General features: G+C 39.6%; 1 protein-coding gene across 2 annotated transcripts; it reads left to right on the top strand.

The window, feature by feature from the left end:
- The first annotated feature begins 8,433 nt into the window (after positions 1 to 8,433).
- LOC100021407 (lipase member K) lies at positions 8,434 to 46,374 on the top strand. Of its 2 annotated transcripts, none has more exons than XM_007478342.3 (11): positions 8,434 to 8,656; positions 8,758 to 8,851; positions 15,213 to 15,328; positions 18,796 to 18,913; positions 19,846 to 20,044; positions 26,559 to 26,668; positions 29,069 to 29,205; positions 39,123 to 39,269; positions 42,535 to 42,606; positions 43,138 to 43,209; positions 46,072 to 46,374. In XM_007478342.3, the coding sequence occupies exons 2-11, from the start codon at positions 8,833 to 8,835 to the stop codon at positions 46,357 to 46,359; spliced, it is 1,278 nt and encodes a 425-aa protein (XP_007478404.1). In that variant the 5' UTR covers positions 8,434 to 8,656; positions 8,758 to 8,832; the 3' UTR covers positions 46,360 to 46,374. The 2 variants fall into 2 exon arrangements, with proteins under 2 accessions (XP_007478404.1, XP_056651505.1); XM_056795527.1 differs by having other exon boundaries at positions 8,732 to 8,851.
- The last annotated feature ends 10,690 nt before the right edge of the window (positions 46,375 to 57,064 follow it).

The raw sequence follows: 57,064 nt of genomic DNA, 5'->3' as shown, positions 1-57,064 counted from the left end.
AGACAGGGTGAGGCAGAGAACTCCTCCACACACATCTGCATTTCTCCAAGGCAGCCCCAGTTCAGTGAGATATTTCTTGACCTCCAGGACCAGGGTTAATCTCACACCAAAAAACATTATTCCACTCTTCATATAATAGCAACCACACTGGAGAGACAAAGCGCTTGGAAAGCTGTGCAAACCATGAACGATTCAGTTAGCCCAGATTTCAGAAAGCTTGTGATGAAACCTGCCCTCCATCCTCTGCCAGGGGTGATGGATTCGGCTGCTGAATGAAACATCAATACCTTTGTGTATAGCCAAGGAAGCCATTTGGGGGCCTGATTAGGCATATTTGACATAAAGAATTTGCTTGTCTTTTCTCTCCTTTTCCATGGAGTGCAATGGGGGAAGGAGAGAAAAATAGATTTCTAATATTCAAAAAAATCTTTTAAAATACTGAGCTGGGGCAGAAGCCCAGCACTACAGGTAGGGAATGCCGCACATATTTTCAGGTGAGGTTACTTGACTTTTTTGTTGTGGTTGTTACAAGAAAGCCCTCATGGAATGGGGCAATCTGGAAATATGTGTCAAGTAAAAACTGTAAAAATAAATTTAATGACAAGCTACATAAAATAAAATGTTTAAATGGAAAAACTGTTCCAATAGAGGTTCAAAACTTTAAAAACTGTTTAACTCACCAATCCAGTTCAAACTGTTCAAATACTTTTGATAGACGTAATCAAAAGTATCCTCAGTGATGAAGTGAAGCTTAAATGTGAACTCCCCTTCAGGGTCAGATGCAAGGACACAAAAGAGACTCTTATTATAAGCATAAAATGCTTATTGAAATATATAAGGATAAATAAAGGATTTCTAATTCTAAGGGATTCTAAATCCACCCAAATAAACTCCCAGGTTCTGCAAGGAACTGCTTCTCCTGTGTTTCACAGGCTATGCTAATCCTCCCTGATCTGACTAACCCAAATTTTTACTATCCAAATAAAAACTACCACTATTATCCGTATGCTTCTTAACTTCACTTTCAAATTATAAAATAGCAAAGGCTAGCTGGTGGAGTCTCAACAAGAATCACGTTAGACTCAGAGTCCAAACCAAAGACTGGGTTTTTCTTTGGTCTTCTCAGAGTTAAACAATCTATAAAAACCATAATAGATAGTCAATAGTGTTTCCCAAGTTGAGGAAAGAAAACCCTGAGCTCCTTTGGGTCTTTCCCTCAGACCAAGAAAAGCAATGATGTTACCCCCTCCAGCCCTGAGAGAGTCTCTGAGTGTGTCTCTGCAAACTGTCAGAGAGAGTAATTGACACAGAAAAAATGGTTATAACTGTCAGCATTTGAAATCAACATGCTCCCTCAGCTCTGCTTCAAACTCCAATTCTTGTCTCAAGCAGCCACTTTACTTATCTCTAAACTAATAAAACAATACTTATTTTCTAATATCATCTTTACAAAACCAAATGACAATTAAACTTGCCCCCAAAAGTCATCCCCAGGGTTGCCTATCTGATAGCTCGCATTACTCTTGCTCGAGTTGCTATTTTATATTGGAATTAAAATGATTCCCTAAACTGACAGAGCAGGAGCCCACAGTCAGTGTTAAGGCTTTATAGAATATGGCTCAGGGGCCAGCTGTTCCCTTGTAACAGACCCCAATTTATTTCAGACAAAGCAGATCCAAAGAAGGCAGGCTATCAGACAGCTCTGGGTGGGAGGGATTGATTACACCAGCTCTTTACAATTTCCCCAAGCCAAAGTCACCTGACGAAGTTGCTCTTCAAACTCTTGGCAAGTTAACCTTAGCCAGAAATTCATAGAGCCTTGAAGTAAAGGTTGCAGAAGTAAAGACTGAGGGGAAAATAGTTGGTTTTTTTACTCTCAATAAGTTAATAGGGATAAGATTGTCAATTTAGTATAGCTGATAACGTGATGAGAACAAAAACTCTTCTCTTAATCAAATGATTTATCAAGTTAACATGATAAATTCTATTTCCTTTAAAGACTCCATTTGGTGATCGAGTTATTTTGAGGAAGTCCTCGGGGTGGAGTTTATCATTTTTTTCTCACTATTAAAATCAGCCCATGAGTGCTACAGCACATTAACCACCACTTTGGGTTTTCAAAGAGCTGATGGGCACACGTAGACCCTCCTATGAGACAAATCACTGATGAAAACTGCTAGTTTAAAAATATCAGTAATTCTGAAGTAAATTACAAATCAAAATATAGGGTAACAATTTTAGTTAAATGTACAAAAACTCACCTCAGATCTCAGCCCACTCCTACTTCCTGAGCAGAGCTGGTGCCTACCTTCCCTACATTTTAGAAACCCTTAACTTCCCTCTTAGAATCCATACTGTGTATGGGTTCCAAGGAAGAAGAGTGGCAAGGACTAGGCAATGAGGATAAGTGACTTGCCCAGGGTCACACAGCTAGGAAGTATCTGAGGCCAGATTTGAACCCAGGACCTCCTGCCTCTAGGTCTGGCTCTCATTCCACTGAGACAATCAGCTGCTCCCCATTTCCTACACTTCAGATTTGAGAAGTAAGTTCATGTTGATTAGAAGGCAGCATCAATTGGTTGGTGGAGATTTTGAAGCAGTGCCAAGCACTCTGGCTGGAAATGTACAGACCCTGCTGGGAGGAGAGGGGACTAGTTAGAAAGAAGCTTGCTGGTAAATCTAAAACTGCTTTGTGTTTGGAGGATGTGGTTTGCACTTTGATTCAGAAGGTTTGATTGTGCGCACTGAGAAGTATATATCCAAGTCGTGTTGCTATGATACTAACTAGTTAGCCTACATAATAGGAAATCAGCTTTACACGCACCCTGCATTGCTGGGATGGGAAGAAGCAGCAGCTAAAATGCAGCCATCAAACCCCTCTAGCAAAAAAGGCTTATTTAGCCCTTACTGTGCCAGGCACTGGGCTGGGCACGTAGGATGCAAAGACAAGAAGGTGCTTCTATTCTATTAGGGTGGACGTATTTGCAGAAAATTGTCAGGCCCCGGGGACAGAGGTACAAGACATCAAAGGTCACTTAGTAGAACCCCTTCGTTGTACAAATGAGAACAATGAGGCGCAGAGAGGTGAGATGGTGTCTTCAAGATAGCAAAATGTAGAGGCAAGATTTGAACCCATTTGTCCCCTGACTTCAGATCTAGTATTGCTGCTGACTCAGTCTACATATCTGTACAGTGATCTTAGAGCTGTGTTTGCAAAGAAAGTAGATATTTGAAGTGGCAGAAGCGAGGAGGGAGTGCACTCCAGGGGTGAGGAGGGAGGATCAATTGAAAAGCACAAAGGTGTCCCACCGCTTCCACCTTCTTGCACTCCCTGAGACCTGGCTCCTTCCTGATGACAGCTCCTACCTGACAACTCTTTCCAGCACTGGCTGCCCCATCATTTGGTCCCCACAAATTCCAGGTCATGGCTGGGGAGTTGGAGTACTCCTTGATCTCCATTGGCACTTTCTGGCCCTTCCTTTCCCACCACCACTCAATGACTTCTCTTCCTTGGAGGTTTGTACAATTCATATCTATTAACCAAGCAAGATTCTCAAATCTGTTGTCTATAGGGGTCCAAGACATTTTTTCAGTACCTCGGTTTACTCATTTCTCATGGCCTATTTCTGCCCCCCACCCTACCTTAGCTCTACAGAGACATGATTATGACCTTGATCTCACCATCACCCAGATCCAGGTACTTCTAGAGATGAGACCATCCAAGTGGGGTACGGTGAACTGAATGCCTAAGTATATAATCCAAGCTTGACTGCTATGTGAATTGGATTGAAGTGAGGCAGAATTACATAAAATCTTGAGCCTCAAAGGAATGATGAACTGGAGGGATTCCATGTGAACTGGAAGGACCTCCAGGGATTAATGCAGAGTGAGAGGAGCAGAACCAGGAGAACATTGTATGCAGAGACTGATACACTGTGGGACAATCAAATGTGATGGACTTCTCCATTAGTGGCAAGGCAATGACCCAGGACAATTCTGAAGGACTTATGAGAAAGAACACTATCCACATCCAAAGGAAGAACTGTGGGAGTAGAAACACAGAAAAAAAAACAAACATGTTTGATCACATAGTTTGATGGGGATATGATTGGGGATGTGGATTCTAAACAATCACCTGAGTGCAAATATCAATAATATGGAAATAGGTCTTGATCAATGACACATGAAAAACCCAGTGGAATTGTGCATTGGCTATGGGAGGGAGTTGGGGGAGGGGAGGGAAAGAACATAAATCATGTAACCATGGAAAATATTCTAAAATAACTAATTAAATGAGATTTTTCAATTAAAAATAAAATAAAACAAAATCTTGAGCCTTGGTGTCACTTCTAGAATTGTCAAAGACCAACACAAAATAAAGATTTGGAGGGATGGTCTGGGATACCATAGATGACATTATCTGATTTCTAAGCAAGCTCTAAGTGTCCATTGCACCTGCTTCTACTGCCTTGAGGAACTCCAGATATAACGGGGGAGACAACATGCAAACAACTTAATTCAAAAAAGCTCTATACAGAATGATTTGGCCATGCTTGATAGAATAGACCCTAGATAAGCTCTTTAACCCTATTTGCCTCAGTTCCTCCTCTGTAAGGAAAAGGAAATGGCAAACCACTTTAATGTCTTTGCAAAGAAAACCTCAGATGGGGTCACAAAGAATCAGATAAGACTGAACAACAGCAACAAAAGCAACAACAAACTCAAGAGAATGAAGGCACTAGAATTAAGAGGGATTGGGAATAGTTGCCTATAGAAGGTAGAATTTTAGTTTGAACTGGAAGTTATCAAAGAAGCCAGTGGGTGAATTTGAGGAGGAAAGAGCATTCCAGGCAGGAGGTAGAACCAGTATAAATGATCAAAGTTGGGAGATTATCCAGCTCAGGAAACTTGACCACTTAAACATTAGGGCTCTATATTAATACTTTTCCCCACATGCCAAAAACAAGTGGATTAAGGTTAGCCCAACTAGATCTCTTCTCCCAAGAGGAAAAGGAGGAATAAGAACCTAGGGTGATAATTACTGAATGTATGAGTGACATCTAGTGACTCCACAGGAATTCTATCAACCCTGAAGTCTCCCCTTTTCTGTCCTACTAGTGATTGTGTGGATTCAGGATGCCTGGTGTCTGCTCATCCAAGTTTGGTACATTTATTCAAGGTTCCAGTTTTCACTTTTCTACCCCCATAAACCATCATATTCTTTAGCCATTTGTTTATCAGAAGGAACATGTCACAGGAAGTCTGTCCCTACTAACAGATTGAGAGTTCATTTCAAGGTGCACATGGCCATGCTGCTGTTCTTTGAAACCCTCTTTGAAACTTGACTGGCAGAAGGTAATACAGGACCAGAGTCCTGCCGTCATAGCTGGCCTGGATGAGCTCGGACTATGTACTTAGGCATTCAGTTCACTGTGCCCCACTTGGATGGTGCCATCCCTACAAGGACCTGGAGATGCTGTCTCACGTGGCTCAGCCCAAAGTAGACTGCTCACCGTGGCCCTGCATCCAAAGGGCAGCTCAGATGGATGACACAGATTGAAAGAAAGAGAAATTCAATTTCATTTTTGACAGAGAAGAGAGTGGCATGCCAGGAACCAACCACGTGGCATGATTGAGAGCTTGGATCCTATTGGATTTAGGAAAGCCATTAATCATAAGATCCAGCAGAGTAAAGAAACGGACTGCTTCTCTTGGCCCAAAAAAACAAAACCAACAAAACCAACAAAGAGGTTCTTTGTTCTTTTACCCACATAGATAGAGCTGCCTCTCCACGCCCCTCTGGACTATCCTCCCAGTATCTGTAGAGCCACAATTTGGTCAGGATCTCTACACTGGAATCACTTCCTATCAAATGCTGGCACCAGAGCAGTGGGACAGATGTGTTTGACTCCATGTCATGGGATGCCTCCATTAAAGATCTCCTCAGATATCTTAGGGCATTTCTCCACTCTGCTAGGGAAACACATGATCTGACAAGCTTTAGTAAGCTAGGAAGGCTTTGAGAACAGGTTGAGTGACTGTAGGCCAAGGAAAAGACTAGAGGATGGACAGATTCCTGATCAAGTGTGCTGAAAGACTTCAGCAGGAAATCATGAAGACCATTTACTGAAGAAGGCACAGAGATATGCATCAATAGAGAGAACGCTCTTGAAATGATGGTAAAACTATTGAATGAATAAGTTGAAATGAACTTCAACTTCTAGACATGGTCTCTAACGCACATATTCTTGACATAGAGTCTGTGAACATGTGACTTCTTGTTTAATTTTGATGACTGAATTTCCTTTGCCATTCTAGAATTTGATTTTATATATGAATGATTATGGAACTTTAAAAGAAATTTGAGTTTCTATCTCAGAGACTAGAAAAGATGGTGGCAAGAGAAAACAATGATAAGTGTTGGAGGAGGTGTGGAAAAACTGACACTGATACATAGTTGATGGAACATTCAGTTGGTCCAGTCATTCTGGAAAGGACTGGGAACTGCTTTCCTGAAATTATAAAATGTGCATACGTTGTGGTCTAGCTGTACCCCTAGTGGCCTATAACCCCAAAGAGTTAAAATAAGAAGAGAAGGACATATATGGCAAATATTCATAAGAACTCATTTTGTAGCAGTCAAAAATGGGAACTAACGGGTTCTCTTCCAAATGGCACAGAAATATGATGAAACATTATCGTGCCATAGGAATTGATGAAACAGATATGTAGGGAAAAAACTGAGAAGGCCTCTTTGATCTGAAATAGAGAGAAGTGAGCAGAAACAGGAGATTGATTTATACAGCAAGAGGGGTAGAACAAATGTTGAAAGTTTTGAGAAATCTAGTCAATCCAACAGCAAGTTATGAGTCCAGGACACTAAAGATGACACACGCGCACTCATTTTTTGCTAGAGAAGTGATAAACTTGAAATGCAAAGAAAGGCGTCCATTTTTAGTCACAGCCAATGTAAGAATTGGTTTGCTGGACTATGTGTATTTGGGATCAGGATTTCAAAGGAATCAGAAGAAACAATAGGAGTGATAGAGCACAAATTCAAGTAAAAATCAGTGTTTATTTTTTTACAAGCAAAAAAAGTGACACGTGCTAGATGTTGATGGCTTAGATGGCTTGGAACATAGGCAATACCTAATAAATATTTGAAGAAGTGATTTAAGATTAAAGATTTAAGATTTAATCACTCGTTCACATTTCTTTCCCTGTGCTGAAATTCCCACCTCACGTCCTTCTTTGGCTTAAACCAAGAGAATGGGACACAGAGTGGGACACTTTTGATGGAAAGGAAAGGAAAAAATGGAAGAGTGGGAAGGTCTTAACTGGTGACCATACCAGAAAAGTTACATGATGAAAAACGTTTTGAGCAGCTAGGAGCCAACATGTGAGGGTTGGGTGTACTGGGGGTAGAAATAAAAGGTGATGTCCGAAAGGGGAATCAAGAAGAGAACATATAGCCTTAGAAAACAATATGAGAGAGGCCAGCTAGGTTCAGTGGACAGAGAGCCAGGTCTAGAGACAGAAGGACCTGGGTTCGAATATGGCCTCAGACACTTCCTAGCTGTATGACCTTGGACAAGTCACTTAATCCCCTTTGCCTTTCCCTTCCTAGTCTTCTGCCTTGGAACTGATTTATTGATTCTAAAACAGAAAGTAAAGGTTTAAAGATAAAAGCAACCTGACCTACTGCCCACTACTGCCTAAATGCCATGAACTTTACCTGGTGACTGATCCTCTCTGAGCTTCAGGGTTATTATCTATGATCAAACAATCATCAGGCACTTGTTAGGCACCCACTAACGCAGCCATGGGATAGACAAAGAAAGAAGAGAATTACTCTGACATTCCAAAGAAAGTCGTGATAGCCACGCACACATTCTCGTGCCCACATCCCAGCTCATTTCCCAGTGGAGGCCAGAAGGTACTCGTAGTCAGGGGCTGGGAGGGAGCAGGACGTGATAGCCCTTGAGCTGAGTCTTAATGGAAACCAGGGATTCTATGAAGTGTAGATGAGGAGGGAAGACCTCCAAAGGATGGAGAACAGCCAGTTTAAAGACACGAGATGAGAGATGGAGAGTCATGGGGATGCTTGAGCTTCTAAGGCCTCCCTTTGGAGGAACGTCAACATGGCTGGACAATAGTGTGTTGAGGAGAGTAAGGGGGAGTGTGGAAGCACAACAGCAGATCTCAAATTTTTATATAATTAAAGTTAAGCAGCGCTCTGGACCTAGCGAAAGTGTGCTGAGCTCAATATTGACAAGCTGCCAGTTGATAATGAAAACAAAATGGCCTACGTGCCAACTTGAGCGCACGCTCTGAGATATTAACGTTCTCTTCCTGTGATAAGATAGAGGTTAGCTCATTGTTTCTCATAAAACTACTTTCGTTTGAATCCTATGATTTACAATGTTATTTTTCATTCTGGACACTGTAGGATCCAGACTGTTCTGATCACACATCCCCCGTTGTCCCTTTGACTCGTTTTCCCTTCCCAGGGATAAGTCCCATGTTCCCAAGTTGTAACTTAACATGGAGCCTGAGAGTGAGGTCATTTCTGTGAGAGTTTGAGACCCCGACGTCTTGGTCCAGGGGCTGGTTGGCGGAGAAGGATCTCTGCTCGACGACGGTCCTCCTAATAGAGGTTTGAATTTTTAAAATTGGCCTTTTAATAAAATGTTGTTGCCAATAGATCAGATCACTAAAGACAATGCTGAAGGATGCTTTACGTATTTGCTTTGACAGTGTGGTGCCTCGGACTGCCATCAGTTTCCAGTAAAGGTTGGCATTGACACGAGAGCCTTTTCTCCACTGAGCATCATGGACCCAGTTATCAAAGGTAAGAGAATGTCATCTAAAAGGCCAGCAAGAAATTATCTGCAGCTGTCAGACTGTGCCTTCCAGACCATGTTGTATCTATACTTCATCTCCTAGGTATAATGCTTTAAAAAGGGAGGAGGAGTATTTTAATTTTATTTACCTTTTATTTTACTTTGTTGTATTTAATAGGATATCTGGTTACCACCTGTAGTTCAAAAGGAAGTTTTAATAATAGTACGGTTTTATTGATGGAGGGGGCAGCTAGATGACTCAATAGAGTGAAAGCAAGGCTAGAGAACCAAGAGGTGCTGGGTTCAACTCTTGCCTCAGACATTTCCTAGCTGTGTGATCCTGGGCAAGTCACTTAACTTTCATTGCCTAGCCCTTATTGCTTATTTTCATTGGAACCAATACATACTATTGATTATAAGAGAGATTATAAGAGTTTTAAAAATTGGGAAAAGGAGGCAGCTAAGTGGCTGACTGTATTGAGAGCCAGGCATAGAGACAGGAAGCCCTGCATATAAATTTGCCTTAGATACTTCCTATGTGCGTGGCCTAGGCAAGTCACTTAACCTTCATTGCCTAGTCCTTTCCACTCTTCTGCCTTGGAACCAAAGCACAGTATTAATTCTAAGATGGAAAATAAGAGTTTTAAAGATACACAGACAGACAGACAGACAGACAGACAGACAGACAGATGGAGATGTAGAGATGGAAAGATAGATAGATAGATAGATAGATATATAGATAGATAGATAGATAGATAGATAGATAGATAGATAGATAGATAGATAGATAGATAGAGATAGGTAGAGAGAGAGAGAGAGATAGATAGATAGATAGATAGATAGATAGATAGATAGATAGATAGATGAATGGAGAGATAGAGAGAGAGAGATTGATAGAGAGAGAGAAAGTAGATAGATAGATAGAGAGAGAGATTGATTGATAGAGAGAGAAAAAGTAGATAGATAGATAGATAGATAGATAGATAGATAGAGATAGATAGATAGATAGATAGATAGATAGATAGATAGATAGATAGATAGAGTCAGCAAAACTTCTCCCTAGTGATTTGAGTTTTCTTTAAGTGGTAGGAATGGAATTGAATAAGCATTTCATTTTCAAATGCCGGGCATTGTGCTAAATGCTAGAAAAATGATTTCTTTTGATCCTCATAACAATCCTGTGAGGTAGGTTCTATAGTTATCCCCTTTTAGGGATTAGAAAGTAGTAGACAGAGGCTAAATGATTTACTCAGAGTCACACCAGTAGGAGTGTCTAAGGATGAATTTGAACTCAGATCTTATTGACTCAAAGTCCAGAACTCTATCATTGCATCACCTATCTTGGTGTCTCAGTTTCAAGGTGAAAGGTATTTTTCCATGCTAGTTTCCTTACTTAAGCAATTCTGAATGACCTGAATGTAGAAATACGAGTTTCTGGGTATTAGATACCACTAATGGGATTCACATTTCTCTGCATCAGTTGAGATTATGTATTTCCACAATTGCAAATGACTCACTCCTGCCAGTATGAGAATGAATCCCTAAAAGCAGTGATTGTCATAGACTTTCCATTAGTAATATAATCCATCTGTCAACCAGATAGAAGACATCTACTAGTGCTAGCTGCACCTTGCACCTCACATCTGTTATCAGAACGCTAGAAAGGAAAGGAGATCTGTGGAACTATTATCAGCAAAGTGATTTCCCGAGACAACCACAAGAGATCCATGATGAAAATGCTATCCATAGCCAAAGAAGGACGTTTTGGAATCTGAATAAAGATCAAAGCATGCCATCTTCCACTTCATTTCCTTCATGAGATCTTTATTGCATGTGTAATATGTGACTTCTGTCATAGAATGAGCAGGATGGAAATATGTATTCCAAAAAGGCACTGATATATGTCAGACTGCTTATGCCTCAGGGAGGTAGGAGGAAAGAGGGAGAAAATCTGAATCCTAAAATGTCAGAAAAAAATTGTCGTGGACAGCTAAGTGGCTCAGTGAATTGATAGCCAAGCCTAGAGACAGGAGATACTGGGTTCAAAACTAGACTCAGACACTTCATAGCTGTGTGATCCTGGACAAGTCACTTAACCCCCATTGCCTGGCCCTTCCCACTCTTCTTCCTTGGAATCAGTACACAGTATTGATCCTAAGACGGAAGGTACAGGTTTAAAATAAGCAAACATTTGTAAAAATTATTTCTACATGTAACTGAAACAAATATTTTTTAAATCAACTAGAGTCCTAAAACCAGAACCCTGACATGTAATCTTGGTTATTAATCATAACTCCATTGTATCCATAGTTATCACCAACTTGAAATACCTTTTGTTTTCAGAATAACCAGCCTGGAAAAGGACAATGAGTTCAATTGTGAAGAACTTTAAGTACAAAACAGGAAGATTCACGTTTGATCCTAGAGGAAATATGGAGTTTGTTGGGTAGGGGAGAGGTTTGACATGGTCAGCCCTGAACTTTAAGAGAATCACCTGGGCATCTCTGTAGAAAATAGGTTTAGAGAAGGAAGAGACTTGAAGAAGGTAAACCAGTTAAGTCTATTGCAGAAGAGCTGGATGTGAGTAGAGAGGAGATATATTAGAAAGGTGCCATGGAGATAGAAATGGCAAAGTCTGTCAAGTGAATAGATCTGGAGGGTGAGGGGGAATGAAGAGCTGAGGATGACCTTGAGATTACAACGCTGGGAGATGAGAAGTACGGTGATGCCTTAAACCACAATGTGGATGTTTAGAAGAAAAAGGGGGTTTAGAGGAAAGGCAATGAATTTCTTCATGAAATTATCATCATGTAGCCCTCAGTTTGTTTTCCTAAGCTCCAGTGGCCCTGGATAGAAAGCTAATGTTGCCTGTTCCTATATATCAGACAAAGTCCCGACTCAAGAAAGGTACTGGTCACTGGTAATTTCATAATTGTAGGCTCATCTGATGCTTTCAGGAGACATGTCCTATCTCCCCTCTGAGCCTACCTTCAATCCACTTTACATAATCTCTCTTTTTTTTTAATAGTATTACTTCTTTTTAACAATCATTTACTTTAAAATGTGTAGAGTTCTGAATTTTTTTTCCACCCTCCAATATTGCAACCATTGAGAAGTTAAGAAAAGTGATATCGTGACCCTGGGCAAGTCACTTGACCCCCATCGCCTAGCCCTTACCACTCTTCTGCCTTGGAGCCAATACAGTATTGACTCCAAGACGGAAGGTAAGGGTTAAAAAAAAAGTGATATCAATTATACATGTAAAACCATTCAAAATAGAATTCCATTAACCACAGTAACAAAAAAAAATTTTTTTAAGTTTTAAAATTATGCTTGATTTTGCTTTTAGACTCCATCAGATCTTCTGGAAGAGGATAAATAAGAATGTCATATTATTTTTTAAAAATGGTTTCATTCTGAATTCTAATTCCTTCAATTTCTTTTTATGTTATTGACATAGCTAATATTTCTAGTATAATATTAAATAATAATGGTGATAATGGGCATCCTTGCCTCACTTTTGATCTTATTGGCTAGGCTTCCAACCTATCTCCATTACAAATAAAGTTTAGTATGGTTTTAGTTAGACACCACTTATCAGGTTAAGTAAAACTCCATTCATGTCCGTGTTTTCTAGTATTTTTAATAGGAATGAGTTGCATTTTGTCGAAAGCTTTTTCTGCAACTATTTGGGTAATCAAATGATTTTTGTTAGTTTATTTTTGATATGCTCAGCTATGATGGCAATTATCTTAATGTTAAACCCAACTCTACTTTCCTGGTATAAATCTCATTTGGTCATAATTTTTGACTTTGTGAAGTATTGCTAGAGTCTCCTTGCTAGTAGTAATTTTAAAATTTTACCTCATTATCTACTAGGAAAATTGGTCTATAATTTTTTTTTACTGTTTTTGTTCTCCTAGTTTATATATACCAAAATATTTATATCATAAAAGGAATTTGGTGGGATCCCATCTTTGCCTATTTTTCCAAATTGTTTATAGAGTATTAAATTAATTGTTCTTTAAATGTTTGATAGAATTCACTTGTGAATCCATCTAGTCTTAGGGATTTTTGACTAGGGAGCTCATCGATGGTTTGTTCAATTTCGCCTTCTAAGGCCATTTAAGTTTTCTATTTCCTCTTTTGTAAGTTTGGACAATTTGTATTTTTGCAAATATTCATATATTCCATTTTGTACATCAGATTTATTGACATGTAATGAGGAAAAAATCGTTCTTAATAACTTTTCATTTCATTTTTGTTGATTGTACATTCACTTTTTTATTTGTATACTGGTAATTTGGTTTTCTTTGGTTTTTAATCAAATTAATCAATGGATTTATCTATTTTATACTTTTCCCCCCATGAAACAAACTCTTGGTTTCATTTATTTGTTCAATTTTTTTTTTTAATTGTCAGCCTTACTAATGTCTCCATTGATTTTCAGGATTTCCAATTTGGTGTTTAATTGGGAATTTTTTATTTTTTATTTTTCTAGTTTTTTTTTAATTGAATATTCAATCAATTCATTGATCTGCTCTTTCTCTATGTTATTGATGTAAACATTTAGGGATATACATTTTCCCTTAAATATTGCTTTGACTGTATCCCACAAATTTTAATATGCTGTATTGTTGTTATCATTCCCTTTAATGTTATTATTTATTGTTTCTATGATTTGTTCTTTGACCTATTTATTCTTTATAATAAGATTATATAATTTTCAATTAATTTTAATCTGCCCTTCAAAGGGTAATTTTATTGATTGTAATTTTTATTGCATTGTGGTCTGAAAAGGAGGCTTTTCATTTCTGTTTTTCTGCATTTGTTTATGATGTTTTTAAGCCCCATTATGTGGTTAATTTTGGTGAAGGTGCCATGAATTGCTGAGGAAAATGGTATATTCCTTTCTATTTCCATTCATTTTTTTCTAGATTTCTCTCCTAACATTTCCAAAATTCTATTCCTCTCCTTAACTTCTTTCTTATTTATTTTATGGTTTGATTAATCTAGTTCTGAGAGGAGAGATTTGAGATCCTCTACTAGTAGAGTTTTACTGTCTATGTCCTTCTGGAACTCATTCAACTTTTCCTTTAGGAATGTGAATGCTATGACATTTAGTGTATATGTTTAGAATTGCTATTACTTCATTGTCTATGGTACCTTTGAGCAAAATGTTATTTCCCTGCTGGCCTTTTTTTTTCGTTAATTAACTATAATAAGGGATCCTGTTCCCCTGTGACCACAAGACTTAGTCCTCTTTTCTCCCTTGGAACTGAAACCAGAGCCCCTACTCCCTTGTGATAGATCATAAGCACTCTTCTCTACTCTGGAACTGCAAGCCTGAATTGTGTGAACTTTTTCTGACCAGTTATCCAACCTCCTTACTCTCTCTGGTCTGTGAACTCCCAAAGGTGTTGCTGCCAAAGATGCCCCCTTCAAGACCTGCTGCTGATTTTACCACCACATACACAACACTCTGGACCATGCCAGCCTCCTAATTTATCTTGGGCAGGAAAATGTCTCACCTTGCATTGTTGCTCCATGGAGCCTTGTACTGAGTGGAATCATAATTCTAATTCTCTTTTTTTGCTGTTCTTGTTCTTTTAGAGTGAGATTTTATGTCAAAGAACTAGATGTGACACTGCTTTCCTGAAGGACTATGAGAAATGGTCCTTCCCCAGCAAACTTTTCTTTCTCTCTAATTTTCTGGACCTGTATCCTATTAGAGTGTTATTTGTTCCCAAATATGTTCCAACCATGTCTTAGTCACTCTTCCTGCTTAATCAACTATGGATTACCCTCATGTTTCTGACTGACTTCTCAAGTGAATGTGAAAAGTTATTAAAAGTCACCAGGGAAGAATAGGTCTATCTCATCCTTTGGATTCTCTGCGATCTGGTTCTTTCCCTGCAGCTGCAGGAATAAGTATACAAGAAGTGCCAAGCTCCTAGTTCATCCTTGACCATTTGGGAGAGTTTTTCATCAAGCATTTCCTTCAGATATTTCAGGATTAAAACTCAGAAGCTGAAGTACTTTGTAAATATTAGTTGTTATTTCTGTTAGGGATTTAATTCAACTAGATGGTGCCGTGAATAGAACGTTAGGCCTATTCAGTTCAAATTTAGCCACAAGCACTGATTAACTGTGTGTCTCTGGGAAAGACACTTAACCTCTGTTGTCCTCAGTCCTCAACTGCAAAATGGGGATAATAGCAGCCCCTGCCTCAAAGGGTTGTTGTAAGTATCAAAAGCTCTTAGCAGAGTTCCTGGAACATAATAGACTTATAATATAAATGCTTATTCTCTTCTGTCCCCTTCCCCACTAGTACTATTAATCACTAATCAACTTTTACTTCTCTTACAGGTAGATGTGCAGTTTGGTGGCTTTTAGCAGCTGTCTGTTGGATACTTCTTTTGGGAACTGCTAATGGTGGCATTAATATTACACATGTGCAAAATCCAGAGGCTAACATGAACATTGTGAGTCATTTTCATGAAGATGGGAAGGGAAATACTGGCTGGCTTGATTTTCTTTACAATATTGTTGTTATTGTATAAATTGTTCTCCTGGTTCTGCTTACTTCACTTTGCATCTCTCTCACTAATATTCAGTTGTGTTACATTTAAAATAGTGGGAGTCATAAACTGTAATAATTAAAATAGTTGATGCTATAAACTGTACTGAGTTAAAATAGTGGAAGATATAAATTATAGTAGATATAAGAGTGGGTGAGTAAATTTGACCACAGAAAATATGTTTCACTACAGTGTCTTGGGTTTAAATCAAATATAAGGTGGTTGCCAGGGAAATATTCCCAATTATGAATATACCCAAGTCAACTGGGTTTTATAGAGAATTTAATTAATAATACAATGAGGAATTAAAGAAAAAGAGAGAAAGAGAGAAAAAGGAAATAAGTATGAAGGGCCTTAAGCCAACATGGTCTAGACCTGAGTCTTAAGAGAAAGAGATCAGTCAGTCAGTCTTTTATCACTCACCTCAAGGTCTGTCTAAGCAAGGATTCTAGTGGCAGAGTCTCCTCAGAGAGAGTTCCAGTTGGAGTCAGCCTCCATTGAAAGACTTCCTTAGAGATTGTCTCTCAAGATATTCTTTCTCAAGAGACCCTCCTTCCAGCCTGTCTCTCCAGAGCCTCTTCTTATATAGGGGTTTTTTTCCTATGTCACCTCCCGTAAGTTCTTCCATCTACCAATCACAGTAGACGTTTTCCAAAGGACAGCCCATTCTGAATTCACTGCTGGGTCGACTAATCCCTTTAGTAAGTTTGAATCAGAAAAAACACTGCTGGGTCGACTAATCCCTTTAGTAAGTTTAAACCAGAAAAACTTCTGAATAAGTTTTCACCTCTTTCCTCCTGGCAAGTTTACAAGTTGCCTGACCTTTCATAGGTACTTAGCACCCCATTGTATTAATTCTAAAAATAGGCATGGCTTAAAGAACTTTTTGCCTCATTATAAGTATGAGTTAAAGTACTTTCATTGTTTAGCAAGGAGTTCTCTCCCCCAAAGCAGTCCCAAGTATGGGTGGAGCAAAGGTCCTCCCATTTCTGATCCAAGTAGAGTTCTCACTGTCAAAATGGGGAATGTTCCTAGTAGGGAATTGTTCCAATGGAGAATTCCCCAATGTGGAAATTTTAACATTCACAAGTCTGAGAAATTTCAAGATTCACAGTTGCTCCCTGTTTACTGATTGCTACCTTGCTAACTGCAACACATCCAGGTTTCCCCAAACTCAAAAATCTCTCATTTGATTCCCTCCTTTCCTGCATGCTATCTCTCTCCCCCTGTCCATCTCTGATTGCCTTGAGAATGCCATCAAAAGCTAGTGACTCCATTTCCACTCCTATCACTCTGGTATTGACCTTCTGTAGTCTGGCTTTTAATTTCAACATCTAATTCATATTTCTCTCTCCAAGGGTCCTATATCTTGGCTCTCTTTTGTGACTAAACTCTTTGAAAAGACCTTCTACAATGATTATTGCCACTCCTTTTCTTCTCACCCTCTTCTTTGTTTTCTGCACTCCGCTTTCTAACCTCAACATTCCACTGAAACTGTTCTCTCCAAAGTTACCAATGATTTATTTGTCAAATCTAAATTGCCTCAAAACCCATTCATCTTGATCTCTCAGCTTCCTATGACACTGTTGATCACCCTCTTTTAAAAAAAATGCTTACTTTGTGTCTTAGAAGAATATCCATTCCAAGGCAGATGAGTGGTAGGGGCTAGGCCTGTGATAGCAAACCTATGGCATACATGCCAAAAAGGGCACACAGAGCCCTTTCTGTGGGCATGCCTGCAGTCATCACCAGAGTTTATTACCAGAAAACCAGAGGACCTCAAAGTGAAACTGTTCCCCTCCCTCTTTCTAGGCACCTGAAAACATTCCTCATTCATCCACCACTCTGTCCAGCAGCCCAATGGGAGTGCTTCCTCATTCCCCTGTCTGGGGTAAGGTGCTGGGGATAGGAGGGCTGACATGCTGCATGAGGGTATAGTGTAGATGGCAGTCTGTTGAGTCTGTGGCAAAGGTAATTCCCATAGTGGGGTTGGAGAGGAGCTAGGTTTGAGGGGAGCATAGCTCACAACATGGCACATAGCTCAAGGGTAGCAGAGCTGGTAGGGAGAAGAGCAGGTCACTCTCCTCCTCCTCTCCACATGCACCTCTTAGCACTTAACCCTCTGCCCAGAAGCCCAATGGAAGTGTTTCCTCCCTCCCCTGTCTAGGGTAAAGGGGAGGTGGAAGGGGGACATGGCACTTGGTCTAGGGGCAGAGGTGGGAGCAGGCCCATCACTCCATCTCTAAAAGCTCATCACTGAACTAAGCAATTGGGGTTAAGTAACTTGTCCATGGCCACATAGCTAGAAAGCATCTGAGGCTAGATTTGAACCCAGGACCTCTTGTTTCTAAGCCTACCTCTTTATACACTGAGCCATGTGTAATTTCCTCTGGTTATACTTTTCTCAATACTCTTTTGCCTCTAGGTTTTCATGTCTGCTCTTCTCAAATTATCCGCCTATTTATCTGACCATTCAAATGGCTCTTTGTTGGATTTTCACTGACTTTGAGTGTTCCTTAAGGCTGTTCTGAACCCTTTCCCTCTTCATCCTCTATATTATTTTACATTATCATCACTATGCAGCTGATTCTGAGACACCCAGTTCTATCCTCTCTCTTGCCCTCCATTCTCACATCTTCAATTGCTTAATAGCCATCTCAGACTGGATGTCCTATAGATACCCTAACCTCAATATGCACAAACTGAACTCATTATCCTTCTCCCAAACCCTTCCATTTTCAGAATTTCTGTTACTACTATTGAGAATACCAAATCCAATAATCCCCTACTTCAATAAACTCCAGTGGCTTCCTGTCACCTTCAAGATTAATATAAAATCCTCTATTTAGCTTTTTAAAACCCTTCTAACCTGGCCCCTTCCTCCCTGTCCAGTCTTATTACCTTTCAGGCCCTCCTCCTGGCCCTAGTGCTCTTTGACCTGATGTCACTGGCTTTTGGCTTTCCTCACACAAAAAACTCCATCTCCGGTCTCTGAGTATTTTCATTGACTGACCCTATTGTCTGTAATGGTCTTCTTCCTTGTCTCTGGCTCCTGGCTCCTTGAGTTTCCTTCTGCTATGGGCTTTCCTCTGTGCTTACTTCCTATTTAAATACTTTGGATGCCATAAATAATCCTCTAGAATGTCATCCTTAATATTATCTTCTGTTGTTCCTCCCTCAACCCTTACATGACTCTGTCTTTATGGACCTCACTCAGTAATGATTTTTTCCTCTTCCAATAAGAGACTGGCCCAAGGTCTTCCCCTCTTGCTCCTGCTCCTTTCTCCATATGTCCTAGAAACAGTTGGAGCTTCTACTTTTAAGTGTACAGGTCAATGGCACCAACATGAAGACTTCTTCTTTCCATACAGAGCCAGATTATTTCCTACTGGGGCTACCCCGGTGAAGAATATGATGTTGTAACAGAAGATGGCTTCATTCTTGGGGTTTACAGGATCCCTCATGGGAAAGGAAACTCCAATAGAAAAGGTAGGGGGCACCATGTTCTGAAAAGATCAACACAATGAGATCTAAAGCTCAGGTGAATGAATGCCTATAATTCATCTGGGAAAGAGGTAGTTGAGGTATGATCCATAGGAAGAGCTCTGAGTTTGGAGACAGGAACAGGTTGTTCAAATCATGGCTCAGATGTTTACTAGCTGTCAAGCTTAATGTAGGTCTGGGTCGGGCAGGGGAGGGTCGGACTATAATTCAGGGCAAGGAAACATTGAGCATACAGGAGAGTAGAACAGGTCAGCTTTATTTAGGAGACATTTTTATAACATGAAAGGGCAATCAAGGAGAATGGTAGCAATAGGGTAGGTTCACTCAACCCTGTCTGAGACTAGGCACACAAACACAGCTAAATCGAATGGGATCTTATAGGGTTCTTATCTGGGTTAAGAAGGACCAGGTGCTAGGGAAAAAGAGTGAGGAATCTGGACCTGGGGACTGATGCAAATTCATGATCATTGGAGTTAAAATTGTGTAGACAGAGAAGACTCCTGGAGAACTGGTGGCTCTTTGGTATGATGCAAGCTACCCAGAGTTAGGAAAGAGGCTGCTGGCCCTTACTGCTGCCCTGACCTGAAAGGGGAACTCAAGATGGTATTTCTTTAGTGGCTGGAGTGGGGATGTCTAATGGGGTGATTCTAGTGACGTGGGTCATTACTAGATTTAGAGACAGCAAGGTACAGCAGATAAGGTACAGGATTGGAAGCTATAAAGACTCTGGGACTTAGTTTCCTCATCTAGTTGATGTGGGATGGGACCATATGGCCACCAGAGTCTCTTCCAGTACTTAATCTGTGAATCAAGGGAAGGAGTATTTAGGCATTTGGACTTGCTTAGGAAGCAGATTCAGGGGGAAATACTTTTGAACTTGGTTATAAGATCTCTCTCTCTCCTCCTACATTCTGCAGCTCAGCGGCCCGTTGTCTATTTGCAGCATGGTATGTTTATGTCTGCTAGTATCTGGATCGCAAATCCTCCCGAGAGCAGCCTGGCCTTCGCTTTGGCAGATGCAGGTTGTGACGTGTGGATGGGCAACAGCCGAGGAACTGTCTGGTCCCGGAAACATACGCACTACTCCCCAGAGTCACCCGAATTCTGGGCTTTCAGGTAGAAAAGTGATGATGTGTGAGAATGATATTCCATTGGGTTGCCTTGATATATGGAAAACCACTATTTTGTTTTTCCCTAAGATAGAAAATTGTTATAGCAAATGGGTGGCTCTCATCAGAGAAACTTTCTGGAGGAGGGTTTGAGAAATGGATAGGAATTCGATAGGAGCAAAGGAAAGGACAGTGATGGCAGAAACTTAGAATCAGCAATAATCCCAGGCATCTTTGACTTGGGGTCCTGGTCGATTTTACCACATGGGCAAACCATATATGTGATAGAGACATGAAGAGAGAGAGGTTTTGCGGGACTTGTGGACCAAGACGCAAGAACCAGGGTTCCAACTCAATGTTCCCAGTTGTTGGCAGTTTGAGCTGACAGGGGAGGGGACTTTGTCTCTGACTGGAAGTCACTCTCTCTCCTGGGAGGTTTGAAGCTGGCTGAAAGACCTTTGTGAGGCTGACTTGGTTTGGGGGGTTTCTCTGGCTCTGAGCAGTTGAAGTTGACACTGAGAAGAGAAACTTGGTTTTTGGACTTTGGTCTCTGGCTCTCTGACTCTGAGTAGTTGAAGCTGATAGGAAAAAGAAACTTGGCTTTTGAGTTGGTGGTCTATATGAGAGTTGAGCTGGCCAAGAGAAAAGGAGATTTTGAACTTTGTTTCTTTCTGGGGTTAAGCTGAGAGACCTGGCTGATTTGTGAAGAAGAAGATTTTGATAGGACTGTTGTCTTCCATCTCCCTAACCGTCTCAGAGTCACAGTTTGTGACTGGAATACTTCCTCAAACCCCCCTAATATTATCCTCATAGTTTAGGGAAATCCTCATCCCTCTTACATCAGTTTCCCATCCTGTTATCCCAATAAACCCCTTGACTGAGAAAGCAACTAGAGTATCTTTATAGTTTTCTCAAGTGGGAAGGAAGGAGCTAGAGGCTTCAAGAAGAACTGGGTGGAGAGGGTTGGAAAAGGGAGGGAGTAAAGGGGGGAGGAGATTAGAAAGATATATTGATCTATCAGCCATCAGTAGGGATCAATAGGCAAAACCCCAGAGCAGACCTCAGAGTATTCTCCAGAGCAGTTCCCCTGTGAACCAGCAGTCCCTTGTGTACCAGTATCCTTGTGTGGCATCCCTCAGCATTTCTCATTCCTACCTCCATTACCAATAAGCAGGTTTAGATTCCTCTCTCTAATCAAAAGCCAGAGAACAGCAGTCATTGCAAGGAGTAACAGTTTTCCTCAGTTTACTTTTTCTATTTCAAGAAGTAATAGTTTTCCTTCAGTTTACTTTATTTTATATCAAGTGGTACCCTTAGTCTGACTGTACCCAACAATCCCACAGGCAGGAAAGATAGTAAATATGTTCAAACAAGTAGTTTTTGGTGTGGTGGTTTTGGCAGCCATTGCTTGCTTTTGGGTTTACCATATTCTATATAGCAAACTGACTCAAATGGTAGTGGAAAGTGTGGATTATATAGGAAACTTGACAATGACTGTGTTACAATTGCCTTTCAAAAATGAATTAGTTCTCTGGCAAGTCCTGGAACAAGTATATGTACTCTTCATGGCTGTGTTGCAGACTCTATCCCAAGTGAAGAAAGTTTTCAGATTCATGGTTCCCCTTAAGGCAGAGAAGGTTATGGCCATTGACAACAACTTAGACAAGATGATTAAGGCAGTGTTTGAACAACTCATTAAAGAAAAAGGTCTAGATCTAGTTATGGGCAAGGACAATGGGCAATCAGAGAATACACCTCAGGAAACTGAAGGTGGCAGTGAAAATGAGAACCAGGATGCTAGTGCCCCTGAGAAAATATGTCCATTGAATGAAGTCACCAAGCTAACAACTAATGCTGGTGTTATTCACTCAAAAGCTCATAGACAATTCACTCCTCAGGAACTTGAGTCTGTTAAACATCGTTTTTCCAAAATTTGTGGACAATTCTTTTTAAAGCTCACAAGGAGCTGAAGAGAGCATTTCAGATCTTTGAACCAGACTTCGAAGATATTGAATTTCTTTTATCAGAACTTTTCAGCTCCCATGAAAAAAAGGAAATTTGTGGAGACAACTAGATCTGAAGGCAATTTGACCAGCTGGCCCACTCCAGATCAAAGAATGGATTTTGATTTCACCAATCTGACCTGCACGTCATACCTTAAACGGTGCAGGGAAGATTTGCTTCAAGCCATTAAGCAATGCTGTTCCAAACCTAGTGCATGGTACAAATTTGAAAAGATCAGGCAGGAAAAAGGGGAACATCCTGCCACATACATAGACTGTCTGTCAGAAATGGCAGAGGCAATCAGGTTTAGAAGCAGATAATGAAGAGACAGCTGGCCATGTATGTAGACAATTTCTGAGGGGCTGCACACCCAATTTGAGGACATTTTTAAAGAACTATTTCCTGAAATATGACTGGGTTTCCCTAATTGAATTAAGAGAGGCTGCAGGGTACCTATTTGAAAATAGTTCAGATAAGAGCAAGGAAGTTAAAGATCTTAAGGAAAAGTTAGAGAGGACTGAAAAGGATTTGAAGCAGAAGGAAATTGAGGAAATCAAAAATTTGAACATGGTCAGAACATACACAAAACTTGTTTCCCAGAAACCTAGTTACCAGAGAAAATCAGTGCAAAAAGAAACTAGAGTGTTTCTTTTGTCACTGGAAAGGGCACTTGATTAGAGACTGTTTCTTGAAGAAGAAACAAAAGAATAATAACAGAGACAAACATAAGGCAGCAATTAGGTACAAGAAGTCAACTTGCTGTTCACACTACAAGTTGAAGTACTCACAACAAGCTCCTGATTTAAGGGAAATGCAAAAGGCAATAGAAAATGGAGCTAAGCCAAAGTATTCATATATGGTTAGAAAGGAATTATGAAGCCAGGCACTTGGAGGTAGAAGAAATTGTGAGCAAGAGGCTGCAGTTAAAAATAATAGTAAAGAGTTGGGAAATAGTGTAAAATTGATGCAAGAAAGTGAGTCTGTGAATGATAGCCATTGCAATAAAGCAAGAGAAAGGCAGAGCCAAATTAAAGAAAATGAGGCAGAAATTAAAGAATAGCATCTCAAATTGCAAATGAGATGAGAGACTTTGATAAGTCCTATATAGTAACCACACAGGAAAAAGTCTATAAAGGAAATCAAATCATTCCTAGAGCACTTTTTCCAGTGTACAGTGGATAATGGGATTGAATTATGCAATAGAAAAAGAAAGGATAAGTCACAAGAACTCAAGAAAATGTTAGTGACTAATTCAGAGTCACATAATTTCAATTCCCTAAAGGTTACTGTTGATAAAGATGACAAGGCTCTAGAAACATTCACAGAAGTCCCACCTAATGCAGTTAATTCTGTCAAGAGCTTTATGACAGAAGTACCCTTTGTAAATACATCTAGTTTGAATCCAGAAGCTAGTACCTTCCACCCAGCAGTGAGAGTTATAGATAAGAAAAAACTAACTGATAATGAAGCTGACATTGCTTTTGGACACAAAGATTATCATATTCAAAGTAGCGGAGGTGACATTTCAGTTAAATTTGAATCTGGGGACGGAATGGCAGGCTTAGTAACAACCAAGGATTCAGTTAGTGCCAACGTTCTATGGGGCACAGGGATATCTATTCAGAGCAGCTGCCATAGTTTAGTTTCATGTTCCATTGAAGACTTCATTGGGAATGAATTAAATCAAGAAGAATTAACTGGGTTGCATAAGCACCTGGAAGAGGGTAGCAAGGGTATAGACAATGGGTCATTCGTTATGAACACTTTGGCTACTAAACCAGAAACAGATACATGTTGTGGGGGGCAACATGAAGACACACATCCTATTACTGATGGTGCAGGGGGAAATGCAGAAGTACAAACCTTGTTCCCAGAAGAAAATAATAACTTAGAGGGAAAGATTCCTATCTCTATGCTGTCAAGTGAAAATGAAGTTAAACATAAACCTCAGACTAGTGTCAGAGTAGGATCTAGGATTATTAACAGCGTACAAGATCTAGAAGAAAAAGCTAACCCCATACCATCACGTTTACCAATTCAAAATGACATTCAAAAGCTTAATAGTGAGGAACATAAAGAAACTGATTTGGGTAACACAGAAGCTGGTGACAAAGGCTTAGCTCATACTACAAAGCCAGAGTTGCCAACATCTGACAAAAGTTTACAAGGCACTGAGCAAAATCCTAAAAGCAGAGTGACTGCATTTAGTGACTCAGATTCAGACACAGAATCTGAAGGGATACCAGAAGGTGTGATTATAATGAATGAAGATGATGGAGAACAAATGCCTTATCAGTTTTATAAACTTTATGAAGAGGTAGATGAAGAAGGGGATGTGTGGGATGCAAGTGAGAAGATTGAGAACCTGGAACCGGTGCCACCAAACTCATACCAATACAATGATGAGGAATTATTCTTTGGGCACAGAACAAGTTGTATATCATTGGAGGAAATGTATGCAAGTTTAGGGGTTGATAATGAAGAATACTTTATAGAGAAGCTTTTGCTGATACAGACTCTGAATGGGAAGGTGAATATTAGGAAACAGTTTGTGAACTGGAGAAGGAGATATAGATACAAAATTTCATTTCTAGTCTCTGACTTCAAACATAGGACCAGTACCATTCAAGCTGTAACAGTGAAACCAAGATTAGTTGGAGTTCCATAGGGTAACAATCTACACTAAACCTTATGTGAATGAAGACTGGTCTTGGGGTAGCATAAAGAATTAGTTATACAGCTAAAGAAGAACAAGCAATTCAACAGGAACACTCCTAAACTTGTAGCAATATTCCAACTTCATAACTAGGACAGACACAAACATCTAGAATGCTGGAGAAGCATGGATTCACATTGGTTGAATCTGTTGTAACATGACTTTAATGGCAAGATATAGTTGAGAAATGAAAAAAAAAAGGGGGTTATCTATATCTCTCAACCTTCATCCTGAAACAGTCTATACCAGGGGAAGGAAGGGAGAGAGGGTATGCCATGAAGATATTATCTCATAGTTTCAGATATTTCACCAGACATAATAAGTGAGCATGTCATCAGTGATGATACATATACCATATTCAGGGAAATTGACACATGTGGTCAGGAGATGAGCAAAAGGGTAGACACGTCCCAGAGACTCCTCGCCTTCCATTCCTCCATTACTAAGAGGCCCCATCCAGTCTAGGGCTCCCCTCACCAGATGACAGAACCATTATTATGGGTCTAGGACCTGAATTCCAAGAGCAAAGACTCCATTGTTGAGAATCTCTGGTGAAGGAATGCCCCAAATAGGGCCATCATTTCTCAAGATATGTCAATGATGAATGGGAAAATCCTTCCTCTGAATGTTCCGTGACTTAGGCAGAATTATGTCCTGCATTCCTGCCCCTCAGAAGCACGAGCTCTAATTTGCTTCCATTAATCTTACCCACCTTTCATTAAGATCCATTTGGGCAGGCCTATGCTAGGCACTACAGTGAACTAGACAGATAACCAAGATAAGTAAGGAGACCCTGCCCTCATGGAGTTTGCAGGCTAATAGGGCTTCAGGTAGACTTCCTAGTATGCTTGAGATCTGTGAAGGAGTCTACATATATGGAAATTTAGAAAATTAAAGTGAGGCTTCTTCACTGTTTTCTATCTTTATCATCTCATCATGGTGTAGTGGCCACCTTGGGTCCTTAGAGGTTCTGGAAGAATATTCTCAAAGCTCTGATGGGTCCTACCAACCACAAAAGGACTTAAACACGGATCTATTTTGTCCAAAGATCAGCACAAGTAAGCTCAACAAGTTTCATCCTAAGAAAGTGGCCACAAAACAATGATTTCTTTTTAAGACTTGAAAATCATTCAGTAAGATATAGAGTGAAGTGTGTGGAGAACCAGGATCCGCCTCAGTTCACTGAGGATCCATCCTGCTGGAATCATGGACCTTTAAGACAATGAAGAGAAGTATATTCATGAATAAATGCCCATTTCCTTAAAAACAAAGGCTACATGGGGGCAGCTGGGTGGCTCAATGGATTGAGAACCAGACCTAGAGATGGGAGGTGCTAGGTTCAAATCTGGCCTCAGACACTTCCTAGATCTGTGACTCTAGGCAAGACCCACATTGCTTAGCCGTTACCACTCTTCTGCCTTGGAATCAATACACAATTCTGATTGCAGGGCAGAAGTTAAGAAGTTAAGAAGAAGTTAAGTAAATAACAGTTAAGTTTAAAAAACTTATTTTTATTTAAAAAAATAAAATAAAATAAAGACTACATGAGAGATAGGTAGGTGGCTCTGTAAAGGAAGCCAAGCCTAGAAACAGGCAGTCCTGGATTCCAATATGGCCTCAGACACATCCTAGCTATTTGACCTTGGGCAAGTCACTTAAACACAATTGCCTAGATTACCAGTCTTCTGCCTTGGAATCAATATTTTGTATTGATTCTAAGATGGAAGATAAAGATTTTTTTTAAACAGAGGCTATATTTATTGTATGATTTATTCTCTCTCTTGCTCTCTCTCTCTCTCAGTTTTGATGAAATGGCCAAATATGACCTCCCCGCCATTTTGAACTTCATTATGAAAAAAACAAGACGAGAGCAACTGTATTATGTGGGTCACTCCCAAGGCACCACCATTGGTATGTGGAGATCACTGGGCGTTCATCAATTCAACAAGTATGAATGAAACACTGACTTTATAGCAAATACTGTGCTAAATGTGAAGGGAGTAAACACGAAAGCTGGAAGACATGAGTGAAAGAGAGTGAAGAGTCCCTAGTGCCAAGATTGTAAACCTAGGGGGCTGATTGGGCAGATGGTCATAGTCGTGCCTCATGGAAACTTGAAAGTTTAGGAAGTATTTGGGTGGGAAGTTTGACATATATCTTGTACATATTAAGTTGTTGATTCCACAGGAAAGCCAATAAAAATATAAATGAAAATACTAGCAGCTGTAGATGGGAGACTGAAGTTCGGGAGAGAGTCTTGGGGGCACCCCATATTCTGGGATAAGATAGGGATAAATATACTTCTCTTCATTGTCATAAAGGTCCACGATTCCCAAGAGAAACATGGAGATAGAGCAGAAGGATGGATAAAAGAAGAACTACAAGACAGCATCCAGGAACACAGCGTAGTCAACAGCGTGACGTGTAGCAGGGGTCAAGAAGGATAAGGCTACAGAAAGGGCTCAGACTTATCAAATAGGAGTCATTAGCAACTTTGGTGAGAGGAGTTTCAATTGATTTGTAAGGGGGGAAAGTTAGACAGCACACGGTAAAGGAACCAATGGGGAGAGAGAAAATGGAGGTCGTGAGGTCAGCCCACTTTTGTCCGGGTGTTTGCCCAATAAGAGAAGGAGACATATTAAGGTGGCTTTAGGGATGGGAAGGTCTACTGTAGGTGGTCTTTTAAGGCTCAGGGAGCCCTCAGCGTGGTTCTTGGCTTACTTTAAAAAAGTAAATGTGAGAATTCCTAGCTAAACAGTGACTTGGAATTTCATGGATCAAAATAAAGGAGACAAGTATAGAGTTCAAGTCTGGGAACAAGACAAGATTAGACTTTTTCTGTTTGGTTCATATGCAGCTAAGTGACAGAGTGGATATAGTACTAGAGCTGGAGTCAAAAAGTCATCCTCCTGAGTTCAAATCTGGCTTCAGACACTTACTAGCTACATGACCCTGGGAAAGCTATTTAGCCCTGTTTGCCTCAGTTTCCCCATCTATAAAAAAACTTGGAGAAGAAATGTCAAGCTCCTCCAGTGCCTCTGCCATAAAAACCTCACATAGATCACAAAGCATAGGACAAGTCTAAGATGACTTAACAACAATGATTAGGCTCCGTGATACAGAAATAGAAACAACACTGGGAAGTTCCAAGGAGACAGTTTAGTTTGCTATAATTATAAACTTCTAAACAATAAAAGTTATGCCAGATGGGATGTAGTACATGGACCATTTGGTAGCAGGGTGGTGCAATGTACAAAATGCAGGCCTGGAGTCAGGAAGGACTGAATTGGAATACTGCCACAAACACTTACTAGCTGTGTGACCCTGGACAAGTCATTTTATCTCTATTTGCCTCCATTTCATCATCTGCAAAAGGGGGACATGCCATTTAACATATACAACAAAGAGTTGATGCAGGATCAAAGGAAAGGGCTTTACAAGACATAAAGTGCTTTTACTCACCAAACATGCTATAGATGGGATTCTTATTCAAACATGGGTCAGGTGAGGGGGCTCTGAGGCCCATTCCAGTCCTAAGGGTCTGTGATTCTCTGAGCTGCCCATGGTGCCATGTTGGAACAACCATTCCTTACCACGAGGACTCTCGAATCATTTTGCCCAGTAATAGGACCTTTAAGAATGCTTCCTTATAATTCATGGCATTATAGGCAGTCACCTTATCTAGAAATAGCTTTGACTCATTTTCTCAATAAAATTAGGCGTTGATTCTAACAGATATGGCCAATTAAAGACTGAGACTGTTACCCTATGCCAGGAAGAAGAGATTCCAATCTCTTAGAGCCACATTTTGCCTTCATATCCACTAGCAGGAGGAAGCCTGTACCCTGAGAGCCAAGTCCAATTTACCAGGGTCCAATTGCTGCCCCAAATCAGGATAAGCAAAGGGCCACCATTTCAGGTGCCTCAGCAGTCAACAGAAGCTCAGACCACAACTCATTAATCTTCATCACTCCCTTGGCATGGTACCACATGACATACATTTCTTCCATCTTTCTTCTCTCCATGGAGATCACCTAAGAGTAAAATGGCGGATCCTAGTATTCCTTTCTGCTCACTCACATCAAGCTTTATAGCTCTATCATTTGATAGCTGTGACCCTGTATTAGTCATTTCCCCTTCTGGGAAATCAGTTTCCCTATATGAACTGCAAGGTCACTTCCAGCTCCAAATCTTGTTGTCCTATCCTTACTCAGTGATTCTCATCCGTACTACATTTAGTTTTGTCCTCTGTGGTGCAAGATGTTTGTGGAAAAAAAAATGACCATTACTGAATCACTTTCTCTCATTCAGCTTTTGCAGCGTTCTCCACAAACCCAAGACTAGCTCGAAGAATCAACACGTTTTTTGCCTTGGCTCCAGTGGTTTCAGTGCAATACAGTAAGGGGCCCCTGAAGACCCTGATATCCATCCCTACACCCATATTAAAGGTAGGCGATTCCTGGAGATTGCCAACAATAAACCACATGACAATAACCTTCATTGACATCATGATGTTTGGTACAGAGAAAGGGTCTCAGGAAGGTCTCATACATTCATCAATGGCAGAATTCATATTCCACAGCACTAGCAGTTGTTTTTAAAGAACCTTTAGCCCAAATTTTCCTACCAGAATCACAGGCACATCCATTTGAAACTGGATTTATTTTTAGCTTTTGAATAATATTTTATTTTCCTCTCAATTACATGAAAAAACAATTTTTAAAAATTCATTTTAAAATTTTAAAAATTTTGAGGCAAACTCTCCCCCTCTGTTCCTTTTCTTCCCCAAGTCAGCAAACAATCTCCTTTCAATTTTACACATGCAGTACCAAGAAACATTTTTCCATATCAGTCATTATGTGGAAGAGAACTAAACAAAAAAAAATGAAGAAAGAACATGAAATATAATATGTTTTGGAATGCATTCAGACTCCATCAGTTCTTTCTCTGGAGGCAGCTGGCATTTTTCATGATAAGTCCTTGGCAATAATATGGGATCAATGAATTGCCAAGAATAGTTGTCATTCACAATTGTTCATCATATAATATTGAGGTTACTGTGTATAATGTTCTTCCGTTTCTGCTCACTTCACTCTGCATCAGTTTATGTAAGTCATTTCAGGTTTTTCTGAAATCATCCACATCACTTCTTAGAGCAAAATTCCATTCCATTATAATCATATATCACAACTTATTCAGCCATTGCCCAATTAATGAACATCCCCTCCATTTTCACTTTTTTTGCCTCCGCAAAAAAGATCTACTATAAATATTCTCATACAAATACATCATTTCTCTTTTTCCTTGCTGTATCAAAGTATGTGCCATTTTAAAGTCCTTTGTGTATAATTTCAAATTGTTCTCCAGAATGCTTGTATGAGTTCAAAACTCTACCTACACTGCATTAATGTCCTAATTTTCTCACACCCAACATTTATCATTTTCTTTTTTTTTGTCATTTTAACCAATCTGATAGGCATAAGATGGAACCTCTGAGTTGTCTTAATTTGCATTTCTCTAATCAAAAATGATTTAGGTTTTCATGTAACTATGGATAGCCTTGATTTCTTCATCTAAAAACTGCATGTTCATATATTTTGACCATTTATCAGTTGCGTAATAGTTTGCATTTTTACAAATTTGACTCAATATTCTATATATTTGATAGCATAAATTGGATATATTTGCTATCAAAAAATTTTCCCAGATTTTTGCTTTTCTTCTTAATCTTGTTTGCACTGGTTTTGTTTGTACAAAAAACTTTTTAATTTAATATAATTTTAATTATTCGTTTAATATTTCTTAAACATAAATTCTTCTCTTATCCAGAGATTTGACAGATAAACTATTCTATGTTCCCCTAATTTGCTTAAGGCATCACCCTTTTTGTCTAAATCATATATCCATTTTTGAGCTTTTGTTGTTATATGATATAAGATATTGGCCTCTATCCAATCCCTACCATATCTTTTTTCCAGTTTTCCCAGCAGTTTTTGTCAAATAGGGATTTCTTGTTCTAAAAGTTTGGATCTTTGGATTTCTCAAACACTAAATAACTATTTTCATTTGCTATTATGTATTGTGTAACTAATCTATTCCACTGATCCACCATTCTACTTCTCAGACAATGCCAGATTCTTTTGATGATTACACCTTTGTAATACAGCTTAGGATCTTCTACTCCTAAGCTACATTCTTTCACATTTTTTCATTGATTCTTTTGATATTCTTGATCTTATATTCTTCAAGATGAGTTTTATTATTTTAGAAGCAATTCAATTGTTATAGCTCTGAATAAGTAGATGAATTTAGATAATTATTATTTTTATTTTATTGGTTCAGTCAACTCATGAGCAATGAATATTTTTCCAGTTGTTTTGATCTAACTTTATGTGAAAAGTGTTTTGTAATTGTGTTCATATAATTCCCGGTTTTTCTTGGCAGGTAGATGCCCAAGAATTTTGTGTTATACATTTGACTTCAATGGAATTTCTTCTATCTCTTGTTGCTGGGTTTTATTAGTTATATAAAGAAATACTAATGATTTATATGGGTTTATTTAATATCCTGCAACTCTGATAAAATTATAAATTATTTCAACTATGATTCTCTAAGTATAAAGAGTGCAATCTGAAGATAGTAATAGTTTTTTTCTTCATTGCCCATTCTAATTTTTTAATTTCCTTTTTCTTCTAGCTAGCATGTCTATTAATATATTAAATAACGATGTTTATAATAGACATCCTTGCTTCACCCATTATCTTACTACAAAGACATCTAGTTTATCTCCATTACAGATAATAATCATTGATCATTTTAGACAGATACTCTATCATTTAATGAAATTTCCATTAATTACTATGCTTTCTACTATTTTTAATAGAAATGGAATTTTTATGTCCAAGATTTTTTCTGCCTCTGTTGAGATAATTATATGATTTCTGTTGGTTTTGTTATTTATGTATTCAATTATACTAATGATTTTCCTAATATTAACTAACCTTATATTCCTGGTATAAATTCCACTTGCTTATAATGTATGATGCTCATGATATATTATAATCTCCTTTCTAGTATTTTATTGAAATTGTTGCTTCAATATTCATTAGAGAACTTTAGTCTATAATTTCTTTTTTACTGTTTTTGCTCTTCCTGGTTTAGATATCAGTACCATATTTGTGTGGTAGAAAGAGTCTAGTAGAACTCTTTCTTCAGCTATTTTTCCAAATAGTTTTTATAATATTAGAATGAATTGTCCTTAAATTTTTAGTAGAATTAATTTGTGAATCCACCTGGCCCTGAGGCCAAATTATTTAGAAAGTTCGTTGATAGTTTGTTCAGTTTCTTTTTCTGAGACTGTGTTCTGTAAGTATTCTGTAAGTATTCTATTTGCTCTTCTGTTAATTTGGGCAATTTATATTTTGTAAATATTCATACATTTCACATAGATTGTCAGATTTATTGGCCTATAATTGTGCAAAACAGCTTCTAATAACTGCTTTAATTACTCTTCTTTAGTGATGCATTCATTCTTTTTTATTTTTGACATTGGTAATTTGATTTTCTTCTTTCCTTTTTAAAAAAAAATAAGATTAGCCAGTGGTTCACTTATTTTATTGTGGGATTTTTTTTTTGCATAAAACCAGCTTCTAGTTTTATTTATTCATTCAATTGTTTTATTATCTTCAATTATGTCAATCTCAGGTTAGATTTTTCAGGATTCCTAATTTGGTGTTTAATTGAGGATTTTTAATTTGTTCTTTTTCTAGTTTTTTAATTGCATGTACAATTCATTCATCTGTTTTTTTATTGTATTGATGTAAGTGATTACAGATATAAATTTCCCCCTTATCATTCCTTTAGCTTTATCACATAAAGCTTAGTATGTTGTCTCATTGCTGTTGATGGTTTCTATGATTTGTTCTTTCACCCACTAATTCTTTAAAATAATTTACTGTTTTCAAATAAATTTAATTCATTTTTCCATAGCACTTTAATGAAACCAAATTTTATTGCATTATGATCAGAAAAGGATGCCTTTAATATTTCTGCTTTTCTGCATTTGTTTGTGAGGTTTATATGGCCTAATACATATTTGTGTAGATGCCATGAACTCCTGAGAAAATATGCAATCTTTTCTATTTTCATTTAACTTTCCCCAGAAATCTTTCATATCTAACTTTTCTTAAATTCTATTCATGTCCTTAACTTCTTACTTGTTTATGTTTGGTTAGGTTTGTCTAGTTCTGAGAGAGAAAAATTGAGGTTTCCCTACTAGTATAATTTTACTGCCTATTTCCTCCTGTGACATTTAAATTCTCCCTTAAAATTTTGGATGCTACATACAGTTGGTGCATATGTTTTGTATTGATATTACTTCATTATCTATGGTACCTTTTAGCAAGATAAAATGTCCTTCCTTATCTCCTTTGTTTATTTTTATTTTAGCTTTGTCTGAGTTCACAAGCTACCCTTGTTTGTTTGTTTTTTGCTTCAGCTGAAACATAATAGATTCAGCCCTTTACCTTTACTCTACATGTGTTTCTGTGATTCAAATGTCTTTCTTCTGAATAGCATATTGTAGGAATCTGTTTTTTAATCTGTTCTGCTATCTGTTTCTGTTTTATGAATAAGTTCATCCTGTTAACATTTGCTGTATTTAACTGTATATTTAACTGTAGATTTCCTTCCATCCTACTTTCCCCATTTATTCTTCTCTCTCTCTCTCTCTCTCTCTCTCTCTCTCTCTCTCTCTCTCTCTCTCTCTCATCTATCTATCTCTCTCTCTCTCTCTTTCTCTATCTCTCTCTCTCTATCTCTCTCTCTCTCTCTTTCCCTCTCTCTCTCTCTCTTTCCCTCTCTCTCTCTCTCTCTCTCTCTCTCTCTCTCTCTCTCTCTCTCTCTCTCGCTCCCCCCCTCTCTTCCCCCTCCCTTTCTCTCTCTCTCTCCCCCCTCTTTCACCATGTTCCTCCTCATAATCATTTTCCTTTGGAACAGTCTCCTTTGGTCTTCCTTTCTATAAGCACTCCCACCCATTCCCTTATCCCTGTCCTTTTTGCTTCCCTTTAGTGTGTTATCGATTTCTATATCTAATTGAGCATATATGTTATTCCCTCTTTGAGGCAAATCCCATGAGAGTAGGTTTAAGAGTTTCCCACACTCTTCAGCTTCCCCCTCTATTGCAATTGCTCTTTGATGCCTCATTTATGTGAGATAATTCACCCCATTCTATCTCCCCCTTTCTTCTTCTCCCAATGTAGTCCTCTTTATCATCACTTAATTTTAGGGGATTTTTAAAATATCATACATTATAAATAATTCACACCCACACTCTATGTGTAATACTTTTAATTGCCCTTATTTTGATAAAGTTCATATGAGTTTTATGTATTATTTTCTGCTGTAAGAATATACAATTTTAACAGTTTAGATTTATTGAATCCTTTGTTTTCTCTGGCTTATTTGCCTTTTAATGCTTCTCTGGAATCTTCTGTTTGAACATCAAATTTTCTGTGCAGCTCTTGCCTTTTCATAAAGAATGCTTGAAAGTTCTCAATTTCAATAAATTAATTCATCAAAATAAATAGGATCATATTGAGTTTTGAAGGGCTTGGAATCTGAAGCTGAATTTTAAATCTTAGAATCCAATTAGTCCAACCAAACCTCCCCTCTGTATCTCTCTCTCTCTGTCTGTCTTTGACATTTTCTGTCTCTGTCTCTGTCTCTGTCTCTGTCTCTGTCTCTCTCTCTCTCTCTCTCTCTCTCTCTCTCTCTGTCTTTCTGTGTCTGTCTCAGGATCTCCCCCTCCTAATCCTCCTCCTCCTCCTACTTCTCCTTCTTCTTCATTCTGTCTCCATCTTTCTGGTTTCCTCTCTGTCTCTGTCATGAATATATATGTGTGTATATATGTATATCTACATACATACAAACATACATGCAAATGTATGTTTTATATCAGCTTTATTTCTGAACCTATCTATTCCCTGACCAACCTCCCTCATACTGGCCTTTACCTCCACCAAGAAGGTAAAGAGGTATATTTTCTGATTTCTTCCCTTGGTACAACTTTGATTATTATAACGACACAATATTAAGTTTTCTGGCATTTCTTCCATGTATACTATGGCCTTGTCCTCATCCTGCTTATTCTGTATCAGTTCATATTGATCTTCCCATGCTTCTCTGAATTCTCCACATTCATCATTTCTTATGATCTAGACATATTCGATTGTATTAATTAATTAAACATTTTGGTATAACCTCATTTTCCAAATGATGAAACTGGGGACTAAAGAGATTAGGACCATATAGTTGATATATACCCCTGAGGATCATGTAGTTAGGGAGGGACACTGCTAGGATAGGAGCTCAGACCCTCCAGGTTCATTCCAGGTCTTTCCAGGGCACTAAGATTGCCTCTTATGAGCAAAGTCATAACTCTTCTCATTTTAACAAATAATGAATGTACTAAGATATAATTTATCCAGTGTTAGAATCTTAGAAATACTTTCATTTCATTTTAAAACTTGAAGGCTAGGTTAGATGGCAGAGTAGAGAATGAAGCTTCTTCACCCTCCTAATAACTCCTACAACAATCAAAAATAACTTCCAAGGATCAATGCCTAAAAATGTCCAAAACAGGAGTTGAAAGTGAAGCTAAGCAGCCAGGGACAACTAGGAAGGAAGGTCTCTGACCTCCTTGGGCCTCATATTTATCTGTTTTATTTCTAATTAAATTTTTTTCATTAAATATTTGTTGTCTTAACCTCCCATTCACCTCCCCCAATGGAGTAAAAAAAAAAAAGAAGAAAAAAAGAAAACCATTCCTATCTAATATGGATTTACAGCTTTTGGTCCCAAAAGTTTCTGATCAGAAATGGACTTACCAAGACAGTTAAAGACATATTAGTAAGACCTTCACCTCTTCCTTCATTCTCCATCCAACCTAGACACTCTTTACATGGAACCTCATTCCTTCCCCAGGCACAGGGAACTTTGAAGCCAAATGGCTGAAGAATCAACCAGCTCATCTTGATTCAGTTCCCCAGTCCCAGCTTCCATATTCATCATATCCTTATGGTGTGTAAGGCACTTTTCACACTACAGCCACCACCCTATAAGGTAGCTTGTAGAAATGTATTTATTCCCCTCTTTGAAATGGAAGCATGGAGGTTGAGACAGGCAAAGTCACTTGACTAAGGTGATTCAGCTGATAAGAGGGTCACTGGTCTGTTTCCAACCCAGGTTCTCCTCTGATGGCAAAGCTAATCATCTTTCCATCATATCCCTAGACCTCAGAAATGTGATATAGGTCGAGGCTAGTCTCCAGCTTTCTATGGGTCTCACTGTCTTATTGTAGTAATAAAGGGACATTTGGTGAATTGGTGACCCAGCAGCCCTGGGGGCAGCTAGATGGCTTAGGGGATGGGGCACTAAGTCTGGGGTTAGGAAGACCTATGTTCAAACTCAGAATCAGACACTTCTTAGCTATGGAAACTCGAGCAAGAAATTTAACCCTGTTTTTCTCAATCTCCTCCATGAAATGAGACGGAGAAGGAAATGACCAATCACTGCAGTACCTTTGCCAAGAAAACCTGAAATGGGATCACAAAGAGTTGGACAGGATTGAACAATAATGACTCAGCACTCCAAACTCCAGGCCTACACAAACATAGGACAGTTGTAGGGTGACCTCTATGAATCATTTCCCCTTGACGTACTTCACCCCTACTCAGTTTTCTCTGTGAACTTCAAAATATAGATTCTATCTTGTCTCTCACTGATATGAGTAAACAGTATCCCAGTTCCAATGCAAATGCACAAAGTTATTAAGTACAGAATTACCTTTATTTCTCCTTCTCCCCACCTTGAAATAAAATGAAAAAAAAATACCATAAAGATTGACAATAGGCAGTACAAAATCAATATGTAGTTACCTTCTTCTTGGGTGAAGATCATCTTTTCCCAGGAAACAATGCAGTCAATTAGACCCTTTCTACCTTGTGCTTTTGTAGTACCCTTGCAAGGAAAATCGACATGGTAATGCTAGAGAGATAACTGAGATAGTATAGAGCAGTGATGGTGAACCTTTTAGAGACTGTGTGCCATGCCCCCACCCTTCCCAGAGACTCAGTGCCACCCGTTACATCACCAACTGCCTTACCCCAGATGGGGGCAGGAGAGAGGGAGGGCAGTGACCCAAGCACTCCACTCAGGGGAGGGAGTAAGCACTTCCATTGGGCTCCTGAGCAAAGGGGCAGGGAGGTGTGGTGGAGGGGGGGAAGGGATCAGTTCTGCTGGAGTCCTTCTGACTTTCTAGTAACTAACTCTGGTGGGCAACAGCATACATGTCCACAGAGAGGTCCCTGTGTGCCATCTTTGGCATATGCACCACAGGCTTGCTGGCACAGGTCTAAAGAGAAGCATATTTATTCCCCCACAGTCATATGATAAGTCTCTAGCCTCATGGCTCTTTCCTAAGGGTGTGGAGTCTCTCCCAAAAAGATAGAAATTTGTAGTTTCTAGTGAGGCAATACCCTAACATTCCAGTAAGTTCTTTCTTCCTCCCAGTAATTGCTAAAGACCTCCAATCTTTATATTTGGGCTACCGCCATGAAGGGAAAAATATCTAGGATGGCTAGAAAGACAGACTCCCTCTGGAAATCTGATAATCATAATAATTTTTAATATTTAGTTTTCTTATATTAAAACTAAAATTTCACCTTTGTTACTTCTATATCTTTCTCCTAATTTTTCCTCTGCTGCCAAGCAGAACAAGTACAATTATTCCTCCAAATATTAGGAGACATCTATCATGTTCTATTCAGGACTTCTTTTCTACCAGATTTATGTATAGACTGATTTTGATATCCTTCCATCTAACTACCAACTCTCTGGAAATTCCAGCAGAGTGATTTCCTCTGTAAAGGTGGAACACCAAATTGAATATAATGTTCTAGATGTTTCATTACTAGACCAAAAGTTGAGCTGTACGAAAGATAAAGGGGATGGGTCTGAGAAGTCCTAGGTTCCCCTATCCTGGATCTCAGATACAAGGGTGGATGGATGCTTATTAGTGATGATTCTCGCTCAGATACATATTGAACTGTGAGAGCCCTTCAGATTCCTTCCAACTCCAAGATCCTGGGGTATTTTGTCCTTGGCTTTTATCCCTTTCTTTTGGCTTCTCATTTGCTTACCCTAGGTCGTGGTATATCACATGGCTTTAGCTTGCTTAATTCAAACTGACCTGTTTACTGCTTCAATAACTAATATTTATTTAGTATTCAGGAATAATCCTGGGAAGTCAACATAGTCCTGATGTCTCACCTGGAAGAATTGAGTTTTGTGATAATTCCTCCTCCCCTGACCCACTTTCAAAAGTCCATGGCTGCCATATGCATGAATGCTAGCTAATTAGACAGCATTCCTTTCAAGGTGAGACCCCTGGGTCAAAGCATAGAGCTAGTCCTGGGCACCTCTGCTATGGGAATGGAGTGGAGAGGGGAAGGTGGGAATGAGATGTTTTTCTCATTCACTCCTTTTGGGGATGGTAGGCTATCAGAAGGACCCCAGTCCAATTCTTCTCCCCTTAACCTAGTGCATTTGTGGTCCACGGTCATCAAGCATTGATAAGCATCAGATGTTACTAGCACAAAAATATGGACAGCCTTAGTTTCCAAGTATATAAAATAAGAGGGTTGGCTTGGCTGCCCATTTCAGGAAAGGCATTTTACTTTTGGGGGAGTCAATTTCTTGGTCCTCATGTTGCCTCCTTTTTAGCCTAGCCTGATTATGGACTGTGATGTCCATCCTTGAGGTATCACCTTCAAGGTCATCTGCAGTTCAGTTCTCTAGGTACTAGTGGTCCTGGGATTAATATGTATCTCATGGCACACAGCCCTAGATGGCATTGCTATGCATGATGTGTAACCAGGACAAAGCATACTTATTCTTTCGGGGCATCAATTTTCTCCTCAGTCAAATGAAGAGATTGGACTAAATGATATTTAAGGCCCCTGCTAGCTTTAGAACTGTGATCCCATGATTCTGGAAGATCCTCCCCCTTCTATGACTTACTGCCTCTGTGATGGTGGACAAGCTCCTTATCTAGTCTTCAAGATGGTCTCAAGTATTCTTCCTGCTCAACATCTATCATCCCATGTTGCTCTAATTACTTTCCAAAGTCAGTCACCAAAGAGGATCCTGGGAGATAGATGCCAAGATGAAAGAGACTGTGAATGGAAGAGTGAGGGGAGAGGTGGCCTAACCATTTCCTACTTAACACTTTGCATCCTTCCCATGTCCAACAGAGATCACGTTGTTAATGTGTGTAGTTTTGTTGTGTTTAATCTCACTATCCCAGGTGATCTTCGGTAGAAAGGAGATGTTCCCCAAATCCTTCTGGAATCATTTCTTTGTCAGCCAAGTATGCAATCAGAAAGGGTTTGATCATCTCTGTGCAGACTTCCTCTTTCGTGTATCTGGATATGATCGGGAAAACCTGAACATGGTAGGCATCCACAATACACCCTAAAACTAGAGAGGAGCTCCCCTGCTTTCCTGCCAACCTTCCTTAATATAGTTGTCATCATTGTTTTATTTTATTTGTTTAACCTTAGCAAGATGCAGTGTGGTATGATGGACAGAATACTAGGCAAGAGATCCTGAGTTCAAATTTCACCCCTGACATTTGATAGCTGTGACCTGAGAAAATGATTTAACTATTTATGTGCTTCTAGAAACCATTTAGGAGTTGCAAGTTCATATCTGCATTGGTGGAATGAGTTCCCAAACTGGCAGTATTCTGCACTGACAAAGTAAGAGATTTTTCCCAGAATTGCTTTTGAGTTAGTGGGAAATATATGCAAGGGGTTAAAATAACACAGAGAAAGGAAATTTTATAAGATTAAAATTATGATCAGTGAAACATTGTCATAGGATTTTATAGTTAGCAGGGACTTTGAAGATCAGCTAATCTGATTTGTTTCTTCTACAAAGAAACTGAAGCACAAAGAGTGTCAGAGGTAGCTAGAGTACCATGAAAAGAGTAATAGATTAAGAGACTGAAAAGTGGGATTCAAATCCAAGCTGTGTAAACTTGAACAAGCCAAGTGAATAAGCATTTTGAAGCACTGATCATGTTTGTACACAGTGTATATGTTGTCTCTCCTATTAGACTGTGAACTCCTTGAGATCAGGGATGGGTTTTTTCCCCTTTCATTGTAACACCAGGACTTAGCAGAGTGACTGACATAGTAGTAGGTGGAGTCAATTTCCAACATGAAGAGTTTCTGGGGAATCTAACAGAAAATCAGGAGAGTCAGGAGTATAGCTAGAGAGGAACAGACACTACACCCTCTAGACCTCAGCAACTTCATCCATGAAGGGGTCATAATAATAGTCACACTAGCTCCTTCACAAGGGTTTTCTAAGGCTTCTGAGATTTGATTGATAAAGCACTAAGAAAGGGCATATAAAGGACATGTATGATATAAAACATTTTAAAAGTCTGAGATACCTGCGACTTCCCAGTGGGTGATGTCCAACTAGTTCTCAGTGCAAGAATGACAATCAGTAAAGAGATGAGTGAATTGTAAAACATGTGTGTGAAAGTTATCTGAACTCTAGGAATTTGAACCAGAAAGAGGATTGAGGAAGAGACCCAAGGCAGAGTCCGGGGGTGACACCCTTGCCTATCACACAAAACATAGACGAAACTCTAAATATGACTGAGAACCAGAACAAACTGTGACAGACTGAAGAGTCTCTAGGATAGGGTAGTTCCCAGAGTCAAGCACTGGGAAAAGACTGAAGAGGATGAGGACCATGAAACAATCATTAGATTTAGCATTAAGAGATCCTCAATAAACTTGGAGAGAACAGTTTCAGTTGTTGAGTGCAGGAGTCAGAAGTCAGTTCACAAGGGGTTAAAGCGAGATGAAGAGAAGCAATTAGATTCAATGAAAGTAGATTGCTTTTTCTGTAGCTGTGGAAACTGAGACAGATGAGACAGCTTGTGGGGCTCTGTCTAAGTTAGTGGGGGGGTTTTAATAATAGGGGAGACTTGGGTATGATTTTAAGCAGCAGAGAAGCCAGAGGATAAGAAGAGATTAAAGATTGCTAAAAAATAACCAGGGTTGAGGGGGCAGCTGGGTAGCTCAGTGGATTGAGAGCCAGGTCTAGAGATGGAAGGTCCTAGGTTCAAATCTGGACTCAGATACTTCCCAGCTGTGTGACCCTGGGCAAGTCACTTAACCTTCATTGCCTAGCCTTTACCACTCTTCTGCCTTGGAACCAATACACAGTATTGATTCCAAGACGGAAGGTAAGGGTTTAAAAAAAATAACCAGGGTTGGACTAAGTCCCTTCCAACTCTCAAATTCTATGATTTAGTAAAGGAAGCAAGCTCCCTGAGAAAATTAGAGGGATGGCACCAAGATTCTAAGCAGATGAGGTCTCTTTTACAAAAGTGGAGGGAGGGAGAAGAGAGTGGAAGGGTGATGTGGAGGAGGTCTGAAGTACAGTATTATGGAGAACAGACAGCAAATAGACTGATTAACTTCTTCTGGGGGGAGGGGGAGAAGGGAGAGATTAAGGATGAAGCATAAGCTTCTTCCAAAAGAGAAGGGAGGGGTGAAAGAGGTGATGAGAGGAGGAAGAGAGAGTTTGGTCCCAATTCTGTGGACAGTACAAAGTTATTCTGGAAAAACAAAAATGACTGGTGTGAATCAGAAAGTCCCATCGAAATTTGCCAACATAAGAGGGTAGAGGACCTTGCCCGCATCCTCCTGGCAGATTTTTGCTAGATCCTTTCCATCTCTCAGGTTGGACTCTTTACATTCTGTGTACTCCATTTCCCCTCCTATAAAGCTATACTTGGCATCCTGACATGGGTGGATTTGGGGTTGGACGGTCCAGGTTGAATCCCAGATATGCCATTTAATACTGCAGCATATTGAGCAAGTTACTCTTCCTGTTGTGTCATTTTCTTCATGCCTAAAAGGAAGGGGTTGGACTTGTTCTAAGGACCCTTCCAGCTCTACAACAAGCTGTCGTTGTACAGTCATTGTTTCCCTTTGTGAAAGGAATGGCCTCTAAACTCCCTCCGTGCTTCCTCTGGGTACAAAGATCATCCTGGAATCGAGATGTACCAATAGACATCTAGTGAACTGCTCCACACCTGGCAAGGCCCAGTCATTCCTATATGAAGTAAAGGTGAAGAAGGAGGTACATTCCAGGACTTGAGGGACAGCCTGTGCCAAAGCAAGGAAATAAGAGATGCCAACATCGTGTGTGGATTACAGAACAGTGATCAATATCTCAGAGGGCCTGGCCAATGCTCAGATTACTGACTGAGCCTACTGGAAGCCATGTCATATGTGAATGGGTTTTCATATCATTTCCCCACAATGGTTTGGCATGATTGGTACCTTTAGTCCTACTTTTCTGTTCTGCCCATACGCTATTCCTGACTCAGTGCAGCCTCAGAGAAAGAGAGGTGAATATGTATAAACTTCAGGGCTTTGGGCATCAGCATCCATCTGTGCCTCAGTGTCTATTGCATCAAATGAGGGGATAGTTTAGGTGAGGTCCTGAAAGTTTCCCTGAGCGCCAAGTCCTAGGCCTGGAGCTAAGAGCAAACAGAAGCATGAAAATCCTTTCTGTCCTGATGGCAATGTTTCCCCCAAAGTTGTTGCCATGCCTCAACATTCACTCTTTCCCAAATCTCCCCTCTTTGTAATTACAAGGTTGACGCCACTTTCTTTCTTTCTCAGAGCCGCCTAGATGTTTATCTGTCCCAGAACCCAGCTGGAACCTCTGTCCAGAACGTAGTCCACTGGAGACAGGTACAAATCCAAAACTCCTGCCTAACCCCACAGTCAGTTATTCGGTCCTTAAGGACCTTTGGCGGAAAAGAGGGGCACCATTACTGGGAGGAAAATTCATTCCCGGCAGGTTTGGCACTATGTTCAATCAAAACCGTGTCATGGGCTGCCTTCGGGCTCAGCAGCCTGGACGAGCTGGCACCCACTTTCTAGACACACACTAGGTTCATGTCTCACTTTGGTACCTTTTTTTCCTTATTGAATTCTCTAGGCTGCAGAGATAGAGTAGAAAGAGCATTGACTTTAAACCAGAGGACCTGGGTTCTGATTTCACCTGGTGCTAGTTACTACTGGGGTAACTGGCAATGCATCACTCAACCTCCCCTACTCCTCAGTTTCCTCATGTATGAAATGATGAGGTCGGACTACGTTGCCTCTGAGGATGCTTCCAACTCCAGCTTTATGAACCTATAGTGTGTGTATTTTTAATGATGATGGCAAAAAGAATGTCTGCACCTATGAATAAATGGAATCCATTTCTTTTCATTCCAGATTCTGTATTCTGCAAAGTTCCAAGCTTACGACTGGGGGAATCCTGATGAAAATATGGAGCATTATAACCAGGTACATTCATTGAAACGTGGTTCAGTTTGTGAACGAGCCAATTCCTGGGAAGATCACTGATGACCAAATGGCATGCTCTGCTGGCAGCTGATTCCTTCCTGAGATCCATTTCAAACAAATCTCAATGCCGGGAAGTGCAGTTAAGCTCTCTCCAGTATTCTTTGCTGTTTCTCATATCATGACAGTTAAAGTTGAAAGGAATCTTTGAGGTCCACTAATCCCAAACTCTCACTTTTACATATAAGGCAACTGAGATCCAGAGAGGAAAATGAGTTACCCAAGGTCACCCAGGCAATGAATTTGATCACAGAATAGTTGATTTAGATCTGGAAGGGGCCTGGAAGTTCAGCAAATAGATCTTATTTGTTTGATGGAGAAGGAAGCTGAAGTTTAGAGAGAGAAAGTGACTTATCTACAGTCACTTGGGTAGTAAGTAAAGAGACAATACTGAAATCTACCTTTTAGACTCCAAATGTTTTCCTTTTGGCACAGCTCCTTCTGCTAATAATGGCAATTCTAGCCTACATTTATAAAGTACTTTAGGGTTTGCCAAATGCTTTCCATTTCATTTGCTGCTTACAGTTCTCTTTCCAGGTAGGTGCTCTGATCACCCCCATTTACCGAGGGGGAGACTGAAGTGGGTTAAGTGTCTGACACAGGATTTGTCCTCCTGCTTCTTAATCTAGAGCTCTAGCCACTGAGCCACCTAGTGGACCAAGTCAGCCATATCACTTGGGTCAAGTTTTACCAACGCTATCAGACTTCCATAGTCTTCTGGTTAACTTCAACAGCCAATCTAGAGACAAATTACAGGAATAGGAAGGACCCTCAGAGAATAGAAAGAGAACTCGATGTCAAGTTCCTGCTCTCATTCCCATAATTCATTCATTCACTAATCCACCTACCTAGTCATTCCTTATTTAATGTAACTGAAGAACTCTCATGTGAAAGAGGGAATGGATGCAGGAGTCACTTTCTTCAGTCTTTGGGCTTCAAGTAGGAGGAAGGGAACAAACATTAAGCACTTACTATGTGCCAGGCTCCGTGCTCAGTATTCGACAAATATGATCTCATTTGATACTCACAAAGCCCCTGTCAGGAAGATGCTATTATTTTCCTCATTTTACAGTTGAGAAAACTAAAGCAGAGAGAGGTTAAATGACTTGGCCTGGGTCACAAAGCTAGTAACTATCTGAAGGCAGATTTGAACTCAAGTCTTTCTGACTCCAAGGTGAAAGCTCTATACCCAGTGTCACCCAACTGTCTCTAGCATCGCATTCATAAATACGGAGACAACAGTATCTTCCTTATTTACCTTTCAGGGTTGTTTTCAAGAAAGTCTTTTGTATAGCTTAAAGTGCCATGTGAGTGTCGATTATTATTATTGATTATTAAACAGAGGAAGGCTGTCCCACAGGGAAGGTTTCATACTTAGATGCCACATTTTAGGATGCATGTTGACAACCTAGCGCTTCCTAGAAGAGGATGATGAAGATGGTAATGGGCCGTGACTCCATGTCATGTTGTACTTCATTAAAGGAAATCAATTACTCGATTAACAGGTATTTATTAAGCACCTACTAAGGGACACTATGCTACATGCAGGGAATACAAATATAAAGAATGAAACCATCCCTATTCTCCAGGAGCTTACATAGGGAATGAAAATAGACTTGTTCAGCCTGCAGAGACACAGCCTGGGATTGGGCTCAGAAATGATCCACCCAAACCCAGGGGGAATTGATTGACATAATATTGAAAATTCTGCCCTGAGGTCAAAGTGCAAACATGCCTCGCTGAATAGATATAGCTGGCCCTGGAGAGACCAAATCCAGTATCCCATCTGGATGGCCAAATAGTCCATCTGGCTGGCTGCTGTGTTTCCTGGACCCCCACTATTTTCCATTTCTGTGCCATGGCTTCTGGAAAATTCATGTCAATGGCCAACCTTGACCTTCCCAGAGTCTAGCCTGATGCCTGTCACCTAGTAAACATTTAATAAATGCTTTCATTCACTAATTTATCCACCTACCCATTCATCCCTTCTTTCATGCAACTGTAGAGCCCTCACATAGAAGATCCCAAAGGCAAAAACTATGGTGACAAAGATTTCAGCTCATTATCAGGAAAAACTTCCAAATAATGAAAACTGTGCTGAGATAGATTAGGATAGGAGTAGGTTCCCCTTCTTTGAATGTATCTGGGCAGACCCTGGATGAGGATGTTCTTTAGCTGGATTAAGCCTGTGTGTAAATAGGGATTAATGCAGTGCTTTGCACATAGTAGGTCCTTAATAGATGTTTGTTGATTTGGACTAGATGGCATTTGGAGTCCTGTCCCCCTCTCTGACACTGATTCTTAACTTATGCTAAGAACTAGGGAACAAAATTGATCCATGAAAGGGAAATACTATTCTTGACCAAATCAGGATATTGGCAAGAAGCCCTCAAAGTTGAGAATACCTGGAAACCCTTCGTCTCTCAGGGAACACATCATGAATATTCCACTCTAGCACATTTCACATAGTTGGAAGCAAGAAAGGGTGCAGTAACATCTCAGCATCCTGTCATGAGACTCACCTGGCCATCGGAAAGGTGTCATTTTAAACTCCAGGATTTTAAATAGAGACCTAAGAGCAATTTTCTGGTATGACTAAAAGGACAATGATGACACAAAGGCTCCTCATTCAATCCATTTTTGTTCAGTCATTTCTCAGAATTGTAATCTCTGCTGCAGAAATTACAGAGAATGCTACCTTGCATCTGGCAAGCCTCTCTCCTGCCCTTAGTCCTTCCAAGGAAATTTCTGCATTGCTCTGTCATTCTCTGAGGGAGTCATTTTTTTCCTTTCATTTGCACTCAGGTGACTCCTCCCTTGTATGACCTGGAAGCTGTCAAGGTACCTATAGTCATGTGGAGTGGAGGACAAGACCGGTTTGCTGCCCCCAAAGAAGTGGAGAAATTGATCCCCAGACTCTCCAAGCTTATATATCACAGGAATATTCCATACTACAACCATATAGACTTTGTGCTGGGAATAGATGTACCTAGTGAGTACTTCCAAGAAATTCTTTTTTTGATAAAACAAGACATGAAACACTACCTATCTTGTCCTTTTCTTGTGTCTGGTCAAGAGGCTGGAATGTTGTAGAATTGGGAATGGGAAGAGATATGGATGCTCCTTCTGGGTGAGGACATTCCCATCCCACCTTTCACACTTCTTGGGGCAGGGGGAAAGAGAAAAGCATTTCTTAAATATCAACTATGCACCAGGGACCACATTAAGCACATTCACAAATATTATCTCATTTGAATGGGGAAAGAGAGATGTTGGTCTAAGTTCTGTGGAGTGATGTGGAGTCCCTAAGGAGTAGGCAACAGCTGATGACTATGTCCAGGACTGGCTAGAATGAAGCTTGGATTCTAGAGCCTAGAAGGGAGCCAGTGACTATGGTGAGTGGATGTTTTGGAACACAAGAGGAGGGAACTGAGATAAGAACCTAGGTCATGAAACAGGGTACTTTAGACTTCCATAGTCAAGATAGTGGAATGAGGTAGTAACCCTACTAAGTCCTCCTAAATTCCCCCCAAACAAACTTAATTCAAAGCCTTCTACCAAATTGTGGGGCAGTGAAGCAGTTTTCCAGACTAGAAAAGCTCGAAGGCTCAGCAGAAGGTGTATCTCAATGGAAAGGAAGTAAGTGAAGTTGAAGTCCATGCAAGTGACCTGAACAAGGGCAGGCTGAACCCCAGAGAGCCATATGAGACTCTATCCCTCCTAGCAGCAAGGTTCCAACCAAACTCAAGCCACCAGTGAGGCCATGTTCCTGAGACTGACCAACAGTGAGGATTTGCTCCCCCCCAGCAGACCACCAGTGAGGTCCTACCCCCTGGGGATAATCAGCAGTAAAGCTTACCCCTGGGGCAAACCATCAGTGAGGTTCCATACCCTGGGACCAGCCAAAAGCAAGACTACCCAACTTGTGCTGATCATCAGTGAAACTCTACCCCCAATGTAAGTCAGTATTGAGACCTCCCACCAGTGTAAACCATCACTGAGACATCCTATCAATATAAGCCAGCAACTAGGCCCCTACATCTGGTGTAGGTCAGCATCAAAGCCCCAAACCTCTGCACAAAAAGCTTGGGGAAATGCCCTCTCCAATTCACAAACATAACTCTACCTTATTATACAGAAGAAATTCAAAAATCAACTGGAAAAAGTCAACAACAACAACAAATCTAATCCTAGATAGTTACTATGGTGACAGGGACAAACAAGATGCAAACTTAAAAGAGGACAACATTGTCAAAACAGCTAAATATGAAGCATAAAAGGAAAATGTGAACTGGTCTCAGGAGCAAAAAGATCTCATAGAAGAAGTCAAAAAGGACTTTAAAAACTAAATAAGAGAGAAGAAAAAATGGGGGAAATGATGGTAATGCAAGAAAACCATGAAAAAAGAATCAACAGCTTGGGAAAGGAAGCACAAAAAATGGGGGGGGGTGTAATATCGCAAAATTTGCCAAAAAAAAAAATCTTTTAAAAGTAGAATTGACGAAATGGATAAAGAGGTGCAAAAATTCACAGAGGGAAACAAGTGATCAAAAATTGTACTAGCTAAATGGAAAGGAAGATAAATAATCTCACTGAAGAAAATAATTCCTTAAAATTTATAATTAGACAAGTGGAAAACTAATGACTCCATGAGGCTCCAATTAACAATCAAACAAAATCAGAGGAATGAAAAAATATAAGAAAATGTTAAATTTCTCATAGGAAAAGCAACTGACTAGGCCCAGCAATATCACTGCTAGGTTTATTTCCCAAGTAGATCCTGGGAAAAGGAAAAGAACACCTGCATCCCAAAATATTTATAGCAGCTCTCTTTCTGGAAGCAAAGAAGTAGAAATTAAAAGGTTGTTCATCAACTGGGGAATGACTGAAAAAAATTCTGATATATGATGTTGATGGAATACTACTATGCCATAAGAAGTGATTAGCAGGTTATTTTTTTAAACCATGGAAAGAAGTACATGGGATAATGAACAGTGAGATGTTAGAACCAAGAGAACATTATACAGAACTACAGAATTAACACTAGAGGGATAAATTGTGAATGTTACCCCTAGAAAGTGAACTGAAAGATGAAAACATGAAAGATTTAATTTGTATGAAAATGGTCTTCCAGTCAATACCTTCTGTGATGGCATATAGGTGGGGGAGGTGAGGGGAAGGGATAGGGAGGGACTAGGATGCTTGTGGATGGCATTTATTATGTAGATATGAAGAAAAGTAAGCTAAACAAATAACAGATTTGTAATTACATGTATGTATAATCTTTTTATACATAAATGCTTGTTTTATTTGGTTTTGCAAAATTTGAAATTAAAAAACCCTTAAAAACTGACCTGGAAAATAGATCATGGAGAGAGAATTCAAAAATCATTAGCCTGCCTGAAAGTCATCAGCAAAAAAGAGAATCTGGACTTCGTACTTCAAGAAATTATCAAGGGAAATGGCCCTGATATCCCAGAACCAGAGGGTAAAAAAATTGAAATGATCTACCATTCACTTCCTTAAAGGGATTCCAAAAAGAAAACTCCAAAGAATATTATAGTCAAATTCCCAAGCTCCAACACCAAAGTAAAAATACTCCAAACAGCCAGAAAGAAACAATCCAAATATCATGGAGTCACAATCAGAATTCAACAAGATTTGGCAATTTCTACTTTAAAGGACCCCAAGGCCTAGAATATGATCTTCTAGAAGGAAAGGGAGAGGATTACAGCCAACAATCACTTGCCCAACAGAACTCAGTATAATCATTCAAGAGGAAAAAAGAGATAATTTATGAAATTGAGAATTTTCAAGTATTCCTATTGAAAATAATGGAGCTGCATAGAAAACTTAACATTCAAACAGAAGATTCAAGAGAGGCATAAGAAGGTAAATAGGAAAAAGAAAGCATAAGTGAGTCAATAAGGTTAAATTGTTCAATGGTGTATATTCTTACATGAGAAGATAATATTTATGACTCAAATGAACTTTATCAATATTAGGGCAATTAGAAGGCATATACATAAAGTTTGAGGGTGTGAATTCTCTATAATGAGATATCCCCAAAAAATTATAATTAAAGGATAGAAAAAGAGAAATGCTCTGGGAGAAGAGAGAAGGAAGAGCTAGAATGGGGTGAATCTCACATAAAAGAAGAACCAAAGAGTTTTTACAATGAGTGGGTAAATAAAGGTGGAGATAGCAGCAAGCAACACTTGAATCTTACTCTCATTGGACTCAAAGAGGGTAAAACATACATACTCAGTTGTATATGGAAATCTATAGTACCCTAAAAAGAAAGTAAAAAGGGATAGGGATAAGTTAAGGGCAACTGATAGAAAGGAAGACTTCCCAGAGGAGGTAGTGGTCAGAAGTAAAACATTTGTGAGGAAGGACAAAGTGAAAAGGGAGAAAGAAGAATAAATGGGAAAAGTAGGTTAGAGGTAAATACACAGTTACTTGTAAATGGAAATAGGATGAACTCACCCATAAAATGGAACTGGATAGCAGAATGGATGCAAAATTGTTATCCCCCAAAATGCTATTTACAAGAAAGACATTTGAAGCATAGAAACACACACCAAATAAAGGTAAAGGGCTGGAGCAGAATCTATGGTGTTTCAGCTAAAGTAAATAATAATAATAATAATAATAATAATAATAATAATAATAAGGAGTAGCAATCTTTATCTCAGACAAAGCTAAAGTAAAAATAAATAAAAGATAAGAAAGGAAATTCTATCTTCCTAAAAGGTACCATAGACAATGAAGTAATGTCATTACTAAACATATATGCACCAACTGGTATAGCATTCAGATTTTTAAAGAAGTTAAATAAGTTAAAGGAGGAAATAGTAAGATACTAGTGGAGGAACCTGAACGTTCCTCTCTCAGATTTAGATCAATCTAACCAGAAATTTAAAAAAAGAAGCTATGGAGGTGAACAGAATTTTAGAAAACTTAGATATGATAAATTTCTGGAGAAAGTTAAATAGGAATAGAAAAGAATATAACATTTTCTTAGGAGTGATGGCACCGACTCAAAAACTGATCACAAATTAGGGCATCAAAGCATCATGATCAAATGCAGATAAGTAGAACTACTGAAGGCATTCTTTTCAAATCTTAATGCAATAAAATTTGGTTTCAATAAAGTACCATGGCAAAAATGGATTCAAAATTATTTGGAAACTCAATAATCTAATTCCACTAATAAGTGTTCTACTCAGTACATCACCTATATGTCCCTCCACTCTCAAAGTAAATTCTATACAAGGTGCTTTGAGAGTAAAGTGGTTGTCATCATTCAGTCATGTTCAACAGATCCCTTTTGTAATTTTCTTGGCAAAGATACTGGAATTTTACCATTTTGTTCTCCAGCTCATTCTACAGACTAAGAAACTAGGACAAACAGGGTCAAACAATTTATCCAAGGGTGCACAGATAGTGTCTTGAGTCAAGATTTGAACTCTTCCTGATTCCAGGTCTGCTGCTCTATCCATTGCACCACCAAGTTACACACTACAGTAGTAGACAATAGCAAAAGTTAAGATGGAGTTTTGTCATCTCATAAACTTAAAAGAATTTTGCCCCCAAAATATAAATTCAAGAATGATCAGAATGATAGTCATTCATGGAGAGACTCAAATAATTTTGTTCAAAGCCTAATAACTAATTTTTTTTAAAAAGACCTGGTTTGCATGCTTCTTTATTGTGAATGAGAAGAGCAGCAAAATGGCTAGCATGTTATACAGAAAGAAAGAAGGGGATCAATAACAGAAATCTGCTCTGAATTTTTTTGGAGCCTTGAATTATAGGATAATTAATCCTATAGATTGTTATATATTATGTTTCCCAGAGTAAAGTAAAAAATACATGGATATGACAGTGTTTCCTCTAGGATACAAACATAAGGTGAAAATGGGAGTATGGCTAGATAATGGAGGCTCAGTTTTACTATGGTCATGTGACCATTTACTCCATTTTTTTTCAGCATGTGGACAGAGAAATCTCTCTATAGGAGCGGAGCTGAGGTCAGTGACTAGAAAGTAGGTCCCACCTGGTGGAAGACAAGGGGAGTGAAGAGATAAGTCTGGTGATGCCCACATTCTTTTGATGAAGCTTGAGTAAAAAGGCATAAGAACCCCTCCCCTCTTCTAATAGTTCTCTAGAATCTTTGTCATATTATAGAAACAACCTTCTGACCATAGAAGTCTTTTCATTTTTCTGTTACTTACCATATTTTATAGGACAGTAATGTTCTTAACATGCATGTATCACTTGTATAATTTCTTAAGCTATTTCTTGATTCACGAACATCTACTTAATTTCCAGTTCTTTGCTCCTAGAAAATGACTATTTTAAATATTTCTTCACATAAGGGACCTGATTTTAAATTGGGCATCTTACGATAGATGCCTAGCAGTGAGGTCTCTGGATCAAAGGTTATAAATATTTTAGTCACTCTCTTAGCAAAAAAGCAAGAGGAAAAAAAGAGACGTTGTTTAAAGCCAAATTTATACTAATGTTCATCAGGCCTCCCACCCCATCCCTGTAATTTAGCTTTCCTTTCTGCCCTGGCAATCCACACACACAATCTTTTTATCCTCCAATGGATAATTTGGCAAAGACAGACTTAGTGTCCAGACTGAATTGGAGCTCGATTTACTTCTGTGAAGGACTCAGGGGACTGGTTGAAGGAGGGAAGATTGCGTTACTAAGCTGACTAACAAGTTGTTTGGATCATGTACATGTGGGGTAGGTACCAACTTTTAATAAAGTTGGATCTGTAAATCTTGAAATTTCTCAGACTTGTAAATGTTAAAAATTTCTCCATCGGGGAATTCTCAATTGGAACCATTCCCTGCTGGGAACATTCCCCATTTTGATGTGAGAACTCGCCAAGATCAGAAATGGGAGGACCTCTACTCCACCTGTACTTAAGACTGCTTTAGGGGAGAAAACTCCTTGCTAAACAATGAAAGTACTTGGACCCATGCTTATAAAGAGGCAAGGAGTTCTTTGAGCCATGCCTATTTTTAGAATTGATACAATGGGGTGCTAAGTACCTATAAAGGTCCGGCAACTTGTAAACTTGCCAGGAGCAAAGAGGTGAAAACTTACTTAGAGGTTTTCTCTTGAGGGGATTAGTCGACCCAGCAGTGTTTTTTCTGATTCAAACTTACTAAAGGGATTAAGTCGACCCAGCAGTATTTTTAGAATGGGCAATCCTTTGGAAAACGTCTACTGTGATTGGTAGATGTAAGGACTTAGGGGAGGTGACATAGGAGAAAACCCCCTATATAAGAAAAAGCAGAATCTCTTGAGAAGACAATCCTTTTGGAGGATCTCTGATGAGGATCGCTTGGGAAGAATCTCTTGAGAGAGGCTCTGGAGAAGGGAAGCTCTTGGAGGACACTCTCTAAGGAGGTCTCGCTGGAGCTCCTCTGAGGGGACTCTGTCCCTCTGGAGGCTCTGGAGAGAGGCCCTTTGGAACAGTCTCTGGCTGGAAGGCTCTTTAAGGAGGACTCTGGCTGGAACTCTCTCTGGTGAAGTCAACTGAGATGGAGCTGGCCTGCTGTCACTAGAATCCTTGCTTAGACAGACCTTGTGGTGAGTCATAAAAGACTGACTGACTGATCTCTCTCTCTTAAGACTCAGGTCTAGGCCATGTTGGCTTAAGGCCCTTCATACTTATTTCCTTTTTCTCTCTTTCTCTCTTTTCTTTAATTCCACATTTGTATTAATTAAAATCTCTATAAAACCCAATTGACTTGGGTATTTGAATAATTGGGAATATATTCCCTGGCGACCACCTTATATTTGATTAAAAAACCAAGACACTGTAGTGAAACATATTTTCTGCGGTCAAATTTACTCACCCTCTCTTATATCTATCACAATTTATGCCATACACTATTTTAATTATAACAGTTTATATATATATATATATACATATATATATAACAGTATATAAATATAAATAACAGTATATACATAACAGTATAACAATAAAAGGCTCCAACTCTTTTATCTACAACAGTTTAAGGCTCCAACTAATTTAAATCTTACAGAGCTTGCATAATTTTTAGAAATCATTATCATCATTGAGATGCTTCTCCAATCTATGTCTTCTCCTCTTCTCTTTTTTGAATTTCAGCCCTGTAGGAGGGAGGGCCTGCATTGCATGTTTCTAGGAATGTCTGGTCAGCATCTGAGCATCAACATATCCCAAACGCAGATCCGTATCTCCCCACCTGAAACCTTCCTCTTCTCCAAGCTCCCATATGGTGGAGGATTTTCTGATCTTTCCTGTCTCCTAAGGTTCACAGAGTCCTTGACTTTGCCCTTTCCCTGCCCCACCCTTATCCAATCCGTGGTCCAGTCCTGGGGATTCTACCTGCCTCCTTTCTTCCACTCCTACCTCAGTCATGGCCTTCATTCATGGGAGCCGTCATCCATCACTTTTTACTGGGACTTTTGTAGCAGCCTCATAATTGGTTTTTTGGATTCCAGTTTTCCATATGTCCAAGCCACACTACCGAGAGCTGCCAAAAGCATCTCCCTGCACAAAAAGGAGCTCAGAAATAAATCCGCAGTGGCTTCCCACTGCTTCTAGGGTAATCTAGAACCCCATCAGCCTGGCGTTGATGACTATTCCCCATTACCTACTTACTGCCAAGTTAACTTTCCATTCTTACCTCATACTACTGCCGTTCTTGCATTCCACCTGGCTATTAAACAGGCCCCCTTCCTGGTCCCTGAACTCAGCACTCAGTCTTCAGCCTGTGTGTCTCAGGCCTGGCCAGCTCCACATCCAGAATGTGTTCCTGTTCCACCTCCAGTCTTTGACTCCAAGCTCAGCTCATGTACCTCCTCCTACAGGAAGCCTTTTCTTGACAGCTCTAGAATTAGCCCTTTCTCCCTCCTCAATTACCTTGTAGGGACTGATCCCTTTATATGTCGTATCGCCCAGAATGGAAACTCCTCGAAAGCCAGACTAGCTGTATTTTTGTCTTGGTACCTTCATCAACTTAGTACCACCCTGCGCACATAACACCCACTTAATGGGGGAAAGATGCTGGACCTGTGATGTAGTTGATATTGGGAATTCCCATTGAGAAAATTCCCTCCACCAATGCAGAACGCCACCTTCTCCCTGACTTATGATTTTACAGAGATGCTGAGGATGTGCTGAGAGAAGAAATGACTTGTGCAGGGTCACAGAGTGAGGATGTGCCTGAGGTATGCTTGAACCCAGCTCTTCCTGACTTCAGGCTGAGACTAGCTTTCTAACCACTAAGGCCTTGCTTGCTATCTTTCCTCTACTATGAATGGGGGGTTGAATGAATTGAACTGGTCAAGCAAAGTCAGTCAACCTTGCTTAGTTCATGGAATTTAGATGGTGGCCTCTTGTGGGTGCTATAGCTTTGGCCCAGTGGCCTGACTATCCTCACAGTGCATGACTGAAAGAAATGCAAGATCATGATCCCTGCCACTGTCCTGTGGAAACTGGACTGCAGAGGCCTTAGAGGGCTTCTGACCTTGGAAGACAATGCCATGGGCTGCTTGGATCCCCCAATGAGCCCCTCCAACCTTAGCTTAGCCGCTCCTCGGGCTGCAGGCAGCAGGTTCACCTGGGAGAGGCCTCTCGAGCTTGGATGGCCTGCAGGAGCTCATCCTGCTCCAGAAGGCCTTGAAAGACTCCAGGCCTCTCTCTACTTATAAAGCATAAATTCAAATACGCAATAGGAATAAAACCACGAAGCCTCTTTATTCACAATCAATTCGAAAACAATGTGGAGATTAAAAATGGAAAAGCTAAGCACAGACTAAGGCCCTTTTCCCTCTAATACCAAGTATTTTCCATTCCAGTTTAACTCAGTCCTAAAATGGCTTTTGGCTCTGGCAGGAGAATTCCTGGCTCTGGTTTCTCGGTGGCATTATGATGAGGAAAAACTCATGATGGGAAAGAATCTGGCTCCAGACTCCTCGGTCCTTGCTGCCACTATTAGAAGAACCCAATCCTCTCTCCATCACTTGGGCAATCACGGTTAAAAAGTAAACCACACCTCTTGCACTTACCTTCCTGGGGTGGAGGGTTCAAATTCTGGTAGGCCTGTGAACAAAGGTCAACACAAAACACTTCGTTTATTTGAGGAAAGTTTAGATGGGAAATAGCAAGGAGGAAAGTGAGAGTCCTGATTTTGAATTTCTGAAAATTTCTGAAATTTCTGAAAAACCCTAAATCTGTCTGCCTTCAAGGTCAATTTCTTCTGTCAGGGCCAGGCCCAGCCTATATACCTACACTGACTATCTAAGAATTTAATCACTATCTAACTACCTACCTAAGCTAAGCAATAAGAGCACTAATCACCTACAACCTCCTTATAGGCTGCCAAGGCCTTAAATCCATTTTCTCTATCCCAACTGTCAGTTAGTCAAAACTGCCAGTCTCAGATCCAGGACAATTCTGAAGGATTTATGAGAAAGAGCACTGTTCATACTCAGAGGAAAATCTGTGGGAGCAGAAACACAGGAGAAAAACAACTGCCTGATCACATGGGTCAATGGGGATATGATTGGAGATATAAACCCTAAATGATCACCCTGGTGAAAATGTCAATGACCAAAGACATACGTAAAACCCAGTGGAATTGTGCATTGGATATGAGAGGGGATTGGGGGGAGGAGAGGGAAAGAATGTGATTTTTGTAATCCTGGAAAAATGCTCTAAATTAATCAATTAAATAATTTTTTTAAACTGCCAGTTTCAGACACAGAGACAGACTCCTTCTCTCTAGGGAACCCAGAGACAAAAGCCTCCTCCCAACTGTCAGTTTTACTTATATGCCTCCACCGTCTCCTAGGTAACAGAGCCTTCCACCCCTTCACAGAGACAGCCAGTTAACTGATTTGCTGAGAAAATCTCTCTACTCTTCTGCCTCTTAAAGGGACAGAGGGAGAAATTAAGAAAACTCCTTTAATACTGGAAAAGAATCCTTATTGTCTCACTTTCTGATGTGTAAACTCTAATCTTCTGCTCCTCTCTTTCTGTAACTCCCCTGCTTATGTGTTCACATCCTCTAAAAGACTGCTTATAGCTGGTACTCTAGTCATTCATTCTGACTTTTCATACAGGTGAGCCTGTGCCCTGAGGATAAATCAAATCTACAGTTAGTGATCAATCTCTGAATCACTGATTTGCTGATTGGTACCTAATCTATGAACTCCTTGGATCATTTTTCATCACAATTATTGGCACCTCAGGTGATGTGAAATCAGTCAGAAGGTTTGCATAGACCAGCTCAAAAGTTTCCCAGTGTGTACAAGGTAGATTTTACCCAATTTTACCTGCCAAGCCACAAGTATCTATACAATTGTAGAGAGAGGCTAAAGTTTCCTATGTCTGGCTGGCTGTCATTTGTAATTGCTCTACTGTCTTGGATGTCAGTCATTAATGATATAAATCTGACAAGAATCTCAGTTCTCAGTCAGTGATCACTGTGGGACCTCTCAGGTTTGAGTAATCCTGATTAAATTCTGTTTATTTCCATTTGGGGCAATTGCCTGTGGATTCAGAAAGAAACTAGTTCCTGTTCAAATCTTCTCTTAATACAGAAACTCTGGCCTGGTTAAAGGATGACAAGAAATATGTGTGAAGGGTAATAATGGTCAAAATATAGCATCCTTGACCCCAGGGAGGATCTTTTAAAATTCATGTGTTACTTGGTGAAATGGATGTTTAAACTTTAAAGTAATAAGTTTTATTATATTTTGGGAATTCTTATTAAAT

The sequence above is a fragment of the Monodelphis domestica genome, chromosome 1, assembly GCF_027887165.1.
Source record: "Monodelphis domestica isolate mMonDom1 chromosome 1, mMonDom1.pri, whole genome shotgun sequence".
NCBI lineage: Eukaryota > Metazoa > Chordata > Mammalia > Didelphimorphia > Didelphidae > Monodelphis > Monodelphis domestica.
This window is presented reverse-complemented; position numbering and strand designations above follow the sequence as displayed.

Coding starts and splice junctions, on each gene's coding strand:
- LOC100021407 (XM_007478342.3), top strand. Junction 18,914..19,845: donor AGGAAACTCCAATAGAAAAG/GTAGGGGGCACC, acceptor TACATTCTGCAG/CTCAGCGGCCCGTTGTCTAT. Junction 42,607..43,137: donor ACGTAGTCCACTGGAGACAG/GTACAAATCCAA, acceptor TTTTCATTCCAG/ATTCTGTATTCTGCAAAGTT.